General features: G+C 36.1%; 2 protein-coding genes across 4 annotated transcripts; one reads left to right on the top strand and one right to left on the bottom strand.

Annotated features, from left to right (window-relative positions):
- Positions 1 to 42327: 42327 nt before the first annotated feature.
- On the top strand, positions 42328 to 45367 carry LOC143568922 (ERAD-associated E3 ubiquitin-protein ligase HRD1B-like). The gene is made up of 6 exons (XM_077054953.1): positions 42328 to 43067; positions 44005 to 44181; positions 44270 to 44419; positions 44505 to 44701; positions 44792 to 44948; positions 45042 to 45367. The coding sequence occupies exons 1-6, from the start codon at positions 42505 to 42507 to the stop codon at positions 45223 to 45225; spliced, it is 1428 nt and encodes a 475-aa protein (XP_076911068.1). The 5' UTR covers positions 42328 to 42504; the 3' UTR covers positions 45226 to 45367.
- A 425-nt stretch (positions 45368 to 45792) lies between these two features.
- LOC143568919 (NAC domain-containing protein 78-like) lies at positions 45793 to 48968 on the bottom strand. 3 transcript variants are annotated; one of them, XM_077054951.1, is made up of 6 exons: positions 48917 to 48968; positions 47650 to 48040; positions 46798 to 47084; positions 46500 to 46707; positions 46297 to 46391; positions 45793 to 46208 (listed from the first exon to the last, which is right to left on the bottom strand). In XM_077054951.1, exons 2-6 carry the CDS (start codon positions 47801 to 47803, stop codon positions 46044 to 46046), a joined length of 909 nt encoding a protein of 302 aa, XP_076911066.1. In that variant the 5' UTR covers positions 47804 to 48040; positions 48917 to 48968; the 3' UTR covers positions 45793 to 46043. The 3 variants fall into 3 exon arrangements, with proteins under 3 accessions (XP_076911066.1, XP_076911064.1, XP_076911065.1); XM_077054949.1 differs by having other exon boundaries at positions 46297 to 46707; XM_077054950.1 differs by having other exon boundaries at positions 45793 to 46205; positions 46297 to 46707.
- Between the last annotated feature and the right edge of the window lie 23121 nt (positions 48969 to 72089).

The following is a 72089-nucleotide window of genomic DNA, read 5'->3' as shown; positions in this document are numbered from 1 at the left end:
AATAACTTAAAATGCTAATGGAAAATGTGTTAAGACAGTTAATGAAAATAAAATTTTTCTAAGCTGACCTGGCAGCTTAACCGCAGCCAGGGGGCACTGCCCCTTGGACCCCGCTGCCAGGGGCGCTGCCCCCGGAACTCTGTTTGTTGAGGGCAATAATTAAACTAGAAACACGATATGGGAAGTGATAGTAAATTGATACATATAAATATTATACAGTTAGCCATGCACAGCTCAAGAAAGGGATTACGATTAACGGTGAACGTAACCGCGTTAAGGTGAGTTTCTAGCCCCATTTTCCTTGTTATGTTTTCGGGGCTGTGTGTATACTCGATGTGATAGTTAATACACTTACCTTAAATGGTAAGTGTATGCCATGTATGATTTATATGTTATTTATGTATATCTTGAATGTGAATGAAAGTTTGTCGGTACGTGAACAATCTTCGGATATTGCACGTATTGACAAGGGAGGTATGTGTATGATAGTTGAATGTGTATGATAGATATATGTGCAACATATGAATATGAATGAATGATTAAAGAAAGTATATGTATGTTACGGGTATGTAAAGATAGTATGCTCGAAGATGAAGAAGTAAGGGATCAGGCCCTAATAATATCTGAGATAGAGAAGAAAGGGATCAGACCCTAATAATATCTAAGATAGAGAGGTAAAAAGGGATCAGACCCTAATAATATCTGAGATAGACAAGAAAGGGATCAGACCCTAATAATATCTGAGATAGACAAAGGAAAGAGGGATCAGACCCTAATAATATATGAGATAGACAAGAAAGGGATCAGACCCTAATAATATCTGAGATAGACAAAGGAAAGAGGGATCAGACCGTAATAAAATCTGAGATAGAATGAACAATAATAATATAGTATAAAGTAATAAAGTATGAACGTATGTATGAAATGAAAGTAAATTAGTAAAATAATTATTATGTATCTCCGGATGCATGATTGAAGGTAAGTGTATGTATTGTATGATGAATGATTAACTAGAACTCACTCAGCATAGCTGACTTTTAGTATGCACACAAGTGAGTAGGATGCGACAGTTGGCGTGAGCGGGACACATGGCAGAAGAATAAAATCCTGGAATCTAAAGATCTGCTATGTTTTATAAGTTATGTTTTGATTTTGGAAAGACAAAGTGAACGTTTTAAGACATGTTTATGATTTGACATGTAATGTGTTATGAAAGTTTTATATTCCGCGAAAAGTTTTAATTAACTCTGATTAGTAGAACTGTGTTTATGAGTAAATCCAACGTCCAAATGTGAGGCACCGGTAACGGGGCCTTACAAGTTGGTATCAAAGCAAAGTTCGAGAGATTTGAGCATCCTACGTGCTTAGACTCGAACAGAGAATGAGATTTAAGTAAGAAAAGAAAGAAGATGTCAGTCCAAGAATGCCATGTGTCGCTCAAGTAAGCTCAGTAAAGGTAAGACGTATGATTAAATGTTAAATGATAAAGAAAGAATATGTGAGCGATAGGGATTAGGATTAATTGATTGTCTTGATTGACTTACTGTTTAAAGTAGATCCAGCACAAATAGACTCATAAAGGGAAGTGTATAGGTTACGGAAAGTAACGTGATCAACTAATCACAGCTGGCCACTGTTATTACCTGTTAGCCTTACTATCCCTGTACTAACTAGTTCCTTACGTGATAACGTTTGTGTTTCCTTATAGAATACGAATGGCTGGAGCTAAGAAAGTTGCTGGAAGAGGAGGACGTACGGGACGTCATGGTAGGCCACGCGTTGTCCGAGAACCGTCAGTAGGAATAGCTACTAATTGAGGGAGAAGGAAGTGTAGCCGGTGGAAATCGGAGTAACACCGAGGGAGTTCAACTGGACCCCGCAATTCAAACGGCCATTGCTCAAGCGTAGCAGCTGCTGTGAAAAACATGAATGCTGAAGGGTCTGCTGGAGGCCGTGAAAGAACCGCTGAAAGGGCAGGAGGAGATGGTAGGAAAGATGATGAGGGGGAGATAGAGGCTTCGAGTGTGGTAAGGTCTGTGAAGGTTGATGATAGAAAGAGGGGCCGAGGTGGGTGCAACTATAAGTCCTTCAAGGGTTGTGACCCGCCGAAACTGACTGGTTTGGGAGACGCAATCGCTACCCTTCAATGGATAACCGCCATGGATAAAATTATCCGAATCAGCGAATGCCGTCCCGACCAAGCCGTCGGTTATGCCACCCAATAATTCGGGGATGAAGCTATGTATTGGTGGGAGAGTGTGGAGCAGAGGAAGACCCGGATGAGATTAAAGCTCTAAAGTAGGAGGATCTGAAAGAGTTAGCGATGAAGAGATTCTATGCTGACACCGAAGTTGAAAGGGAGGAGATGAAATTCCTGAACCTAAAAGCTGGAACGATGACACATCGTGAGTATACCACCGAGTTCAACCGAATGTCTATGTTGGTACCCTATATGGTTAACTCTGAGGCTAAAAGGATCAAGTGCTATGTGATAAGATTGCCACAGAGAGTCCGCACGCTAGTCGGGACGAGTAAACCTGCTACCTTTGACTTTGCTGTCGAGCTCGTAGAGATGGTTTATACAGACCTGGCTGCGGATGATGTTGTGGTGCAAGAAGAAAAGAAGGATAAGAAGTGGGTTTCTCCTATTAAACGACCCGGTACTCAGTTGTGGAAATCCAAGGATAAGAAGCAGAAAGTGTGGGAGAAGAGATCGTGCAAGACGTGTGGAAAGATGCATGGGGGTGAGTGTAAGTGGGGTAAAGGATCGGATGTTTTTTTATAAGTGTGGTAAGGCTCATGGTGGGGAATGCAGGCTAGGATCGAATGCCTGTTTTAAGTGTGGAAAGGTGGGGCATTATGCTCCTGATTGTACTACAAAACCCGCATGTTACAGGTGCGGTAAGCCGGGACATTTTGCTAAGGAATGCACTGATGGTGGTGCCGGAGGAAGTGGAAAGAAGGATGATGAACCAACAAGGACAAAGAATAGAGCCTACATGCTGACTCAAGAACAAGCTAAGCAGATTACAGATGTCGTCACAGGTACGTTTCTAATAAACGGTATTTCCGCTTCAGTATTGTTTGTTTCGGGTGCGAACAAAAGTTTCGGAGCTACAACATTTAGTAAATTAGCTAAAATGAAATGTTGCCGAGTGTCTGAAAGTTTTATAGTAGAAGCCGCTAGCAATACTTCGGTTAAAATAATGAAAATGGTTAAGGACTATAAGATAAAGTTAGAGGGACATGAGTTCCCTGTTACTTTGTATGTTATGACCTTAGGAGGGTTCGATGTAGTTTTGGGAATGGATTGGTTATCTGAGTATGAAGCTCATATAGTATGTAAGAGTAGGAGGATAATAAGGTTAAAGTCCTTGGATGGTAGTGCGGTGACGGTTTATAGCGATAAGGAAAGTTCTGGGCTTAACGTCATTTCGATGATAAAAGCCGAGGGTTTGTTAACTGGCGTATGTTGTCAACGCTATGGCTGAGACAAAATAAATGAAAGATGTTCCTATAGTGCGCGACTAACCAGAAGTATTCCCTGAGGATCTTCCGGGGTTGCCGCCGGAGCGAGAGATAATATGTCAGATAGATTTAGTACCAGGAGCCCAACCCGTCGCGAAAGCACCTTACCGTCTAGCACCCTCCGAGATGAAAGAATTAATGTCCCAACTGCAAGAACTCCTCGACAAGGGTTTCATTAGACCAAGTGTTTCCCTGTGGGGCGTACCAGTGTTATTCGTGAAAAATAAAGATGGAAGCATGAGAATGTGCATAGACTACCGCGAGTTGAATAAGCTTACGGTGAAGAATAGGTATCCTTTGCCAAGGATTGATGATCTGTTTGACCAACTGCAAGGTTCAAGTTGGTTCTCACGAATAGATCTCATATCAGGCTACCATCAGCTAAAAGTGAAGGAGGCGGACATCCCTAAGACAGCGTTTCGTACGCGGTATGGAGACTACGAGTTTCTCGTAATGTCATTCGGACTAACGAATGCTCCCGCAACATTTACGGACATGGTGAATAGGGTGTGTCGGCCAATGTTGGATAAGTCCGTTATTGTCTTCATCGACAATAGATTGATCTATTCAAAGAGCGAGTCTGATCAAGCTGAGCATCTGAAAGAGGTATTAGAGACTCTGAATAAAGAGAAGTTGTATGCTAAGTTTTCGAAATGCGCGTTCTGGTTGCGAGAAGTGCAATTTCTAGGTCACGTGATTAATCCTGAAGGGATTGTCTTGGACCCAGCTAAGATTGAAGCGATAACTAATTGGAAGACTCCACATAATCCGATTGATATACGAAGCTTATTAGGGTTAGCTGGCTACTATAGGAGATTCATCGAAGGTTTCTCCACGATAGCCTCACCGTTGACCTGTATGACCCGAAAATCGATAGTATTCAGTTGGGGTAAGTTTCAAGAAGAAGCTTTTCAGGAGTTAAAGAAGAGACTCACGCAAGCTCCAATCCTTGCTTTACCCGATGGTGACAAGGACTTGGTTGTTTGCACTGATGATTCGCATCGAGGGTTAGGTTGCGTGTTGATGCAACGAGGAAAAGTGATAGCTTACGCGTCTAGACATTTGAAAGTTCATGAGAGTACTTACCCGATGCATGATTTGGAGCTAGCAGCAGTAGTGCACGCTCTTAAGATTTGGAGACACTACCTGTATGGTACTAAGTGTACCATTTACACCGACCATAAGAGCTTAAAATATTTCTTTGAACAGGAAGAACTGAATATGAGACAGAGAAGGTGGTTAGAGCTGATAAAAGACTACGACTGTGATATAAAATACTACCCTGGTAAAGCTAACGTGGTCGCTGACGCGCTAATTCGTAAGAATGAGGAAGTCCTTACAACAGTGAAGAGAAACGTTTGATGCATACTTGTCTTTGAGCTAACTAATTAGGTGCATAAGACATATGAATTTCCGATATTAGAATACTTAAGGACACGAACTATATAAGATAATCTACCAACACTAAATTGTGTACATACAATACGTGGAAAACATTGGTAATAATTGAATTCACTTATTTATCTTGAATAAATTATAACTAGTTATTGATGTTGAAAACATTGGTGAATGACCCCTTCAGAGTTGGGAGGTGAGAAAATAAAGGTATAACGGGTTGCGTTTTGTCAACAGGATGGGTCACTAACAGGCTCCCGAAAATGCTATGAATCTTAGAAGAAGATGAAGAATATAAGGTGAAGTTGAGATAATCTAACCACAAAGATGATAATTCTTCCTTCTAATTGAGTAGAGACCTTCCTAACCTTCTAATCATCATAAAAATGTTTGATTAAAAGTTCAAAGTGTATGTATATAAGTGCAATTCTCGTCGATGCAATGAAATAATCTCCTCTATTTACAGGTTGAGCTAGTAGCCAGGCATGGCCCTTGTTTTGCAAAACACATCATGTGGTTGAGGTTTGTATGTATGCATTTAATGTTGTCAGAAAGTATATGCAACAAGGGTGTAGAAAAGGTAACCACGGCCCATGGTTGAGGTTTCATGACCACATTTTTGTTTAATGCTAGAATGATGACCACGGGGATGTAGAAAAGGTAACCACGGCCAGTGTTTGGGTGTCAGAAAGTTTAAAATTTGACAGTTTTAGTCCTTGAACTTGTTAAACACCCAAAATGACAAATATAATCGAATAAACTTGATTATGATACATGATTGGTTTGATTTATGATGAATAAAAATAAAACCACACAATATAACATAAGATTCATCAATTTATTGAATAGTGTTTTGAATTACAATATGGTTTTTTGGCTGATGTTACAAGAATGTTGGTTATAGCCAACATTCAAGTAAATACTTACGATTATTTGTTCATAACACTTGAATGTTGTCGCTCATAGCCAACGTGTAGCCAATGGTCAAGTATAACCTATTTATACATAATACAACACCTTAATCCAGTTTTTTTTTGCAATATTTTCACTACGTGAAAAATGGCTTTTAGCCACACATATGGTCTGGATGATTTGTCACACTTCAGTCTAAATGTGTGGCTAAAGGTCTTTTCGGCACACATTTGTTATTCGTGTGACTAAAAACACACCAGTTAGAACTAAAAACACACATGTTTGAACCTTTAGCCACATATGTTAGATTCGTGTGAAAAAAAAAACACACCTGCTGGAACCTTTAGCTACACTTATTCAATTCGTTTGATAAAAAACACAGTTGTTCGAAACCGTTAGCCACACTTTAACAAAAAAATGTGACAGTTACTAGCCACACTTAGAAAGGTGTGGCCGATGTGATCTACGGCCACAATAGGTTTCAGGGATTTGGCTGAATACTAATACATATTGTCACACTTACGGGTCAATGTGACCATATAACATTGTTTGTTAGCCACTTATATGCTTTTATGTGTGACTTAAAGCTAACAATGACTTTAAAATAAAACGCGTGGCTATTAACATTTAATGGTCACACTTTAATTATTTCATATGTGGCTAAAAACTAATATATATGGTCACGATTACGTGTTTATGTGACCATAAAGCATTATTTGATAGTCACTTATAATATTTGATGTGTGGCTAAAAGCTAACAGTGACAGCAAAACAAAAAATGTGACTATTATTAGTTAATGGCCACACTTTATGCTTCATGTGACCATCACCTTCACCTCGTCCCAATTACAAACCTAATACATAAACATCGATTGAAGCTCATTACTCTTCTTCATCACTTTGCTTCTTACTCCAAACTTCATCAACCACCATGCGATCAAATCTAACGGGGGTTTTTAACTTGATTAATTAGAACCCTAGAGATGTCATAAACATGTTAGGGTTTGAGTTTTGTTGGGAACAGTTGGCTAACAGATTCGTTCTCGTTTATAGATTGGTCTGTAACTTGCCAGATCACATGAGGATGGTGTTGGGAGTGGCGATGTCGCTGGTCTACATATGTATACTTGTGGGAGACACATCATCTATCGTGCCTCGGGATAACTCTGGGAAGAAATTTATTGTAAAAATTGGGTATAAGTATGTTTTTAATTTTAACATTTTCACTATTTATGTTACAAATATACTTACTTGGTTATTTCAATATTATAGGTTTGCGAGTTATGAGATTCATAGGAATATCATAAAATACTAATCGAGCACTATGATGAACCTTGGGCTACATTCAGAATGGTGCCAAAGAATGTGATCGCTCGTATGTTTGCTCGTTTTCTGGTAATATATTAGTTAATTATTTTTTATCTACTTGGTTGTTTAGTTTTGCATATTTAACTTTTACGTTTTATTTTTTACAGATGATGTATCGTTGGGATCCAGACAATGAACAACTCATATATAACGGATTCTGTAACGTGATTAATAGTTGGTTTAGGACATCATGAGTGAGTGGAGATTAAATTCTAAAGAAAAAGACAAGGCAGCCGGGCATATTATTGGGGACAAAGAACATAGATTCGACATAATTTGTAAATTTCCTCCGAATCTTGTGGTTCGTGGCATATGGGAGCAACTTTGTTTGCTAAGGGTGTACGTACGTTATTTTTTATTTTTATATTTTTTTCCCTATATATGTATCATATATTTTTTTTCTCTTTATAGGGTTGGAACACAGAAAAATGGCCAAAGAAGTCTGCGAGCGGGAGAGACAACCGCACGAAAGAGGGTAGTGATGGCAGTATATCTCGGCATACGGGCGGTTCAAAAGGGTTTGATGAGCATCATATCCACTTGGTAAGCTAGTTTTAGTTGTAAATTCAATCTTAAAAAAATATGTCAAAAATTATAATTGTTTGTGCTTTAACGTTTATTACATTACTTCTTATTAGGAAAAAGAACATGGTCGAAAAGTTAAGTGGATTGAAGTATTCTTAGATACCCACATCATCAAAGAAAGCAAGAAAAAGTATTGGGCGGGCGAGCTCGAAATTAATAGCCTTGTGGGATTTTATTTTTATATGGAAAAGTCAGAACACGCATTTGTAAGTTATCTTTATCATTTTTCAATTTTTATATAATTAGGTATAACAATCAACTAAGGGCGAGCAAATGAAATAGACCGTTCCAAATTTCATTTTGCTTGATCTGTACTAAGCCTAATTAACGGTAAACATAAAAACTGTTAACACTATAATTTAATATACATGTGGTATACTCATAAACGGGTTGGTTCGGTTTATAACTGAAACTTTGAATGAAAATTACATATTGATTTTATGGGTGTAATATATAAACGGGTCGATTCAGGTTCAGGTCCATCATGCTTAGCCCTACTATCAACTTGTAGTTAGCGGTGTTCACGAATTTGTTTGAAACCGTGAAGCCGTCCAAAGCGGTCATCGGTTCGGTTTCATGGTTGGTCTTTTTTTCTTAAGTTTTGGTTGGTCGGTTTGAAAAATATCAAACCGTACCAAACGGTTTGGTTTATGGTTTTTATCAAAAAATAACTGTATAAACCGGACCAGACTGTATAATTTAAATATACATTTTGAATTTATTTTTAATATATATATTGTTACATATGTGTTAAACTAAAATTGTTAATGAAAATCCCAAACTCACAATAACACAAGCCACAAACTACAATATGGAAACACTTTTATTTTGAAGTATTTTTACACCTTTTTGATGTACCCAGAAGCTAATTAATTTGACAACTTGTTATCTCAACAAATTTGGATAGTTTAGAGTTTGGTTGGATAGTAATTTTGATGTTCTTCACCATAAGTATGTCAATTGTTACTGTGGACATTTTGTAGAAAAACCCAACAAGATCAAATCGTGAAACCAGATCGTTACTAACGCTTTGGTTTGGTTCGGTTTAAAAGTTATACGGTTTGGTTTTGGTTTACATAAATCAAAAACCATTACCAACGGTTTAGTTTATGGTTTGACGAAAAACCGCGAAAACCGGACCGTGAACACTCCTACTTGGCTTTGAGGTTTCGCCTCACATTAACCCTTTACTAGTTATGATGCTAATATTTTAACAGTTTTAGGTTCAAAAAGTTAGAGCCGAAATGGAAAAAGAACTGGAAAATGAAAGAAAGTCAAGAAACGAGTTGGAAGAACGAGTGCAACGAATGGAAAAAATGGAAAAAGAACTTAAGGAAAATGAAGAAAGGAGGCAAAACAATTTGATGAGTTTATGAGAACGTTTGAGGTCGGTAGTAATTAGTAGTAGTTTCAAATATTTGGAATTTATAACTTATTAGTGAAGGTTTGGTAATGTAAACTCGTTTTGAATTTATGTTATTGGGTTTGTTAAACTTATGAAAAAACATGTTTTGAATTTATGCTAATGTGTTTAGTTACATTTTATACAGTTATGCTTTGAAATATTTATATTATGCATTGTTAGCAGTCTAAAAATCTGATTTATTTATAATCCATTTTAAAAAATAAAAAAAAAACTGAATTCGTTGGAGATGCGTAGGTAAACAGGAAACAGAAAAAAGAGGATTCGTCAGAATTATGTAGGAAGCCTAAAAAATTTAAAACAAAATTTTGATGGAAATGCGTAGGAAATGTGTGACGGAATTTTTTTGCAGGAAACACGTAGGAAAATTTGTCGAAAATGCGTAGGAAATGTCTGACGCGTTTATGACGAAAAGGAACATAGGAAACATCCCAGTTATCTAGTAGTGATATGTGACCAAAGCTTATACAAAACCCACACTTAAATTATTATGTGTGACTAAATGTTAGACAATAATCACACTTAAAATTGAAAAACATTTGTGTGGCTAAAATTAACCATTAGCCACACTAACAATAAATTCATGTGACTATATAATAGAAAATGCCACACTTACAGTAAATTGATGTGGTCATTTCTATCCTTTAGCCACATTTATCTATGTGTGACCAAAAGTATGATAATATCCACACTTTATATTACAAAAAGCATTATGTGTGACAAACGTTAAGACAATGACCACACCATAAACCATAAAGAGTGTTTGAGTGGTAAGTTCACATTTTTAGCCACATTGACAATAACCTCCAGTGTCTATATGATATGATTAGCCACACAATACATCACTATGTGTGACGAAAAGTTTGACAGTGGCCACACTTTAAATTACAAAAAGCATTATGTGTGACAAACGGTAAGACAATAGCCACACTATAATCTACAAAGGAGTATTTGAGTGGCAAGTAAACATTTTTAGCCACATTTAATATAACATCCAGTATCTATATGATATAATTAGCTACACTATTATTAAATTCAAGTGGTCATTGCTTTGCTATAGCCACACGGTATAGGTCACAATGCTCGCTTACCACAACCCTATTGGCCACATTATTATAAAATTCATGTGGCTGAAACATGAATTCATGTGGCTCTATACGTGCAATGGTCACACCTAGTAAATAGTCATGTGGCCATTTTCTACCGTTTAGCCACACTTATTGGAGAGGCTTCTTGATGGCCAACAACTAATGCTGGTACCCTTTAGCCACACTTATAACCACATAAGGCCACTAAAAATTGTGTGTGGCCATATCATACATACGATGTCGCGACCTTTGGTCACACATGACTTGAACCAAACGTGTGTGGCTAAAGACCTACGGCCACACTTTTTTCGTGTGACCAAAGGTCATTTTTCACATAGTGTTTGTGACATGACAAACAAGAGAAAATTTTCAATCGTCAATTCGAAAGATTGATTGGGTTATGCCATATCAGGTAGGTTGTCCGCTTAGAATCTCACCATTCTCTGTATTTTTTGGTGCAAAAGTCTTCACGTCCTAACCTTTTGCATGATTGATCGTTAATTTAGGGTGGTAATTGTGAACAATCATTGGATCACCAATGCTATTGACCCACGCCATCGGCAACATTGCTTCCTCCTCAGTCATTCACAACTTCGTGCGAACCATTACGCATGCCCAATTAGTTTATGACATTGTTGTTTTAATTCTCTGTGTTATTTGGATTCATGGTTGTAGGAGTATGTATTTTTAAAATGGAGAGAAAGATAATGAGAAATAGTTATTTTTTGTTTGTACTTGCACTAGCATTGTTATAAAAAATTGCTTTTTATTAAATAACCCCCAGCAGCTATATATCCATTCTCAACATTAAAATTTTCACAACTCCTTAGTTCTATAACTGTAACGATTCCGACGAAACCCGGTATACCCTAACCGGTAGACAATAGTTACGTCATATTTAATGTCGGATACATGAATTACCATAGTAATTATACGAGAATACAGGGTTCACTGTATGGATTGTACGTGAATATATAATTCATCGTATTGAATATGCGATCAATCGATCGATAGTTATTGAAACCCGAACGAATCTAGGGTTCAATTATAGACGAGATATATAATATTTAGTGATGTTACGAAACATTAATGCTTCGGGATAAGTAAAGTACGGCACAGGAAAAGAATTTCGATTTAATGGTACGACGATACGTTAAACGAAACCTTTAATACCAAACCGAGCAAGAGACGATCGATCAAGCCGAAAAAGATGCGCGATAATTAATGATATGATGTTTTAAGTCAATAAATGTCATGGTTTAAGTTTTTAAAGTTTTTAATCGGTTTTATATAAATTTCATTTTTTAGCCGAAAAAACGACCGTTTTAGCCTCGTTTTAAGCCGAATTAGACATTTAACCGAAAAACGAACTGAACCAGATTATCCAAAACATTATCCGGATTACGAGAATCCAAACATGTGGCCTAGGATGAAAAGGTGGGTCCCACCCCACCCTCTCAAAATCCCGATCGGACAAGGGTGTTCCCTTAGCCCTTCATTTTCTTTTTTTCATCAAACTACTCCAACAATCTTCAATCCTCTCAAGATCATGATCCAAAACCGAGAGTTTTTAGCAAGAAAACAAGGTAAATAATCGAGTTAATCACGTTTACATCTTTGTTTCTTGAGTTTGTTTGCAAGAAAATGAGGTTTCAAAGATGAAAACCGATTCTTGCATGATCAAGTGATGTATACGGGTTATACAAGGGATCTTGGTCCAAGAAAGGAGTTAAACGAATCAAAAACGAATTTTTACGGTTAAATCTTTGTTTTTGAATCATAACTGAAACCATGAAAGAAATGGCTTGATCGTGAGTGTAACTTGCTTGGTATTGTGGTATGTTGGTTGTAGGTTCTGTGTTTAGTGGTAGATAAGGCGTAAAAGACGAGTTTGTAGCTTGTAGTGGCGGAAAATGAAATGTATATTCGGTTTATGTTCGGTTTTGGAGATTTGGACAGATTGTTGATGCTTTAGAGTTAGGTCATGAAATTTTACAGAGGTGTTAAACACATGAAAATATGAGTTCTGTGAATTTTTGGTAATTTTTGGATAAAGGATGAATATTTGGTGAATTTAATGCTCGGTTTTGGCCAAAAATGGTGAAAAATAGTTAAATATCATGAAAAATTCTGTAAAATTGCAGATAAGCTTTTTATATCATGTATAAGTCACACACAAAATTTGAGGTCCGTTGGAGAAGTCTAAGTAGGCTTTTCGGTTAAACGAGTTCTAGGGTTTTCTAGCTCGGTTTTAGTGAAAATGGCATGTAAAGGAAGATTTTGGTTCTGGAGAAATTACAGGGGACTATGTGGATGGCAGGGGACATCCAGGAAAAATTTGGGATTTTTCTAAGATCGTTTGGTATTTACGACATATTTAGTGTTTAAATGGTGTTTAAAAATAGATAAATAAATTTTAAATATAAAAATTAATTCTGGAAATATTTTTATAAAATTCCCCACTGTCAAAAAGTGACTTGTGCAAAATTTCAAGATCCGAGACAAAACGGATAATTATTTGTGCAAAAACAAACTTTTAAAGTTTAAAACGCGTAAACCGGCAAAGTTCGTCTAAACGAACTGACTGGTGTATAAAAACCCTAAAAATGAACTATTTTCATATAATTGAGTTAAACAAGTAAAAATGAATCATCCGAAAATAATTCGGATGATTTGGGTATTTTTAACCGATTTAACAGTTTCCGGTACGCCAAAGACGGAAACGGGTCCCGCGGCCAATCGGGGCGTCTAAACCGAGCTCTAATTTCACATCTTTAATTAAATTATCAGTCAACCACTACTTTCGGGTCGTGTGTGACCAAACTCATTTTTGAAACGTAAAAACGGATAACCGTGCTAGGCACGCAAAACGAGAAAAACGACTAATAGTAGTTGTGACCATGGAACTCTAAACGATATCACAATCTGAGTCCGGAGAAGTGTTTCTGGGTTAACCTTGCCCCCAGAACGGGTACAGTGCTGGGTTAACAGTGTCCCCAGATGTACCGGTTAACTTGGTTAAAGTTATATTAATATGAGTGTATAGTAACGATCGTAGGGATCATATTACAGATTGGACGTGTTAACTGATAATGATTGTTGTTACCTGCTTGCATGTGCTAAGGTGAGTTTCACGAGCCCCTTTTTCTGAATAGTTTTCAAATATTTTCCCGGGGCGGAAAGCATGTTACTAATAAAATGTTTAAGTACATACTGAACGCATGGATTTGCGTGTATTTATAAATATTTGATTATACGGGAATCGTACGGAATGGGTACAGTACTGGGTTAACAGTGTCCCCAGATGTCCCTAGAAGTGTTTCTGGGTTAACATTGTCCCCGGAATGAGTACTGTACTGGGTTAACAGTGTCCCCAGACAGAGGTTTCGCTTGTGGGCTCAGCATAATTACATCGTAATTCTGGGTTAACATTGCCCCCGGAATGAGTACGGTACTGGGTTAACAGTGTCCCCAGATAATATTATATTTTGATATGGATTTATCATGGTTTACTCAAATTGTGAAACTCACCAACTATTCGTAGTTGACCCGTTTTCTCACATGCTTTTTAGGTACAACTAAGATGAAGTGATTGCTTACGTGCTAAGTGCTTGATGTGTGTAAGATTTGCGTGCGGGATGTTAGGATACATTATAATAAATAGAATTATGTATCGTATTGTATGTTGTGTGTATCACCTAGACGGTAATGAAATACGAGATAATGTAATTTGAAGTATATTAATGTATTCAGTTTTCTTTATAAACAATGTGGTTGATATCAGAGGTGTCTGTCGCACCCCGTTTACGTTTCCGCTGCGGTTACGGGGTGTTACAGAACTTGGTATCAGAGCCATTGGTTATAAAAGAATTAGGATGTCTTTAAAAGATACCTAAAATATAACCAGTAGCTCAAGTATTATAGGATCTGAATATCAACTAATAATTTATAGTGACGAGAGCTGGATGAACTTGGACGGACAAGTGAGTAATTATGGTCCGGAACATAATAACAGACTTGTCCGCACGAGGGAACTCAGGGGAAGTCACGGGGAACATTAATAGGTAAAAATGGCAACATATGTGTAAAGTATATAATATTATTTATGCGTGCTAATGTGTGTATATATATATGTATATATATCTTGTGGTTTCATGTATTGAGAAATAGGACCCGGATAAAGAACCGGGGGATGAAATAATAAAAGTACCGAGGATGCTGAGATTTCTAGAGCATCGGTTGATGATAAGTCTGACTTATCGGGCCATAGTTATGATAATACCAAGTTCGATCTCCCGTTTGACATTAACCAGAAATATCTAGTAATCGTCACTCCCAACCAAAATTGATAAATCCCTTACCCTACCAACACCGGTACCGTATATCCTAATAACCCCATATGTTCACCCGAATCGCCGACCCGCACGTACGAACGGACCGGTACCTGAACCCATTTTTATTCCATTAAGGAAAATAAATAAATAAATAAATAAAATAAATAATAATAATAATAATAATAATAATAATAATAATAATAAATTTGATAATAATTGAGCAGATAAAAATAATATATAGAAATATATATATGTATTTCTCACTCTCAAACATACGAGTCATACCACTTCCAGATCGAGAATTACCGATTTTAGCAAACCTAGAACGCCGGAGGACATTGACTGAGCAAACAATATAGTTTCCCATAATAGTAATTGATATATTTGAAGGCAACCCATGTTGCACGATTACCTTGAACCTTGCAACTCCCTATGCTATCCTTACATCCGTTAAATGCCTATACCCATGTATACTCGAATAGAATGATTACCCATACACAAAGAGGTGTTGGAATCATTATAGCATAGTTGGTTATTCATTCGTAGGTGGTATACCGTGTATGCCGGATATACGAATAGACACGGATATTATAACTCCGTGGTACGTAATTGTTTGGTGCTCACGGTGAGCATGTATCGGTTATGCTGACATGCAGAAGGATATTGAAATCAAGTATATTAAACATTAATCTTTGTTGAGAAAGATCTATATGTCAGTTGGTGACAAGGGTTATAAAACATATTTAAACGTTAACCGACGTCAGGTTAAGTCCATATGTTATTATATTTATGGGACATATATACTAGATACTGGTATGTGTAATATGTATGATAATATTTGGTGTGTATGTGTACATGCTGTTATGATTGAGCTGGTGACGAGCTATACGGTGAGATTAGTATTGATTACTGCGTACGGGATGAGTACTGCAGAATGACATAAAAAGGGTAACTCCAATGATGGAGATTGTTATGCTTCAGTTGATTGCTCAAAGATAGCAGATGATGATACCGAGTGTCGTATCACAGATCACTGCTAGTGTTGATGCAAATGTGATCACAGAATTATAGATCGAGCAATCACATGATTATGAATATTTTAATTCTTAGTGTTATTACTAAGAGTGATAATGTCCCACCGAATACAATTACGACTACAAGTATTAGTTATAAACTAAACATGAATAGTAGTCGTAATGAATTAGATCCGGTATGAAGGATATATTTGTTGGTTGTGTTAAGGAAATTATTAATAGTTACTGATGGTAAAGGGAGGAATAGATTAGCGAGTGGATAGAAAAGATCGAAATGGTTAAGGATATTGGTAAGAGTCTAGAACATTGTGTAGTGAAATATGCTACAGATATGTTGGTAGATTATGTTGTATCGTGATGGAACACGATGGTACAAAATTATAGTTAGAAAATTTTTGCTCAGATGATATGGTCAGGATTTAAAATTCTTGTGCTAGAGCACTTTTATTCGAGTAATTAAGTTCAGAGATTGGAAACTGAGCGATGGAAGATAGAAATGTTGTATGCTGATCACTTAGAAAACGCTAATCGTTTGAAGGAATTGTCATGTCTGGTAACATGGCTAATTACTCCTGAAACTAAGCGAAGTGAGCGCAATATTGGGGACTAACTCCATCGATAAGGAGTATAGTCAATCCTGTAAAATATACAACCTTTGGAAGGGTTGTGTCACAAGCCAGCATTGATATATTTGACTCTATGGGAAGCGGACTGGAAGAACGTTAGGTGAGACGTCGAGTATTAAAGAAGAGAAATGATAAAGGTATAGTGCAAGATAGACTTTTGAATAAGTAGGTATGTCCTACAACCCAGAATTATACCAAGACTAGTTCTGGTGTGAAAACATGAACCGCATGAAGGGTCCTTCCCTAAATGTGGAAAATATGGTCATCGGCAGGAAGAAGAATGTCGAGTGATAGTAGGCCACGGGTGTGGTAAAGATGGACGTAATGCCCTAATTGTAGAACCAATTGAAGCCACGTGAACCGGCAACCCCAACCCATTCGTGTACAACCACTCCGAACCCAACAACTTCAATAACAATCCATCCAAAGAAATCAAATTATGCCAAACAGTTGTACTTGATATGAATGCGGCAGTACAGAACGTTTCAAGAGAAATTGCCCAAGTTGAACCAAGGTGTCGTTGGAAGACGAACCTCATGACGAGCATCAACCTCTGGTTAAGCAAGGAGCCGTACTTATGTGAGTAATTCGAATGAAGCACGTCATGATCCAAAGGTGGTATTAAGTATGTTGTAGTTTTAAATCAATAGGCTTCAGTGATATTTTTACGGTCGTCGATAGAAGTTAGTTCCTGTTAACCTCCTATCATTTGGAAAGATACCGATTAGTGAAACTATAGAACCCTATACTCTAGAATCGCTAACGGTAAACCCCTAATAGTTAACTAAATTTTTCGGAATTGTCCTATTATTCTGAACGATTAACCTTTCCTTGTTGACCTACGACCAGTAAAGTTAAGAAATTTTGACGTAATAGTTAACATGGATTGGCTAACTCAACATGAAGCTGAAATCAAATATGAAAAGAAGATGACTAGAAGCTCTCTTTCGGACGATGAAGCGATTAGATACAGAGAAAAGTGTACGGTATTATATTACCACTCTAATCTCATCTTGAGATGCTATAATATTTACGACAAGAAAACATGGTGTATTTAACAAACGCGATTGCCAAAGTATTTAAAAGAAAACATATAGAATATATCCCGGTGGTACGCAAATATCCAGAAGTTTTCCCAGAAGAACTTCCTGGATTACCGCCAACCCGACAGGTCGAATTCAGAATCGATTTAATACCTCAAGCTGGCCCTGTTGCTAAAGTATCTTACCGACTTGCACCAACTGAAATGCAAGAATTATTGGATGAAGGTTTTATACGACCTAGTTAGTCACCATGGGGTGCACCAGTGTTATTTGGGAAAGGAAGGACGGAAGTGTTAGGATATGTATTGATTAGGGAGAATTGAATAAAGTGACGATCAAGAATAGGTATTCACTTCTTCGAAGTAAATGATCTGTTTAACCAACTGCAAGAGGCAATTTATTTTTAGAAAATTGATCTTAGATATAGTTATCACCAAATGAAAAATCCAAGAGGAGGACGTTGCAACAACAGCGTTTCAGACTCGTTACGGCCATTATGAATTCTTATTCATGCCGTTCGGGTTAACAAATGCGCAGGCAGTATTCATGGAACTCATGAACCGAGTCTGTAAACCTTACTTTGACAAAATTGTCATAGCATTCATTGATAATATTTTGATATATTTGCAACGTAAAGAAGAGCACGAACGACGGTTAAAGAAAATTGTAGAAGTGTTAAAGCAAGAGGAGTTGTACGCGAAGTTTTCGAAATGTGATTTTGAATAAAGAAGGCATAATCCCTTGGTCATGTTGTAAAGCAACAAGGATTTCACATAGACCCAAATAAGATAGAAACCATTAAAATTGTGCCAAGCGCCGATTTTAAGTCTCCCCAATGGAGACGATGGTTTTGTCGCGTATTGTGACGCATCGCGTATAGGGTTAGGATGCGTGTTGACGCAGTATAATAAGGTTATAGCCTATGCTTCCCGACAGTTAAAAGTACACGAGAAAAATTACACTACTCAAGACTTAGAACTGGGAGCGGTTATCTTCGCACTTAAAATGTGGAGACATTATCTCTACGATACGAAGTGCACCATCTTCACCGATCATAAAAGTTTGCAGCACATATTCGATCAGAAAGAACTGAATATGAGGCAACGAAGATGGGTCGAGTTGTTAAGCGATTATGACTGTGACATCCGTTATCACCCCGGCAAAGCTAACGTCGTAGCCGATGCTTTGAGTAGGAAAGATCGGGTTAAGCCATTGCGAGTGCGAGCGCTAGGGATGATAGTCCAGTCGAACTTTTCGGACCTGATTCGAGTCGCTCAACGTGAGGCGTTGAAAGAGGAACAGCGAAAAGGAGGAACTTTACGGCAATGAGAAGAATTTTGAACAGCGCGTGGACGAAATTCTCTACTTCAAAAAATCGGGTTTGGATCCCGACCCTCCATGACCTTCGTGAATTAATCATGGACAAAGCGCATAGATCGAAATAATCCATACATCCGGGATCGGAATAGACTATTGATTATACGAATATCTGAAAGGATTGTATTAATGGCCGAGTTTGGAGAAAGATATGGTTACGTATGTTGGTGAATATTTAAGTTATGCAAGAGATAAGGCTGCACGCCGAAAACCCTAGGGAACGCTACAACGACAGAAAAATTCGCCAATGATAGTGGGAATAAATTACAAAGGATTTCGGGACGCAAATTCCCAATATATATCAAAGGCATGATGTAAATTGGGTAATCGCAGATCGATTAACCAATCCTCGCATTTCATCCCAATCTATGATGATTACCACAATGAATTCTCGCCCAAATTCATGATGGTGAAATGGTATCTCATCGTGGAATACCATTTTCAATTATCTCAGATCGAAATGGGCATCCTACTTCCATTATTGGAAGGCGGGGAAGGAAGCATCGAGAGCTTGAAGCTTTCTATGGGTGAAGTAATTATCACCAATTTGTTAAATTGAAATTGGGCGTCACTCAAGCCATAAGATTTGAATTGATTCGAGAAACAACCAATCGGATTTATAATATTTAGGATAAGTTGAAAGCAGCGCGAGATTGGCAAAGGATTTATGCCAACGTTCAAAGGAAACCATTGTCACTGGAAAGAGGTGACAAGGCATTTTAAGGCATCACCTTAGAGAGAGGTGATATGAGGTTTGGCAAAACCGAAAATAGCTCCTTAATATATTGGACCTCATGAGACTATCTCCATGATTGGTCATTTAGTTTATCGATTAAAGTACTCCAGGGGCTAAGTACTATACATGATGTTTTGCCATGTATATGGATTGAAAAGTGCCTAAGCGATGAGGCAACGAAAGTACTAGTAATGGAGGTACTCATAGAAGTCATACTTGATATCATAAATAATTCCGTAGAGATAGTAGACGGGAAAACTAAACAGTTTGGACACACCAAGCTTTATTGATTAAGATTAAGTGGAATTTACAGCGAGGACCAGATTATACCTGGTAACGCGAGGGTGTATCTGAAGGAAAAACCCCCACCTTTCCCTCGGAAAGGGATAGTGAGCGTGTAAAATTTCGAGGACGAAATTTCTTAACGGGGGAGAATGTAACGATTCCGACGATACCCGGTATACCCTAACCGGTAGACAATAGTTACGTCATATTTAATGTCGGATACATGAATTACCATAGTAATTATACGAGAATACAGGGTTCACTGTATGGATTGTACGTGAATATATAATTCATCGTATTGAATATGCGATCAATCGATCGATAGTTATTGAAACCCGAACGAATCTAGGGTTCAATTATAGACGAGATATATAATATTTAGTGATGTTACGAAGCATTAATGCTTCGGGATAAGTAAAGTACGGCACAGGAAAAGAATTTCGATTTAATGGTACGACGATACGTTAAACGAAACCTTTAATACCAAACCGAGCAAGAGACGATCGATCAAGCCGAAAAAGATGCGCGATAATTAATGATATGATGTTTTAAGTCAATAAATGTCATGGTTTAAGTTTTTAAAGTTTTTAAATCGGTTTTATATAAATTTCATTTTTTAGCCGAAAAACGACCGTTTTAGCCTCGTTTTAAGCCGAATTAGACATTTAACCGAAAAACGAACTGAACCAGATTATCCAAAACATTATCCGGATTACGAGAATCCAAACATGTGGCCTAGGATGAAAAGGTGGGTCCCACCCCACCCTCTCAAAATCCCGATCGGACAAGGGTGTTCCCTTAGCCCTTCATTTTCTTTTTTTCATCAAACTACTCCAACAATCTTCAATCCTCTCAAGATCATGATCCAAAACCGAGAGTTTTTAGCAAGAAAACAAGGTAAATAATCGAGTTAATCACGTTTACATCTTTGTTTCTTGAGTTTGTTTGCAAGAAAATGAGGTTTCAAAGATGAAAACCGATTCTTGCATGATCAAGTGATGTATACGGGTTATACAAGGGATCTTGGTCCAAGAAAGGAGTTAAACGAATCAAAAACGAATTTTTACGGTTAAATCTTTGTTTTTGAATCATAACTGAAACCATGAAAGAAATGGCTTGATCGTGAGTGTAACTTGCTTGGTATTGTGGTATGTTGGTTGTAGGTTCTGTGTTTAGTGGTAGATAAGGCGTAAAAGACGAGTTTGTAGCTTGTAGTGGCGGAAAATGAAATGTATATTCGGTTTATGTTCGGTTTTGGAGATTTGGACAGATTGTTGATGCTTTAGAGTTAGGTCATGAAATTTTACAGAGGTGTTAAACACATGAAAATATGAGTTCTGTGAATTTTTGGTAATTTTTGGATAAAGGATGAATATTTGGTGAATTTAATGCTCGGTTTTGGCCAAAAATGGTGAAAAATAGTTAAATATCATGAAAAATTCTGTAAAATTGCAGATAAGCTTTTTATATCATGTATAAGTCACACACAAAATTTGAGGTCCGTTGGAGAAGTCTAAGTAGGCTTTTCGGTTAAACGAGTTCTAGGGTTTTCTAGCTCGGTTTTAGTGAAAATGGCATGTAAAGGAAGATTTTGGTTCTGGAGAAATTACAGGGGACTATGTGGATGGCAGGGGACATCCAGGAAAAATTTGGGATTTTTCTAAGATCGTTTGGTATTTACGACATATTTAGTGTTTAAATGGTGTTTAAAAATAGATAAATAAATTTTAAATATAAAAATTAATTCTGGAAATATTTTTATAAAATTCCCCACTGTCAAAAAGTGACTTGTGCAAAATTTCAAGATCCGAGACAAAACGGATAATTATTTGTGCAAAAACAAACTTTTAAAGTTTAAAACGCGTAAACCGGCAAAGTTCGTCTAAACGAACTGACTGGTGTATAAAAACCCTAAAAATGAACTATTTTCATATAATTGAGTTAAACAAGTAAAAATGAATCATCCGAAAATAATTCGGATGATTTGGGTATTTTTAACCGATTTAACAGTTTCCGGTACGCCAAAGACGGAAACGGGTCCCGCGGCCAATCGGGGCGTCTAAACCGAGCTCTAATTTCACATCTTTAATTAAATTATCAGTCAACCACTACTTTCGGGTCGTGTGTGACCAAACTCATTTTTGAAACGTAAAAACGGATAACCGTGCTAGGCACGCAAAACGAGAAAAACGACTAATAGTAGTTGTGACCATGGAACTCTAAACGATATCACAATCTGAGTCCGGAGAAGTGTTTCTGGGTTAACCTTGCCCCCAGAACGGGTACAGTGCTGGGTTAACAGTGTCCCCAGATGTACCGGTTAACTTGGTTAAAGTTATATTAATATGAGTGTATAGTAACGATCGTAGGGATCATATTACAGATTGGACGTGTTAACTGATAATGATTGTTGTTACCTGCTTGCATGTGCTAAGGTGAGTTTCACGAGCCCCTTTTTCTGAATAGTTTTCAAATATTTTCCCGGGGCGGAAAGCATGTTACTAATAAAATGTTTAAGTACATACTGAACGCATGGATTTGCGTGTATTTATAAATATTTGATTATACGGGAATCGTACGGAATGGGTACAGTACTGGGTTAACAGTGTCCCCAGATGTCCCTAGAAGTGTTTCTGGGTTAACATTGTCCCCGGAATGAGTACTGTACTGGGTTAACAGTGTCCCCAGACAGAGGTTTCGCTTGTGGGCTCAGCATAATTACATCGTAATTCTGGGTTAACATTGCCCCCGGAATGAGTACGGTACTGGGTTAACAGTGTCCCCAGATAATATTATATTTTGATATGGATTTATCATGGTTTACTCAAATTGTGAAACTCACCAACTATTCGTAGTTGACCCGTTTTCTCACATGCTTTTTAGGTACAACTAAGATGAAGTGATTGCTTACGTGCTAAGTGCTTGATGGTGTAAGATTTGCGTGCGGGATGTTAGGATACATTATAATAAATAGAATTATGTATCGTATTGTATGTTGTGTGTATCACCTAGACGGTAATGAAATACGAGATAATGTAATTTGAAGTATATTAATGTATTCAGTTTTCTTTATAAACAATGTGGTTGATATCAGAGGTGTCTGTCGCACCCCGTTTACGTTTCCGCTGCGGTTACGGGGTGTTACAGAACTTGGTATCAGAGCCATTGGTTATAAAAGAATTAGGATGTCTTTAAAAGATACCTAAAATATAACCAGTAGCTCAAGTATTATAGGATCTGAATATCAACTAATAATTTATAGTGACGAGAGCTGGATGAACTTGGACGGACAAGTGAGTAATTATGGTCCGGAACATAATAACAGACTTGTCCGCACGAGGGAACTCAGGGGAAGTCACGGGGAACATTAATAGGTAAAAATGGCAACATATGTGTAAAGTATATAATATTATTTATGCGTGCTAATGTGTGTATATATATATGTATATATATCTTGTGGTTTCATGTATTGAGAAATAGGACCCGGATAAAGAACCGGGGGATGAAATAATAAAAGTACCGAGGATGCTGAGATTTCTAGAGCATCGGTTGATGATAAGTCTGACTTATCGGGCCATAGTTATGATAATACCAAGTTCGATCTCCCGTTTGACATTAACCAGAAATATCTAGTAATCGTCACTCCCAACCAAAATTGATAAATCCCTTACCCTACCAACACCGGTACCGTATATCCTAATAACCCCATATGTTCACCCGAATCGCCGACCCGCACGTACGAACGGACCGGTACCTGAACCCATTTTTATTCCATTAAGGAAAATAAATAAATAAATAAAATAAATAATAATAATAATAATAATAATAATAATAATAAATTTGATAATAATTGAGCAGATAAAAATAATATATAAAATATATATATGTATTTCTCACTCTCAAACATACGAGTCATACCACTTCCAGATCGAGAATTACCGATTTTAGCAAACCTAGAACGCCGGAGGACATTGACTGAGCAAACAATATAGTTTCCCATAATAGTAATTGATATATTTGAAGGCAACCCATGTTGCACGATTACCTTGAACCTTGCAACTCCCTATGCTATCCTTACATCCGTTAAATGCCTATACCCATGTATACTCGAATAGAATGATTACCCATACACAAAGAGGTGTTGGAATCATTATAGCATAGTTGGTTATTCATTCGTAGGTGGTATACCGTGTATGCCGGATATACGAATAGACACGGATATTATAACTCCGTGGTACGTAATCGTTTGGTGCTCACGGTGAGCATGTATCGGTTATGCTGACATGCAGAAGGATATTGAAATCAAGTATATTAAACATTAATCTTTGTTGAGAAAGATCTATATGTCAGTTGGTGACAAGGGTTATAAAACATATTTAAACGTTAACCGACGTCAGGTTAAGTCCATATGTTATTATATTTATGGGACATATATACTAGATACTGGTATGTGTAATATGTATGATAATATTTGGTGTGTATGTGTACATGCTGTTATGATTGAGCTGGTGACGAGCTATACGGTGAGATTAGTATTGATTACTGCGTACGGGATGAGTACGGCAGAATGACATAAAAAGGGTAACTCCAATGATGGAGATTGTTATGCTTCAGTTGATTGCTCAAAGATAGCAGATGATGATACCGAGTGTCGTATCACAGATCACTGCTAGTGTTGATGCAAATGTGATCACAGAATTATAGATCGAGCAATCACATGATTATGAATATTTTAATTCTTAGTGTTATTACTAAGAGTGATAATGTCCCACCGAATACAATTACGACTACAAGTATTAGTTATAAACTAAACATGAATAGTAGTCGTAATGAATTAGATCCGGTATGAAAGATATATTTGTTGGTTGTGTTAAGGAAATTATTAATAGTTACTGATGGTAAAGGGAGGAATAGATTAGCGAGTGGATAGAAAAGATCGAAATGGTTAAGGATATTGGTAAGAGTCTAGAACATTGTGTAGTGAAATATGCTACAGATATGTTGGTAGATTATGTTGTATCGTGATGGAACACGATGGTACAAAATTATAGTTAGAAAATTTTTGCTCAGATGATATGGTCAGGATTTAAAATTCTTGTGCTAGAGCACTTTTATTCGAGTAATTAAGTTCAGAGATTGGAAACTGAGCGATGGAAGATAGAAATGTTGTATGCTGATCACTTAGAAAACGCTAATCGTTTGAAGGAATTGTCATGTCTGGTAACATGGCTAATTACTCCTGAAACTAAGCGAAGTGAGCGCAATATTGGGGACTAACTCCATCGATAAGGAGTATAGTCAATCCTGTAAAATATACAACCTTTGGAAGGGTTGTGTCACAAGCCAGCATTGATATATTTGACTCTATGGGAAGCGGACTGGAAGAACGTTAGGTGAGACGTCGAGTATTAAAGAAGAGAAATGATAAAGGTATAGTGCAAGATAGACTTTTGAATAAGTAGGTATGTCCTACAACCCAGAATTATACCAAGACTAGTTCTGGTGTGAAAACATGAACCGCATGAAGGGTCCTTCCCTAAATGTGGAAAATATGGTCATCGGCAGGAAGAAGAATGTCGAGTGATAGTAGGCCACGGGTGTGGTAAAGATGGACGTAATGCCCTAATTGTAGAACCAATTGAAGCCACGTGAACCGGCAACCCCAACCCATTCGTGTACAACCACTCCGAACCCAACAACTTCAATAACAATCCATCCAAAGAAATCAAATTATGCCAAACAGTTGTACTTGATATGAATGCGGCAGTACAGAACGTTTCAAGAGAAATTGCCCAAGTTGAACCAAGGTGTCGTTGGAAGACGAACCTCATGACGAGCATCAACCTCTGGTTAAGCAAGGAGCCGTACTTATGTGAGTAATTCGAATGAAGCACGTCATGATCCAAAGGTGGTATTAAGTATGTTGTAGTTTTAAATCAATAGGCTTCAGTGATATTTTTACGGTCGTCGATAGAAGTTAGTTCCTGTTAACCTCCTATCATTTGGAAAGATACCGATTAGTGAAACTATAGAACCCTATACTCTAGAATCGCTAACGGTAAACCCCTAATAGTTAACTAAATTTTTCGGAATTGTCCTATTATTCTGAACGATTAACCTTTCCTTGTTGACCTACGACCAGTAAAGTTAAGAAATTTTGACGTAATAGTTAACATGGATTGGCTAACTCAACATGAAGCTGAAATCAAATATGAAAAGAAGATGACTAGAAGCTCTCTTTCGGACGATGAAGCGATTAGATACAGAGAAAAGTGTACGGTATTATATTACCACTCTAATCTCATCTTGAGATGCTATAATATTTACGACAAGAAAACATGGTGTATTTAACAAACGCGATTGCCAAAGTATTTAAAAGAAAACATATAGAATATATCCCGGTGGTACGCAAATATCCAGAAGTTTTCCCAGAAGAACTTCCTGGATTACCGCCAACCCGACAGGTCGAATTCAGAATCGATTTAATACCTCAAGCTGGCCCTGTTGCTAAAGTATCTTACCGACTTGCACCAACTGAAATGCAAGAATTATTGGATGAAGGTTTTATACGACCTAGTTAGTCACCATGGGGTGCACCAGTGTTATTTGGGAAAGGAAGGACGGAAGTGTTAGGATATGTATTGATTAGGGAGAATTGAATAAAGTGACGATCAAGAATAGGTATTCACTTCTTCGAAGTAAATGATCTGTTTAACCAACTGCAAGAGGCAATTTATTTTTAGAAAATTGATCTTAGATATAGTTATCACCAAATGAAAAATCCAAGAGGAGGACGTTGCAACAACAGCGTTTCAGACTCGTTACGGCCATTATGAATTCTTATTCATGCCGTTCGGGTTAACAAATGCGCAGGCAGTATTCATGGAACTCATGAACCGAGTCTGTAAACCTTACTTTGACAAAATTGTCATAGCATTCATTGATAATATTTTGATATATTTGCAACGTAAAGAAGAGCACGAACGACGGTTAAAGAAAATTGTAGAAGTGTTAAAGCAAGAGGAGTTGTACGCGAAGTTTTCGAAATGTGATTTTGAATAAAGTAGGCATAATCCCTTGGTCATGTTGTAAAGCAACAAGGATTTCACATAGACCCAAATAAGATAGAAACCATTAAAATTGTGCCAAGCGCCGATTTTAAGTCTCCCCAATGGAGACGATGGTTTTGTCGCGTATTGTGACGCATCGCGTATAGGGTTAGGATGCGTGTTGACGCAGTATAATAAGGTTATAGCCTATGCTTCCCGACAGTTAAAAGTACACGAGAAAAATTACACTACTCACGACTTAGAACTGGGAGCGGTTATCTTCGCACTTAAAATGTGGAGACATTATCTCTACGATACGAAGTGCACCATCTTCACCGATCATAAAAGTTTGCAGCACATATTCGATCAGAAAGAACTGAATATGAGGCAACGAAGATGGGTCGAGTTGTTAAGCGATTATGACTGTGACATCCGTTATCACCCCGGCAAAGCTAACGTCGTAGCCGATGCTTTGAGTAGGAAAGATCGGGTTAAGCCATTGCGAGTGCGAGCGCTAGGGATGATAGTCCAGTCGAACTTTTCGGACCTGATTCGAGTCGCTCAACGTGAGGCGTTGAAAGAGGAACAGCGAAAAGGAGGAACTTTACGGCAATGAGAAGAATTTTGAACAGCGCGTGGACGAAATTCTCTACTTCAAAAAATCGGGTTTGGATCCCGACCCTCCATGACCTTCGTGAATTAATCATGGACAAAGCGCATAGATCGAAATAATCCATACATCCGGGATCGGAATAGACTATTGATTATACGAATATCTGAAAGGATTGTATTAATGGCCGAGTTTGGAGAAAGATATGGTTATGTATGTTGGTGAATATTTAAGTTATGCAAGAGATAAGGCTGCACGCCGAAAACCCTAGGGAACGCTACAACGACAGAAAAATTCGCCAATGATAGTGGGAATAAATTACAAAGGATTTCGGGACGCAAATTCCCAATATATATCAAAGGCATGATGTAAATTGGGTAATCGCAGATCGATTAACCAATCCTCGCATTTCATCCCAATCTATGATGATTACCACAATGAATTCTCGCCCAAATTCATGATGGTGAAATGGTATCTCATCGTGGAATACCATTTTCAATTATCTCAGATCGAAATGGGCATCCTACTTCCATTATTGGAAGGCGGGGAAGGAAGCATCGAGAGCTTGAAGCTTTCTATGGGTGAAGTAATTATCACCAATTTGTTAAATTGAAATTGGGCGTCACTCAAGCCATAAGATTTGAATTGATTCGAGAAACAACCAATCGGATTTATAATATTTAGGATAAGTTGAAAGCAGCGCGAGATTGGCAAAGGATTTATGCCAACGTTCAAAGGAAACCATTGTCACTGGAAAGAGGTGACAAGGCATTTTAAGGCATCACCTTAGAGAGAGGTGATATGAGGTTTGGCAAAACCGAAAATAGCTCCTTAATATATTGGACCTCATGAGACTATCTCCATGATTGGTCATTTAGTTTATCGATTAAAGTACTCCAGGGGCTAAGTACTATACATGATGTTTTGCCATGTATATGGATTGAAAAGTGCCTAAGCGATGAGGCAACGAAAGTACTAGTAATGGAGGTACTCATAGAAGTCATACTTGATATCATAAATAATTCCGTAGAGATAGTAGACGGGAAAACTAAACAGTTTGGACACACCAAGCTTTATTGATTAAGATTAAGTGGAATTTACAGCGAGGACCAGATTATACCTGGTAACGCGAGGGTGTATCTGAAGGAAAAACCCCCACCTTTCCCTCGGAAAGGGATAGTGAGCGTGTAAAATTTCGAGGACGAAATTTCTTAACGGGGGGAGAATGTAACGATTCCGACGATACCCGGTATACCCTAACCGGTAGACAATAGTTACGTCATATTTAATGTCGGATACATGAATTACCATAGTAATTATACGAGAATACAGGGTTCACTGTATGGATTGTACGTGAATATATAATTCATCGTATTGAATATGCGATCAATCGATCGATAGTTATTGAAACCCGAACGAATCTAGGGTTCAATTATAGACGAGATATATAATATTTAGTGATGTTACGAAGCATTAATGCTTCGGGATAAGTAAAGTACGGCACAGGAAAAGAATTTCGATTTAATGGTACGACGATACGTTAAACGAAACCTTTAATACCAAACCGAGCAAGAGACGATCGATCAAGCCGAAAAAGATGCGCGATAATTAATGATATGATGTTTTAAGTCAATAAATGTCATGGTTTAAGTTTTTAAAGTTTTTAAATCGGTTTTATATAAATTTCATTTTTTAGCCGAAAAACGACCGTTTTAGCCTCGTTTTAAGCCGAATTAGACATTTAACTGAAAAACGAACTGAACCAGATTATCCAAAACATTATCCGGATTACGAGAATCCAAACATGTGGCCTAGGATGAAAAGGTGGGTCCCACCCCACCCTCTCAAAATCCCGATCGGACAAGGGTGTTCCCTTAGCCCTTCATTTTCTTTTTTTCATCAAACTACTCCAACAATCTTCAATCCTCTCAAGATCATGATCCAAAACCGAGAGTTTTTAGCAAGAAAACAAGGTAAATAATCGAGTTAATCACGTTTACATCTTTGTTTCTTGAGTTTGTTTGCAAGAAAATGAGGTTTCAAAGATGAAAACCGATTCTTGCATGATCAAGTGATGTATACGGGTTATACAAGGGATCTTGGTCCAAGAAAGGAGTTAAACGAATCAAAAACGAATTTTTACGGTTAAATCTTTGTTTTTGAATCATAACTGAAACCATGAAAGAAATGGCTTGATCGTGAGTGTAACTTGCTTGGTATTGTGGTATGTTGGTTGTAGGTTCTGTGTTTAGTGGTAGATAAGGCGTAAAAGACGAGTTTGTAGCTTGTAGTGGCGGAAAATGAAATGTATATTCGGTTTATGTTCGGTTTTGGAGATTTGGACAGATTGTTGATGCTTTAGAGTTAGGTCATGAAATTTTACAGAGGTGTTAAACACATGAAAATATGAGTTCTGTGAATTTTTGGTAATTTTTGGATAAAGGATGAATATTTGGTGAATTTAATGCTCGGTTTTGGCCAAAAATGGTGAAAAATAGTTAAATATCATGAAAAATTCTGTAAAATTGCAGATAAGCTTTTTATATCATGTATAAGTCACACACAAAATTTGAGGTCCGTTGGAGAAGTCTAAGTAGGCTTTTCGGTTAAACGAGTTCTAGGGTTTTCTAGCTCGGTTTTAGTGAAAATGGCATGTAAAGGAAGATTTTGGTTCTGGAGAAATTACAGGGGACTATGTGGATGGCAGGGGACATCCAGGAAAAATTTGGGATTTTTCTAAGATCGTTTGGTATTTACGACATATTTAGTGTTTAAATGGTGTTTAAAAATAGATAAATAAATTTTAAATATAAAAATTAATTCTGGAAATATTTTTATAAAATTCCCCACTGTCAAAAAGTGACTTGTGCAAAATTTCAAGATCCGAGACAAAACGGATAATTATTTGTGCAAAAACAAACTTTTAAAGTTTTAAAACGCGTAAACCGGCAAAGTTCGTCTAAACGAACTGACTGGTGTATAAAAACCCTAAAAATGAACTATTTTCATATAATTGAGTTAAACAAGTAAAAATGAATCATCCGAAAATAATTCGGATGATTTGGGTATTTTTAACCGATTTAACAGTTTCCGGTACGCCAAAGACGGAAACGGGTCCCGCGGCCAATCGGGGCGTCTAAACCGAGCTCTAATTTCACATCTTTAATTAAATTATCAGTCAACCACTACTTTCGGGTCGTGTGTGACCAAACTCATTTTTGAAACGTAAAAACGGATAACCGTGCTAGGCACGCAAAACGAGAAAAACGACTAATAGTAGTTGTGACCATGGAACTCTAAACGATATCACAATCTGAGTCCGGAGAAGTGTTTCTGGGTTAACCTTGCCCCCAGAACGGGTACAGTGCTGGGTTAACAGTGTCCCCAGATGTACCGGTTAACTTGGTTAAAGTTATATTAATATGAGTGTATAGTAACGATCGTAGGGATCATATTACAGATTGGACGTGTTAACTGATAATGATTGTTGTTACCTGCTTGCATGTGCTAAGGTGAGTTTCACGAGCCCCTTTTTCTGAATAGTTTTCAAATATTTTCCCGGGGCGGAAAGCATGTTACTAATAAAATGTTTAAGTACATACTGAACGCATGGATTTGCGTGTATTTATAAATATTTGATTATACGGGAATCGTACGGAATGGGTACAGTACTGGGTTAACAGTGTCCCCAGATGTCCCTAGAAGTGTTTCTGGGTTAACATTGTCCCCGGAATGAGTACTGTACTGGGTTAACAGTGTCCCCAGACAGAGGTTTCGCTTGTGGGCTCAGCATAATTACATCGTAATTCTGGGTTAACATTGCCCCCGGAATGAGTACGGTACTGGGTTAACAGTGTCCCCAGATAATATTATATTTTGATATGGATTTATCATGGTTTACTCAAATTGTGAAACTCACCAACTATTCGTAGTTGACCCGTTTTCTCACATGCTTTTCAGGTACAACTAAGATGAAGTGATTGCTTACGTGCTAAGTGCTTGATGTGTGTAAGATTTGCGTGCGGGATGTTAGGATACATTATAATAAATAGAATTATGTATCGTATTGTATGTTGTGTGTATCACCTAGACGGTAATGAAATACGAGATAATGTAATTTGAAGTATATTAATGTATTCAGTTTTCTTTATAAACAATGTGGTTGATATCAGAGGTGTCTGTCGCACCCCGTTTACGTTTTCGCTGCGGTTACGGGGTGTTACAATAACCTACATGTAACACCCTGAGATTAGGCAAAGACACTATTGAAGTGACATAATATTTAATCTATTTCATCAAATTACAAGTTCGCATTTTGTCTGAAATTCAATAATACATCGAATAAACTAACATATATATTTAAATAATATCCTAAAGATTTCACTAAGTTTTCTTCTAATCTTCAATGATCCTTAACCTTCAAGACGTTTAAAATAATATATTAATGTAAAAAATAATGTTGGTGATAGTTCATAATGTTTATATATGTATATATTATAAAAATCAAAATTAATGTGTCAAGATGTGACATCTCAATCACAAAGTATAAAAGAAAATAAAAACATGATTTTACTGTTCGCTTGACATTAGCTAAATCTACTAAAACTCCTGTTTCTAAACTACTAGGGGTAAAGATGTGAACTACCGTGCGTTCCAACACAAGTTGAGGAATTAGGCGGCGAAGGTACGACCTGTCCGACCCTCCCACTTTGAGTTTGTGTTTGATTTTGTGTACCAATCACCATAAAACAATAATCGCCTTGCACGTATATCACATAATTCACAAGACATATGATATAAAACAAGTACATACTAGACACATATTTGAATTTATTTTACAATCATGAAACATGAAATAAAAATGAAAATTTGTAACGTGCTACACCCTAAAATATTTAAAGTATATAATAGGGGTCATGAAAACTCATATGATAAGATAAAGCGAGTGAAAGATGGATTAAGCACTTAAGTGAGCTGAATAGAATGAGTTCGGTTTGAGGCTAATCCTAGTAAATAATTATAGGTTCGATACAATGCTCATGGAGAAGGGGAAAAATGAGTAAAAGAAATGAGTTAGGTTCAAAGTTTGAAGTTTTGAAGACTTGAAAGAAAGATATATATTTTATTATAAATAGTTATTATATTTTTGTCGTATAACTTTTAAGTTGGTAAATTTTAGTTTTGATCTAAGAATTGGGTTTCAATAATAATTAGTCATGTTTATAAGTTCGACTTGTTTAAAAAAAAAAACCAAAACGAGCCTAAAAAGTAAGAAAACGAGTTTAAGCGAGTGGTTCGTTTTTGGTTAGACCCGAACCCAAAAAAACTTTATGTTAGGTTTGTTTATGACATGGAAAAAATGTTATATTTTTATTAAGACTTGGAGAGATATGTTTTAAGATGTTATCTGCACGAAATATCCAAAACTTTGACCAGAATGAAACATAAGTGAGCCGAGTTTGTTTTTTATGAACTAACATTATTGTCATATTATTTTCAACCAGACATTAAGTTCTAAACAAATGAAGCATGCAAAATATAATACAATGTACCACAAGTACGAAACTAAGATTGGAAGAAAAAACTTGAAACTTGATTTGATTTGACTTTTGAAAGTCAAACTGTGCAAGAATATCCCAAATGATAGCTAGGATGATTTTGAGTGAGAAATTAAGTTGTGGCTAAGAATTTACAACAAGGAAGTAGTCATTTTATAGGATTGAATTTGTTTATTACAAGGCTTGACCGGATCTATTAGTCAAGGCTAGTCAAAAGGCATAAGACTAGCAAAATTATATGCAATTGAATGATCTTTGACCCGATTGATGAACGATAAAGATAATATAATAATAGGACAGGGTCTATGTACGTTGAGGGTTCTTGAACATTGATTAAATACAATAAAGGCACAAAAATACATGAAATAGAGTTTGCAAAAGAGTTCATGACATCGTAAATCTAAAGCGTAACAGATAAATTATAAACACGAATCATAAATTTAATAAAAGTCATATTTTTCTTAATAAATGTGGATCCAAATTAAATCAAAATTTTAATATGGGTCGGGTGTCACACCCCGACCAAAGGCGGCGGAACATGCTGGGATGTAACGATTGCCCATAAGCGCATGGCATTATTTAAAGCAACAATATTTAACAAACCCATTTAATTTCACAACATCGAAATGCCACATAACAATATTCATAAGACAAATATAACAGAATATAGCAAATCATATATTGATCATTTTACTAATATCCTAAAGGTCTTGATGACGTTTTCTCCACACTCCATAATCAACCTATATGCAAACCTGTAACATTTCATAAAATACAGTTTATCAACACAAAGGTTGGTGAGCAATTCATAGTTTTGAGCATATAAGTATATAATAAGAAAATCCACAATCTTGTATTGGAAACAATAAATAATAGCAATAATTTGGATAAAAGTGAGGTCACTAATAAGAATACATTAGTGACACCTTGCTATAAAGGTATGCCAAATAGTCTAGGATTTATAGTTATCGTTATTACGAATACATTAACGACACCTTGCTATAAGGGGATGCCAAATAGTCTAGGATTTATAGATCAACCAGCCAAAAGCAGTAAACACGTAAACACATGAGCATGTAAGCATAGAACACCAAATCGAGCATTTATTTAAGTAAAATATACAATAACCTTTGTGGTTTTAGACTCAAGTATAAAGCATTTAATTTGAATAAGTATGAAATGTCACCCCAAAACGAAAGATGGAAAACGAGGTATGAAAGTACTCACATTCAAGTATAAAACTTGATCGGTAAAAAATAGGAAATCGGAAAGATGGAGTTTAACGAGCAAAACCTAAATAAAAGGAAAAGCCTTGAATTAGAAAGGTTGTTTTAGGAAAACTTTAAAATACAAGATAAGAAATGTAAGCAATTAAAGTTTAAGGTTTAAAATGTAACTATTAAGAAATTTATAGAAATAGTCCTTTAAAATATAAGTTTGCTCGAAACCGCGTTAAAGTATGTAGCCTTAATTTTTACTCATTCTATGTTAAGTAATATGGTGGGTAAAAATGCAAGAATGCAAGTCCCTTTATAATATAGATACTAAAACGGGTTTTTTAACGAGTGTTCGGGTTGTTGGTTTGGGTCTTGATAATTAGTCAAAGCCAAAATCAACTTTCAAAAATGTTATGAGATAACTCATAAAAATTAAGTAAGACTTAACCAAGTATGTAGTTCTATTGTTTTAGAACTAACAACGTACGTTAAGCGAGTGTTCGGTTTTGTCGGTCCAAACTTTGTTATAAGATTATGTTGGATCCAACATTTCCAGTTCCTTAAGAAAATAAATAAAATCAGTTTATAAAGTATTTTTAAAGATTTATACAAGTCTTGATAGCTAAAAATACACTTGTGTGTCTTAAGCGAGTGAAAATCGGTTTAGTTCAGTTTGGCTCTGTTTCCATCTCACAATAAGTTCATAGATTGTTTCCACATGCCCATATATCAAAGAACTTGTATAATAATTTAAAAATGAAGATACTTAAGTTTTACAACCAAAAAGTTAATAATAAAGTCTTTAAACGAAAGTTCGGTTTTCGGTTCAGATCTTATTTCGCGTTAAGACCGAGGTAAGATTCTACAAACCCATAACCATAGAACTTATATAAATGATTTTAGAAACTTAAATCTAAGATAAAGCATGTTTATACAATTATTTGACAAAACAAGTAAACAAGTTCGGTTTACGGTTTGGAGCTATTTACGGTTAAACAGAGGCTAGTCTCTTCAAACCCATAACCATAGAACTTCATAAATATGATATACAAACTAAAATGAAAAGAAGTTAAGCATGGTTAGTAAGCATAAACAAGTTAGATAATTATGTATATATCAAGGACCACGTGAGTCCTCATGAAGCCTTACCTTACGAGGCCCGACACTTCACCGGCCGACACAGGAGAAATGACCACCAAAGGTAACAAGGGGTGTATATTATATATATGTTGTATAACAAGCTTCAAGTATTAATAAGAGTTAGTAAGTTAATTAAAATGAAAGACTATGGTTAATTTGACTTTGGAAGGTCAAACTACCAAGAACATGAAGAACAACCTTTAATATCTTTGAATTGAGAGAGAATTTGGAGTATGCGCAAGTGTAAAAATGAAGAAAATGGGTGTGTGTATATAGGGTAAGTTGAAATGGTCAAGCATAAAGGGTGCTGCATGAAAATGGGTTGGTTATAAACACAAGAAGCATAAAAAGCCAAAAAAAACGAATCTGCAGGTGTCTCTGGGCGCCGCGCGACCAGCCCCTTTGCCCTGGTCGCGCGGAGCGGCGTGTTTGGGGTGGGGTGGGTTGGCCCAGCTCGTCGTGCGTGGTTCGTTATGTGTCCCGGATGTTCGTTTTCGATGTAATTTGACCGTTTTAAAGGCGTTTTCGAATCCGTAAAAGGGGTTCTTCAAATTGAACAAATGAGAAGCTTTTAGTAACATAAAATCCTTTTATATATATGAAATGCTCGGGTTACAAGCGGTTCAGGTTTACATAATTAAACAAATACAAAAGTGACCCGAATTTGACGAATGTCACATCGGGTCTCAGGTTTAAGAATTGACAAATGTCACAATACACTCCCCATGTTGCTACAAGGGAGACGGGTTATCCATTATGGGATTCAGGAAGACCTTTGCTTTAACTGGACTTGACAAGCAAGCTAATAAGAACAAAATATCGTTAGTCTCACTGTATGAGGGCCTCACTTTGAATGTTGGATTCACTCATAAACACAGTTCTAAATATCATAGTTAATTAAAACCTTCGCGAAATAATAATAATTATAGTCAACCATTCAGTACAAACATCCATAACTTGTCTTTTAAAAATATAACATAATATATAATATCAAATATCATAACAGATCTTCAGATGCTAGTCTCTTTCAATCCTACCATGTGTCTCTCTCAAGCCAGCTGTTTCAGACGATTAACCTGCGTGCATTCTAAAAGTCAGCTATGCTGAGTGAGTTCTATTTAATCAGACGACATGCAATACATTCACATACTTACATATGCACCCGAAGGTACATACCTTCATATTTACTTACATACTTACATACATATGTACTTTCATTCTTTTCCTTTATACTTACATACATACTTTCACTCATACATATACTTTTTAAAGAGCATTCCGCCCTATAACCTTCGCCGAAATTATTAGGGTCGGTTCCCTACATTCTCCGACATTATTAGGGTCGGTTCCCTACATTCGCCGTCATTATTAGGGTCAGTTCCATTTTCTAGCTATACCTTCCACACCTTTCTATACATTCATAACTATAATTTTCATTCGTTCATACATCATTTATACATCATATATATATCATTCATATCTTTAAACTATCCATTGACGGTACATGCAATATCCGAAGATCGTTCATGCATCGTCAAGCATTCATTCATACATAAATCATATAAGACATACACTTACTACTTAAGGTAAGTGTATTAACTAATCACATCGAGTATGCACACAACCCCGAAAACATAACAAGGAATGGGGCTAGAAACTCACCTGAATGCGGTTACGTGCACGACTAACTATATAACATTACACGTATCAATTAACTATCACTACCCATATCGCGTTTCTAGTCTAATTATAACCCTCAACTAACGGGGGTCCGGGGGCAGCGCCCCTGGCAGCGGGGTTCTAGGGGCGGCAGCCCCTAGCAGGGTCCAAGGGGCAGAGCCCCTGGCTGGGGTCGAGCCGCATTTTTCCATTAACCGTCTTAACACATTTTTCATTAGAATTCTAAATTATTATTTTATTTGCTAACTTAAAAAGTTCTAGGGCTTCTTTGTAATTATTTAATTTAATTCTAAGTCCAGGGACCTTTCTGTCATTCATTCAAACTTTCAATTCGTCCCAGTCCCTTAACGAATGAGGTTCATAACGAATGAACCCATTCGTTACTTCATAACGAATGAACCTATTCGTTACTTCATAACGAATCTGCCTTAATGACGAATTCACTATTATAACGAATTGGACCTTATAACGAACCAGTCCTCATAACGAATTGGACCTTATAACGAACCGGTCATCATAACGAATTGGACATTAACGAATGGGGCTAGTTCGTCATTCTTTCTTTAACGAATTACTCACGAATTAAGACTAGTTCGTTAAACTCCCGCTAACGAATTAAGATTCGTTCGTTAAGTAACCGTTAACGAATTAGGTTTAGGTCAGAGAATGTCCGGACATTCTCTAACATTACCCTAACCTCGTACCCACTTTCCGGCGCCGTCGACCCCGGAAAACCGGGATCTCGCTGGAAAAGCGAAATCTCGCTTGTTTTCCACCGTTTTTCGTCCTGTTCGATCCAGATCTGAGCTAAGGTGACCCCTAGGCTCATCTTTTGCTCGGTTCATACCCGATTTCACATGAATCCCTTGACTTTAACGGTTTAAAGGTGTCAGCTCGTCGTTTCGCGACTAGATCTAGCGGGTTTGGATTTATACAATATCATACTATCATTACCTCGGGTTGATGCTCGGGTTTCTTGGTGATTTCGGCTAGAGAGAGGAAGTAGGATGAGAGAGAGCTAAGTGTGTGTTTTGGTGGTGTAAGGAATGATTGAAATGGATGGATTAATGCATAATTATTATTTATATATTATGGGTCTGGGCTTAAGCCCATGGTCTTTTCTCTCTTTCTTTGAAATCCAAGTCCATTACCCATTTTATTTAACCCAACACAAGCCCAACTCATACTACTTAATATTATTATTAACCGAAACGAGAAAACGGTGTAAGACCCCGTTACCGGTGCCTCACATCTGGGCATTGGATTTAATCATCAACATAGTTCTAATAATCAGAGTTAATAAAAACATTCGCGGAATATAGAAACTTTCAATAAAACATACATACTTATCCATAACTTGTCTTAATAAACATATTGTCTTTAAAACATAAACTATTAAACGTCTTTGGGTCTTCCGATGCCAGCCTCTTCTTCAATGCCACGTGTTCCCCTCAAGCGAGATGCCTCATCCTACTCACCTGCGTGCATACTAAAAGTCAGCTATGCTGAGTGAGTTCTAGTTAATCATGCATCATACAATACATACATACTTACATACTTCATTTATACTTTCATACTTCATTTATACTTTCATACATTCGTTCATTCTTTCATACTTTCATTCACACTTACTTACATTCATATCTTACGTTATAAAGAGCATTACGCCCTACTTCCTCGAGTATTATTAGGGCCCGGTTCCCTCTTTCCTCGGGTATTATTAGGGACCGGTTCCCTCTTTCCTCGGGTATTATTAGGGCCTGGTTCCCTCTTTCCTCGAGTATTATTAGGGCCCGGTTCCCTCTTTCTTCGAATATTAGTAGGGTTCGGTTCCCTAGTTCTCGAATATTAGTAGGATACGATTCCCTCTTCGTTACCATACAACCATACCTTTCCTCGAATATTATTAGGGTTCGGTTCCCTCTTCATTACCATACATCCATACACTAACCTTCTTTTATTAACTTCATAGCATTCATACATATAAGCATACACATCATACTTACCTTATACATAGCATTACAACCTGACAATACGTGCCATATCCGAAGATCGTTCACGTACCGACAAGCAATCATTCATACATTTCACATCATCACATAAGCCATACACTTATCACTTAGGATAAGTGTATTAACAAACACATCGAGTATGCACACAGCCCCGAAAACATAACACAAAAATGGGGCTAGAAACTCACCTGGATCCTGCTGCGTTCGCCGTTAATTGTTATCCCCTTCTTTAATTGAGCACGGCTAACTGTTAAATATATATATTTTTTTTGTTAATTAACCTTTTACTTGATTAAGTTGGTGTTTTAGTTAACCAACATGCTCCTAAGTTGGGCTTGTTTGTTTAGATTGGTTATGGGCTTAAGGTTTGTGGATCTAGTTAAGTCAGGCCCAACTTTCCATTAAAGCACCTAGGCCCAACTGGGTTCAGGCCCAACCGGAATTGGGTCAACCGAGAACTCTTGGTAGAGGACCTATGTTGACCGAGATCTCCTGTTTGACCGAGATCCCAGGTTTGACTGAGAACGTTGGTTGACCGAGATCTTATGTTGGCCAAGATCTCCCCTTTTTAGCCGAGAACTCTTTTCTGGCCGATAACCCCTGTCGACCGGGTTCTCGCGTTGACCGAGAACTGAAGGTTGAGGTTCAGGTCACCGAGAATCCCTTGTCTGATGCATATAGCCCATATTTTCATTCTTTAAAATCCATTTTAGGTTATACTATGGTTAATAACTCCCTATTTCTCAGGTTCCTTAACCGTTTTACATTTGCTAATATTCCATTATCAAAATCTAGTTCGTTTTTAGCATAAAGCTCGAACCTTCAACCATAAAACGTTCTTTACTAGATCTAGGGTTTCCTTTATGAACAGAATCTAACCATAAGTCCATTACGTCCACTTTAATGATCAAGTTTGCTACTTTAGGAAACATTTAGACTCGATCTACTCTAGGATTTAGTTTCATGGCTAACCGTTCATAAAAACATAAACTTTAAGGTTAAAGCCCATACCTTTAATCGTATTTAAGCTTCGCGTTAGCTTGTTTATGAACTATGATCTCGTATCTATCTTGTATATGAAGATCTATCTATGCTTGACTTGATTTCGGTCTCGGATCCCTTCTTTCTCTCTTGTGGCCGTATGTAGTATGATGTGTGTGTGTTTTAAGGTGTATACAGAGAATAAGATGGATGGAAATGGAAAGATTTAGGGTTTAAGGGGTATTTATACTCCCTTAAGCCCATGGACCTAAGGCCCATCTTTCCTTTTTAGTCCATGATTAGTTCCATCTAATTAGCCTGATACCTTTCCACCTTTATTATTTTATTATTTCTTTAACAACTTAAGTAAGCTTGTCTTTTATTCGAAATAATATATAAAATATTATTATTTGAAATTTTGGGATGTTACAAAAGGGATGTTACATTCGGTGTGAAAATCTGTGGGGGTTTCTTATATGATAAGATAATCACGAGGACAATAGTAAAGAGTGAAAGTGAGTCATGAGAGAATGAATGTTAAATTTGGAGATTGCAATGTATTTAAGTAGTTGTGAGTGAATGAAAGGAAAAATTATAATAAACAAGGATTATTTAATTAAATATTTAATTAGATTGAATTAAATATGTGGAATGAAGCCAATGATTTCTAGTCGAAGTGGTTCTGATGAGACACCTAGAGACTTTAATTAGATAATGGGAAGGTCTTGAGTTCAAGGTCTACTTGAGACAAAATATTAGGAGGTTTCAGACATGCCATATGGTTTTCTCACCTAGAGGTGGGCATAAGAATTAGTTACTTGAACCGACCCGAAAATCGAGCAGGTTTAAAACCAGTTACGTGGAAGCCAGTTTAGAACCTATTGAAACCGTATGTTCGAAACCAGTTTGTAATTCTCTCCACTGAAACCGGTTAACCAAACCGAAACCAACCGAAATCGGTTAAAACCTGAAATGAAACCAATTAAATCCGAACTGAACCGATCATAAACCAGTTTTGATTTTGAGTTTTGTTAATCTAACTGAACCGGTTACAACCCAAAATGATTTGTGTATCTCTATTCTCACATATATGAAATAAAGACAATCAGATGCATTAGTGACCTAACTCGTTAGTGATTAGCACGTTCTAGAAGAGGATATGTGAAATGAAATGTGGTAGATATTTGTTTTTATAAAAGAAAAATGAGTTTAAAGATAAACATAGTTTGGTAATGAACCCCTGACACGTCAGCAAGAGCTGCCAAGTGGAATAATCCCCGTGGAAATCAGCAGCGGTGACGAAACTAGTAGATATCGTGAGTGAGTTTATAATTATTACCGAGAAAAATAAATTAATCTTGAAATGAATACTTGTGATTGCATAGTATGTATATATATTAGGATTTAGGAGTAGTGTTTTTGATCAACCGAAACCGAAACTCAACAGTTGATAATTGAAATTCAACTGAAACAACTAACTCTTACTAACGCCTTGATTTCATGTATATAACCTGTCTATTTTTCAAGTATACTTTTCTTCTTCATTTTCATTGTTTCTTGTGTATCTTTTGGTGCACCAATTTGCTGATTAATTACAAAAGATAGGCACGCTTTTTTGAAGAATCTGTAACGGATCTTATGCTGCTACTCAATTTCGAAAACTGGAACCCAACACTTTGTTACTGTCTGGTGAGTTATAAGCATCCAGCAATGTGAATTTGGAGACTGTATTAGGGTTTGGTTTTGACGGTTTTTAGTTTAAACCGTGAGCCAAAGCGATAGTATCGGTTTTTGATCAACGTAAATCGAAACCGAACCGTTGATAAATTAGGTTTGGTTCCAGCTTGGTTTAGTCTTATCAGTTTTCAGAAGTATACTTTTGTTCTTCATTTTCAATGTTTTTGTGTATCTTTTGCAGTGTTGTAGAACTCGTTAGTCGGGCGGTGGGGTACCGACTACCGTTTAGTTGGGATTAATTGGATCGGAATTTTTATATATAATCCGGAAAAATTACATATTAAAGTTCACATAGTAAACCTAACAAATCAATGAGAAAGATCAATAACTGCGATTAGCGTTTTAAAACTACGGTCCGATTGCCTTTCAGAAATTGAAAGAAAAAGAAAAGTCTGATTTGGGTCGATTTGGGCTGACTAGTGATTAGTTGCACCGATTAGCTGAAAAAATAATCAGTAACCTACCGACTAGCAATTAATTACAAAAGATTCCTTTTTAATGATGTAGATACGTTTTTTAAAGAATCTATAACAGATGTTATGCTGTTACTCAAATGTTCATAGTTTTTTTTTTAAATGAGATGATGATTATTTGTTCTACTGGATCAAAACACTTTGTTACTGTTTGGTGAGTCGTAAGCATCCATCAATGTGGCATTGTGATGTCAATTTGGAATCTGTAAAATTCTGTTCTATCTGGTGTGGTTTCTTTAGTCTTCAAGAACTTAATTTATCGAGTATCATTTAAAAACTACAAATCTTGAAAGAGAAATTTATTTTATTCACCATGTTTTATTGTAACAGTGTACGCCACAAAATGATGAGGCTTCAGACATACGCGGGACTGAGCGTGTTTGCCACACTGGCAGTTATCTATCACGCCTTTAGTAGCAGAGGACAGTTTTACCCGGAAACAGTTTATTTATCCACTTCAAAAGTCTGTTTAGTGATCCTGTTAAACATGTGTTTGGTGATCATGTGCATCATGTGGCAACTAACTAAAAAGATATTTCTTGGTTCACTTAGAGAAGCCGAGGTTGAGAGATTGAATGAGCAATCATGGCGAGAAGTTATGGAAATTCTTTTCGCAATAACTATATTCCGTCAAGACTTTTCGGTTATGTTTCTTGCAATGGTTACTGCTCTTTTGTTCATCAAGTCTTTGCACTGGTTGGCTCAAAAGAGAGTTGAATACATTGAAACAACTCCAACTGTAACGATGTTGTCTCATATTCGGATTGTTTCTTTCATGGGATTCCTTCTTGTTGTGGACTGTCTTTTTTTGTATAACTCGGTGAAGTACTTGATACAAACGCGCCAAGCTTCGGTTTCTCTTTTCTTTTCGTTTGAGTAAGTTATTAATTCTTACGCCTTTTAGTGTTAATATTTGTTTCTTTTAGTACTTTTCTATAGCTTGTTTTTTGTTTACTTAATTTAGCTTGTTTTGTATTTACTTAATTTAGCATGTTTTGAAGGGATCTTAATAATTAGTTTCGATCAAGAAAGGATGCTATGACATCTTTCAGGAACAGCGAACTGCTAACTAGGGGGGTGTGCATGGGTTGGCTTTGGGCTTAAACCAAAACAAAAAACCGAAAATTCAGTTCTCCTAGTTTGGGTTTGGTTTCGGTTATTTTGGTTTTGCCATTTGGGCCTGAAGTTTTTTGGCTGAAAATAAAATTGGCACAAAGTAATGAATTTGGGCCTAAATCTTTTTGTTAATTAATGATTAGTTAATTGTTATACATTTCAGGTAAAAGATTTGGGTTACTCTGTTTCTATTAAGTTATATGATTCTAATTCCATAGCATTCACAATAAAAATGGAAATCCGTGAATTCGGTACAGTTCGGTCTTTTCTATTTTAATTACACATGAAACCTAACTGAAAAATTGTGTTTTACGAAAACAAAAATGCAAACCAGTGGGTTTTTGTTTGGGTTCGGTTTTTCTGTTACGAATTGTTATTTTTGATTTCATGCACACCCATGCTCTAACATATCTACTCAGTTTAGCTTGTTTGAAGAGATCTTAATAATTAGATTTTATATCATGAGATGTTATTGCATCTGTTAAATTGCTGCTAATAATGTATTTTGGATGAATTCTGCATTTCATATTTGAAATTGTCAATACTCTTTATTGTTTTGTTATTTTGTAGAATATCATACATAACACATTATCTTCTTTGCAAACAAAGTGGTTTTTAACATTCTACCATGATTTCCTTAAAATCCAGTTCATACACTCACCGATTTTGAATAGTCATAAACATTTATGATTTTCAGGTACATGATATTAGCTACAACTACAATCTCAACTTTTGTCAAATACATTTTCTATGTAAGTGACATGCTTATGGAAGGACAATGGGAAAAAAAAGCTGTCTACACATTCTATTTGGAGCTTATACGCGACTTGCTACACTTATCTTTGTATCTCTGCTTTTTCCTAGTAATATTTGTGTAGGTACACCTAGCAGTTATATATCTCTGCATGCTTTTCTTCTATTACATAAAATTATAACATTTATTTACACTTTGGTTTATCCAGTAACTATGGTGTACCTCTTCACTTGATCCGAGAGCTGTACGAGACATTCAGAAACTTCAAGCTGCGAATCGCTGATTACATCCGTTATAGAAAGATCACATCAAATATGAATGATCGGTTTCCAGATGCCACACCAGAAGAGTTGAACGAGTTAGTTTTTTATAGCAGCTATTATTATTATTATTATTATTAACTTTTAGTGATGCATTATTATTATAATTATTATAATATGCAGAAGCGATGCAACCTGCATTATCTGCAGAGAAGAAATGACAGCAGCAAAAAAATTAGTCTGCGGTCATCTGTTTCATGTGCACTGCCTTCGGTCATGGTTAGAGAGACAACATACGTGTCCCACTTGCAGAGCACTCGTTATACCAAACGAGGGTGGGACCAGTTCATCACGGTCAAGATCAGGGGCTCAGCGACAAGGTAACAAAACTTTTACATTTTTCAAATCATGCTCGTTTTTTTATCCTTCTGAAACATATCACAAAGTTTGACAGTTTGGATTGTTTTCAGGAACAAACTCTGCAAATACATCGGGTCAAGATCGAACGGGTGATGGCGCAGGAAATGAGAATATTAGCCCACATCAAAAGAGAATCCAAGCTGCTGCTGCAGCCGCTTGTGTTTATCAGAAATCTTTTGTTTATCCTTCTCCAAGTTCTTTAACATGGTATGTACTATGTAGAATTCATGTTTGAACTCAGTTTGGTACCCGTGTTATTATAATTATAATTAGTATTTACATGACGTGTATTATGTGTAGGTCATCTGGATATGCTTTTCATCCCAACAAATCTACACATGGATCCGGCATTAACAATGGTGAACATAGCAATTCAGTGAATAGCAAAGGGAAGACGATGTCGTCATCATCTTTGTCGGTTTCGGGTGTTGACCAAAGTCAACATGGGATTGATCATAATGAAGTCAACAATTTACAATTGTAGACTTTGTTTGTATCTAGGACCCTTTTGTTTTGAATACACCAAATGAAGTCGCAGAACACCCTTGATATTTTCAAAGTATAACAGCCAATGATGATGCAGATTAGTTTTTTGTTTGTTATCTTTTAACATAGTTGTTTTACTACTTGTTAAGTCTTTTTAGCCTTTTTAATTGTTTTTTTCTAATTTCAAATGGTTGATAATAGGGATGACGGTATCGAAACAAGCATTTCGGTGTCGGTACAAAATTTTTAAGAAAATCGGGATTGGTGTATTTACTGAATTAAACCAGTACCATACCGGGCGTTTTTGGTACCAGTATGATTCACCACGACACCACCTCCGTCTACCGCTGCAATATCTGTCGCGCGTGGCCGCCTACATCCAAACTTCAAAATGACCAGATATCCATAGTTCGAATATCCGAAGTTTTTGAAAACCCATACATGTATCTCTAGTTGATAGGACAAACTGACCCGTTTAATTAAAAAGATAAAAAAGCACAAAATTTGATTATTGATTTAGTTCATTCTAAAGAACTTGGAGACTAAAGAAATCTGAATTGGTACGCTAATAAAATCAAAATGTTACACAAGCAAACATGCAATTACCAAAAACCCAAGTGCAATGCATCCACCATTATTACAAAGACAAATGTAATAAAGCTAAAATCTTTTGGTCTTTTCAGGTTTAAAAAAATGCAAAAAACACACCTAGTAAAGTTAACCTTACACTAAGACAAAACATTGACCAACAGATTTATAACAATGATAACAAAGTTAAAACTTAAAAGCAATAACTTTCATAACTTGAAGGTTTGATCAATCAACAAAAAACCCTCCTAGACCGAGATCATCATCAGGTCTCCCGAGATCCTTAAGCATGTACCCGGCATCATCAGTCTTGAAATCATTTCCATCCAAATCCTTCAGATCATATATAGTCGCCAATTCATCATAAATACCAGCATCTTCATTCACAGCCTCCTGTACAAAAACAGTAGATTAATACCATGAACATCAAATACGCACAAATAACTCAGTCTATTTAAAAGAAATAAACAAAAGCACTTACCTCAGGCACCCCCATAAACAAATCAAAGTCATCTAAAAACAGCAAGTCATCATTAGCAAGCATCTCATTGGCAGGCAGCACGCAACTAGAAGAACCTGGTTCATTAACAGATAATCCACATGGAACTTGAGCCACGGACACATTCATCGTAGCTGGACCTTTTTCTTTGTAACTTATAGGCTCGTTTGTGATAACAGACGGACCTAGTTCACTCAGCTTTGCTTTAGCTGGACCCTTTTGTTTGTGATCTATCAAGCTGGAAGCACCGAGTGAACCAAAAACTGCTTGAGAATCAAGGCTGCTGACCAAATCATCATTCCATTCATCTTCATTAAACGGTGCACCATACTGTGCACCGTTTTGTGGGCCTGTACCTCCTTTCTCAAATATCTTACAAAGCACATATGCATCCTGAAACCAAGAGATCAAAGTATTAGTTTTACAGTAATATTATTATTGTGGCTACGATGATATTAAAAACCGAGAAATATAATATAGTACCTGAACGATTCCTGCAGCAGCCAGCTGCTCGTCGCACATTCGGTATTCATACATTACCCAATTTGTTCTTTGCCCTCCCTTTCCTTTTCCAGCTTGCCCCAAATGAAAAATGAGTGTTTTTATTGTTGCAACAATTCTTTCATTATATTTGACCTTTCTGTCTAACCCAGTAGCTTTCCAGAACCCGGATTCGGTTGCACGATTGGATCTACCACCACTTGAGTATTTTTTTGATTTAGCGCAGAAGAAGTACCATTCGAGGTCTCCGCTTTTCATAGACGATTTGTCTGAAAATGAAACATAATAATATGTTTAGAAAGATATTTTATGTTACTTTTTACTTTACCAAACATAGCCAAAGACACATATTTTAACTGTATTCTTATTTAAGCTTTTATTATTTTAACTACACATGTATAGAACAGCCAGGCTATGCCTAAAATATACAATAATAATTCTTTAATTAGTGGTTAAAATTAAGAAAGCGTGTGAAAATAAGTCGACCCCTGATCTAGGTAGTCAACAACATAAAGCGCAATGTTATTATTGGAATATAAATAAAGAACCTAATGTAATTAGCAATTATAACCATAGTTTCATATTATCAGAATCAAAAGTTAAAACAAATCATCCAAAAAGATTATATAATAACAAATATTTACAGTGTCAAACAGGATCATATGGACTATTCATGATCAACTATCATACGTACTGATTTAGACCAAAGTAACGAACATATTTACACTAGAAGGCATCTACAGCGTTTGATAAACTTCTTTCATTATTTTAATGTGTTAGATAAAAATATATTTATATTTATATAATTTATGCATTTAAGAAAAGATTATTTACCTGGAAGATCCCACGGGCAGAACTCGTAAATGTTGACATCCGAAACAGCATTGAAAGTAAATTTCTTCCCCAATATCTTCCTCTTGAGGTAATACATCACCAACTCAACATCAGTAGGATGGAACCGAAATCCTGGCATAAGTGGCGCCATCATAAACTAATGAAACCTCGGACAAATATTATTTTACTCTAACCAATAACCAATAACAAATGATCTTGTGTATGTAACTATCTATCTAATAAACAAAAAGAATTTGCAAATGAATATCTATCAAGTCCAATGGCGAAAGAATATCCACCCAGAGCTCCCCAACTTCCCACGGTTCATCAAACGCGCATGAAATATTAACGAGATGTATGCGCAGGAGGTGTCAAAAGACATTTGTGTCCCCTGTAGATTCCCAAAGATTAATCACCTCAAACAACATAATAATAAAATCTGAATGAATGTAAAACTTAATACTGTTCTTGATCTCAACCAAGAAGATGGGTAAATTTATTATTGTTTTTTTTTCCAAAATCTTGAATTAAAAAGAAATCAAGAACTACAATCAAAACAAAACCCTGATATTATTTTGTTGGAAATCTTGAATTAACAAGTAATCAATACATTACGACCGGCCGATATACTTGTTTTTGGGTGGGTAGGGGGAAAACACGCTTGTGTCGACCTCACAGGAGTGTCCCCTCTTGTTGGGATTAGGGACACTGGATTTGTAGTAGGCCAGGCAGCATTGAAGGCAGCATCGGGCAAGGTTGCTAAACACGATAGAGCTTGTTTGGAGAATCAACACGTGTTTATTCGCCTTTGACACTTTTGGTTTCTTAGCTCCGGATGCCGTGGACCTTTTGAACAGGGTTCAGAAAGTTGTGTATCAGCCCATAAGAATCAAAACTTTGTTTTTAGTCGGATTGGATTTGCTATCTCAAAGGGGGTTGCGGCGCAGCTTGTTGCCCGCTTACCTGCCACTTCATTGTAAATCGTTTGGATGTTTCTATGAAATATAAAATCTTTTAAATCGAAAAAAAAAAAAATCAAGAAGATGGGTGCAACAAAACCCAGAAACTATATAGTTCCAAATCTTGATTCGATCGGTGTTAATGAGCAGAAAGTAAATCTTGAAAGGGGTTAAGATCAAGATTTGAAGAAAACCCTAAAAGGGTTTTGGGTGAAGATGAAATTAATAGCAAGAAACAGTGAAACAAGAAGATCGATTGATCGTAATATTTTGGAAAACAATAAAGAAAAGAAAGAAAGATTGATTACCGGAGAAGGATGAAGATGATGGAGGGTGGAGGAGAAACTGGGAGGAAGGAAGTAGTGAGAGTTGTGTTGTGAATGTCAATGTGAAAGGTGAGAATTAAATGAGAGGTTTGAGGTTTTATATAATATAAGGTTTAGTCTAAGGCTCATCCGGCCCAGCCCATGAAACCTTCTATCCAACTCAACAACTACACAACCCAAACCAATCCAAAACCCATAAATTCAATCTGAAACAAAAACCAACAGTTAAGTTTTATGTTTTTATAAAAGTGAACTAATGGTTTGGTTTTGGGTTGCATGAAATAAAAACCATACCGAACCGATAACATTTTTGTTCTTTTATTTTTTGTTTTAAGTTTTTTATAAGAATTTAATAAAATATGTAAATGTATTATAATCTGTTAGTTCATTATTTTCAACCAACTTTCTTTTCAGTCTAAAATGTTCAAGTTTAAAAGGTAAAATCGAAAAACCAAAATCGAACGGTTTCAAAAATCCAAAAACCAAAGTTTTGGTTTTCGGTCAAGTTTTAGCCCAAAACCGCACCATGCACACCCCTAATAAAAATAAAATAAATTAATAATACATATCTTTGAATGATGGTATTGGTGAGATCTCATTGTGATGGTGTACGAACGATGGTAGTGGGTGGTGGTGGTGGTGGACGGTGGTGCTGGACAGTGGTAGTGGTGGACGATGGTTGCAGACGGTAGTGGTGGCAGACAATGGTGGTGATGGATGGTGGACGGTGGTGACGGATGGTGAGTTGTGGTGGTGGTGGATGGTGGTGGTAGACGACAATGGTGGGTGGCGTTGATAGACGGTGGATGGTGGTGGTGGCGGACGAGGGGTGGCGGTGGTGGTGGACAGTGAGTGTTGGTAGCTTGTGATGTTTAACACTATGTAGATATTAGAAGTAGATTGACCAAGTATGCACCAAGAATAGTTCGCTCAAACGGTTTTTTTTAATAAAACGTCTTCGAAAAAACAAACTGTCTGCAAATGACAATGTTTGCGTGTGATATGCGCAGTGCAGACAAAAGAGCCCGCGCAAACCTTTTTTAAAAAAAACCATACAACACCTTATGTTCTATAGAACCCTGTAACCATTCTTGTTTGTTTTTCATAGTTGTTTGTAATAATTGAACTAGTTTTTCTACCCGGCGCGTAGCTGGTAAGCCCCAATCATTGAAACTCAGGCGTTGGTAAAACCAGAGAGTTGCGAAGATGAATCGACACGAATTTGGTCAGTAGCGATTGCGCTCGTATTGATAGAGACACTATTAGTAATATCTGACCGTTAAAACCCAAAAATTTAATTCGTCAAATTAACATATAAAAACATTAAATACAAGAAACAAAATATTTAAGAGATGTTTATTTGGCTATAATTTGTTTATTACTAATTAATTAATTTGTTTATTTATTAACAACTTGGATTTTCAAATTAATATTATATCCGTTACCCGACCCGCTTTTATATTCGGGAATCTTTACCAAGAAAATATCGCGTTATTCGAATTAATGTTATTATATTATTATTTATTTATTATATTTGTTTAATATATTACAATAACTTTGAACTATGTACATTTTTAGCCCTAAACAATACGTTTACCGATTTGTGTTTCCATCTTCATAGTTCATGGACTATTTTGCAAAATTATAATCCAATAACCCAAACTCAAAATCTGGATCCAAAACCGCATACCCGTGACCCGTTTACTTTGCTTGGACCCTAATTGTCGTCATAAACTTGGAAACTGAATCAAGAAGTTTGTTATCCTCACCAAATCCAGCCTACCAACACCTTTAATTATGTTAAAACGATCATACATCATACGTATTGCCTATTTGAACAAACCGCCAAAACCCGTCATTGATTAAACCATCTAAAACTGATAATAGTACAATTAAACAAGTCAGCAACTTCTCTGTGAACTGGCGATCATAACCCCCATATTTAATTTGAGTATAACAACCTCCTAGTTCATGTTCAAAGCTTCGTTCATGCCGTCCATTCGTCAATCATTTAGACCATTGGATTATCGTTGTTATAGGTGATTGATTATATGTATATGTAAACACTCGGATCTAGCACAGATCTAAGGTCTAATAACTATAAACGAATCTAGTTCATGATGCTCTATAATGATTATGTATTAATGTTATGTATTAGTATTAGTTATATAGATATGTGTATATATATATTATGTAAATATCAATTAAGATGAAGCTTGAGAGAACAATCGGGCAGGTTCGATACCTTAAACTCAAAACTTAAATTATGCAGAGGCTGAACCTCTTTAAATAGGAAGATGGGTCGAGTTCGTTACACATTCCGTAACAAACTAGCCACCCACTTCGTTACATTACATTAGATAAACAAACATAACGAACCACCCCCTGATTCGTTAAACATCCTTAACGAATCAGGAGGGAACTTAACTTATAGTCTACTTCGTTAAACATCCTTAACGAACTAGACCCTTCAACTAACGAACTAACTTAAATATAAATATCATTTACATTTAGTTAAACGATAAATACAAAACGATAAATACAAAGACAAGAGACGCAAAACCGTGTACTAACAGACACCTCCTCGTCTTGAGCTCTTTGTCTTTAATTTACTTGAAGTGCTTGCTCTGCCAATCTCTGCAGCTGTGAATACCATGTTCATGACACACACGAACAACATGTTGAAACTGCATTTCTCGGTCATAGTATTCACGGCGCTCAAATAAAATCTTATTCTTGAAAAGCACGTCATTGTCGGTCTCTGTCAAGTTCACGAGCCACATCGGATCGATGATCTTTATCAGCTCGGTCTTTGATCCTTTACCCAAGACAATAACGGCCTCGCCAGTTCGGTTGTCATAGTACCAGCGGTTGAAAGATAAATACATGTGTTGATTCAACGTCTTCACCGGCACACGCTTCATAGTCTTTGACGGATTTACCTTAAGAACCAACTTCCTCCAACCCGTCCTTGGATCAATCTCATTGATACGCTTGCGAGTTGAAACCTATGGCTTGAAAAATTTAAACCCATGGTTGACCTCGAACAGCAAATGTTGATGAATCCAATCTGCAAGTCGATCTCCCCCACGGTTTATGAATGGCCGACACGCGAGGGTCCGAACTTCCCAACGCGGTAATGAGAGAAAATCAGTGATCTTTTCATAATATTGGATACCGTTCTCCCATTTGACAATACAGACTTTTAAATCAGAATCATAAAGCCATGAAATAATGTCACCTCGCACTTTAGATACGGTCTTAAAGGACGTCATCTGATTAGCTTGAGCACGAGGGACAGCTTCAATCTTCTACTCTCTATCCACATAACTATAGGCATCAATAATATTTCAAGCTTTCTTGTCTCGATAACCAAACCATCTCTGAATGTCAGCATCAGTCAGATTTTCGATAGAATCAAATCTTGTATCAACCACACGTTTGCCCTTGGATACTTTATCCAGATGATCTTCTGCTGCTTTGACGGCTTCCTCAGTAAAGATAGGAGCACCCTGATCAACATTGGTGTGTTGGAATAAATCAGGGTATTCCTCAACAATCATATCCTCAATCTCCACCTCCTCGTCTTCATAAATAAAAGCGGTGTTCAACTCAACAATCAGATCATTTAAGATCTCTTCGTCATTCTCAACTTCCACATCATCCTCAGTCTCTAACATGGTCGATTCATCGTCATTCAAACCAAGAAGTATCGAAATCTGCTCTCGTGTTAGTGACCTCTCAACAAATTGTCCCACCTCAATCTCATCGGCATTGACTATACTTCTGACCACCCCCGATCCATCAACAAAGATGACCGTATCAGCCTTGATCATCTCAATGGGTTTAGTAGCCGTATAATCACGATAAACAATAATCAGCTTCCCCGAATCATCGACAACACTCGTACCCGCACCAGAGGACGATCCGTGAGCTTGTTTCGGCTCACTTCCTCCAGCACCCGAAGCATCTGGATCTTCTTCATTGTTCATAAGATTCTTTAGAGCATCGTCCTTGCATGTCAACTGCAAGATAATCTCCTCGCGTTCTTTAATTTTCATCCCCTGAGACGTAACAATCTCACGGAGGGCCTTTGTCTCTTTTTGGCAGAAAGAGACATAGCTTAACAGCTTCTTCTGATTCTCCATTAAGCGTTCTTGATTCATACGATCAGCAGACATTTGATTTTCGTATAGATGCAATAAGCTTAAAAGTATATTCATCTGCTGATCGTGAGACATAACATTAAAAGAAGCAGGGATACGTTGAACTGGACCTTGTGGATGGTTAAGTCTAATAAACGAGATATCCATTGGTGGTGGAGGCATCATCATCGGTGTAGGAGAGACCACCGAGGTAGCAGTTGAAGGCCTTGGCAAAGTAGATAATACTGACTGTGGAATCATGTCAAGCCTAGGATCCGTCGTAAGTGTGGTCGTCAATGTAAGCTCCGGGGTGCTAGTAGTAAGCGGCACCACCGGTCGTTGAGGAATAGACGGCCTTGGAGGTTGAACTCCAAAAGAGATGCCAGCACCAGCCGACACTCGACGCTTAGACGATCCTTGACCTACCAGCTCTTTCCCTTTCCTTTTATGATGGGCTGTAAGACAAGAACATCACCAGCACCACCATTACCACCATCATTATCATCACCATCACCCTTGTTCCCACCTTCTCCTTCCTCACACTTGGAATCCGAGTCATCATGGATCCAGTCATCATCGGGAGGACATTCGTGGATGAGGAGTTTGACGGTATGATTTCATCCTACGTACAGTATCAGCTGTCATGTGCTCCAACTTCAACTTATCATCGAGACGTGTTGGATCGAGCACCAAATCACGTGTAGCATCTTGAACGAACAGTTGAATGAAACGAGGATACATCAAGAATTTCACACGTCGCTTCACAACAGTACAATTTTCTTTGATATGATCGAATATCATTTCAGAGAAGTTGAAGGGTTTATTCAGCACCAAGGCAACGAACGCCGATTGAAGCATGATATGACATTTATCGAAACCCCCTTTCCGTCCACCAAGGCAATGTATAAGCACGTGTAGTAAATACTTGTATGTGGGACACAAGTATGCCTTGTTATACATGGACTCATCAAGATCTCCAGAATAAAACAATCGTCCAAACAACCCTTTAATCAGTTCTTTGTGATACTCACTCAGGTCATCAATCGTATCATCAAACCTCAGCACCCTTCGAACAGACTCAGTTGATACCACAACTGGTTGAGCATTCACCTCAGCTGTAATGTGGTTCTCAGTTTCCACATATCTCGTAGTATTCCAAAATTGACGAACGATACTGAATCGAACATCAGGATTAGCAGTGATGGAATAATGAATACGCGAGCGACGTAAGAACTCCAACATCCCATAAAATACGTTCTCGTCAGCAAAGTTTGTACCAACAAAGTCACAAATGTTGTGTCTTTTGTCATATGGAAGCATGGGAATATCTTGAGCTGGTTGTTGTTGTTGTGGTGCATTAACGGGAGGGTCCTGATCCATGTTATCAACCATTGCACTATATAAACAAAGCTGAGAATCAGTGATAGTGAATAATAATAATACTTAGATAATTAATATATAATTAAAAGTTTTAAAATTATATCAATTGATAAAACCTTTTAATTTAAAAATAATTATAATTTCATTCGTTAATTATTCTAATTCGTTATAACGAATTGGTAATTCGTTATAGCGAATAAGTTACTTCGATATCAAGTAAATAGTTAACGAATTAGGCTTAACGAATCACTAAGAAAAGTTAACGATTTATGTTCTAATTCGTTATAAATAAAAAAAGGAGAATCTGATTCGTTATAATGTATGATTCGTTATCCTGATTCGTGTGATATGTATAACGAATTGGACACGAATGAGTTCCAATTCGTTAAACAGTAACGAATGGCCAATTAAGCTTAATATTTGACCAATTTGGTCAAGGTCACAATCACCAAGAACACTAAAAGTCAAATCTGCAATCGAAAATCAGTTCCAACATAAGCAACGATGAATAACCGAACAAAGGATCACAAAGATCTAGGAAACTCATTGCAATTAGAATGGTATCGATATGATGTACCAAAGCATGGTATAAATAGGTTAAATTAAGGGTTCATCAAACACTAATAACCCGACCAAGAAATCAAACAATTAACCCATAAAATCATCATAAAATTTGATGAAAAACATCACGGTATGATCGTCTATACCTTAGGAATACAAAGATATGATCAAAATACGGAAAAACGATGATCAAAGATTCTGGAACTTTTGGCCAGAGTAACAGTATGTATGGGGACAATGAAAGGTGAATAGTGAGACGAACCGCCTTCACAGTCTCTTATATAGTCTGACACGACACGTTTTCCAACGTAACGAATCATCTGATTCTTTAGAATTTTGAAATAACGAATCAGGTGATTCGTTATCTGAACTTAATGTGTGGCTTAACGAATTAGAGGCAATTCGTTAAAATTAAGACATAACATTAACGAATTAGCCTTAGTTCGTGTAAATATGCATAACGAATTAAAAGCCATTCGTTACAGAGTGGCGGAAGCGAATTAGGGTAATGAATTAGAATGTAATTCGTTAGGAATGACCTAATTTGTTACACATGAATTAACGAATTACCTTTATTTAATTTTAAATTCAATAAATAAATTAATTAAATCAATTAAATTAAATAAAAATTTAATAATTAAACCTATTAACTTAAATGAATCACCGAGAGCCCATATCTCGATGAACGAATACCTTATCGTGTTTTACATTTTGAAACACATAACTTAAAAGAATTAAATAATATGTAAAATGAAAAAGCAAAATCTTTTTGGTATTTTGAACTTTTTACGTAAAATATTTACAAAAGAAATGTCCGAAAATGAAAACATAGAATAGAAAATGTTTTTGTGTTTTTGTATGGTTTTTCAAAAGCAGTACATATTTTTGGATTTTTGTTGAGTTTGAGCAGAGAATCATATTGACCAGATTGCCCTTCCATCACAGTTTTATATTTCAGCGATATTGTAACTGGTGTTAAGTCAGTCACTGATATTGTTGTCCACTTAAATTTTATAACAAACTTTTAAGCATTTTTGTGATATGATTAATGGTTCAATTAGTGTACAGAATATCAGAAACTATCAGCCTCTAATCTCGGTTCAAGCTTAACTTGATTTTTGCCATATCACCCCAACTTGACTTAAACCATTATAGTGTCGATCAAAATTTTGACCTTTTAGAATCTTTGAGCAATGCATCAAGTTTCTTTTACCGTGAATGAGTATGCGCGAGTCTATCTGTCGGCTTACATACATTGAATCCCCTGGGGTCCGTTTCTTATTGGTATTGAGACGCGCGCAAGGGAGGAACAAATGTATAACTAACAGCGGATTTTGATCAAGTCAGTAATTTAGATTGTACGAAGTACAACAGTGATCAAGTTTAATGGCTTTGGGTTTGCTCTAAAAGCGAGTGAAATATTCATGCTTATGAATACCCAGATGATTAAGCTGCATAAAGACTCACAGTGTCCAGAATCCTAACGCTTGTTATTTGCTTTATTATATTTTTGGGTGATCAAATAACTATAAGGCTTGAGTATGATAGGTTATTACATTTCTGCCATCCTCGCCGAGATTTTTACTAGAGACTAACACCTCTTTCAATTCGGCTTTTCTTTATGTTTATATTACTTACTTTACTCTAATAGCTTGTTTAAGACCTATCAATGCACCAATAATTAAGCACTCAGTCTTTTAAGCTTATTTCTTACTGGATATGGGGTCAAACAATCAATGTACTATCATTTTATCTTTTTTCTTCAAAAACTCAAAATTTTGAGGAGCATAAAACAAAATGAATTTAATCACCCCAGTCACTTTCAGTCTATAGATAAATGGCTATCATATCAATTTGCAAGTAGATAACAGGACCAATAAATGCAAGCATGCTCTACAAACTTAAATAACTGACATAATTTTCAACGAGAAAATAAAGTAAAAACGCATAACGAACGCCCCAACTACTTTCCATTGTCAGGTAAATGGCTATCCCGAACATTTTCGAGAAATTATCAGGACCAAACATATACAAGTATATGTCCTTCAAATATGAGCAATTGACATACTTTTCTGCGAACGTATGCAAAAATCTTTTTGGTTTTTCTCTTTACATACATAAAATACATTCTTTTTGTCTTTTTCGGATTTTTCTATACAAATGAGAAATTCACAATGTTATTGAATTTTCAAAATTTCTTATAAATAAAAGAAACTTCTATTTTTTTTTACAAACGAAAACACAATCTTTTTGGTTTTTCGGATTTTAAAATGTTTTTGGATTTTCAAAGATTTTTAAAGAAAAACAATAAAGACATGAAACCATACTATTTTTGATTTTTCAAATTTTTAATGTTTTTGGGTTTATCTATACAAACTAAAAGCACAATATTTTTGTATTTTCTATTTTTCACCCCCTAAAATCCAAAATCAAAATAAAATGTAAAGTAAAAATAAACCTAAAATAAAGATAGTCATCCTAGTTTCAGGATATCAGCAAGGGTCTTTAATCCATTTAAACCAAGAAAAAATTGAAAACGCGTTTTGTCAAAAGCTTTGGTAAATAGATCGGCTTTTTGAAAATCGTATGTACTTTTTCAAAGTCAATTAATTTCTTTTCAAAGCAATCCCGTATGAAATGATATCGAATTTCGATATGTTTCGTTTTAGAGTGTTGTACGGGATTTTTGGTGATGCTAATGACAGCAGAGTTATCAATTAAAATGAGAGTAGTAAGAAACTTCAAACCGTAGTCGCGAAGATGTTGTTGTATCCACAAAACCTGGGAACAGCAACTCGAGGCTGCAACATACTCAACTTCGGCGGTTGAAGTGGAGACCGTTGTCTTCTTCTTACACTGCCAGGAAACAAGCCGACTTCCTAAGAATTGACATCCTGCTGTAGTCGATTTAAAGTTAATCTTGCATCCACCATTGTCTGAGTCAGAATAAGCGGTAAGATCAAAGTTATCGTCCTTGGGGTACCATAACCAGGTGTCTAGACTGGCCCTTAGATATTGAAGAATATGCTTGACCGCTGCCAGGTGAGTCACTCGGGGACTAGCTTGGTATCCAGCACATAAACAAACAACAAACATCTTGTCGGGTCGAGAAACAGTAAGATACATCAAAGAACCAATCATAGCTCGATAGAGGGTAGGATCGATAATATCCTCCAATTCATCCGATAATAATTGTGACCCACGGGGAGAGGAGTAGAAGGGGTTTTTCTGGCAGTAATCTTGAATCGACTCAAGACATCGTTCACATATTTAGTCTGGTGAATGAAGATTCCTTTCGCAGACTGGTGAACCTGCAACCCTAGAAAGAAGTTAATCTCTCCCATAGAACTCATCTCGAACTTGGTTTGCATTGAATTTTCGAACTCCTTACATTACGCGTCGTTTGTTGACCCAAAGATAATGTCGTCGACATAAATCTGAACGATGAGAAGATCATCACCAATGTTTTTTGTAAAATAAAGCGCAGTCAATAGTCCCTCGTTTGAAACCATTTTTCGTAAGATGGTCGGCAAGCGTTCCATACCAAGCTCTCGGGGCTTGATGTAGACCATATAGTGCCTATTTAAGCGATAAACTCGGTCAAGATAATCAGGGTCTTCAAAACCAGGAGGCTGTAACACAAACACTTCCTCGTGTAGTTCACCGTTGAGAAAAGCACTTTTAACATCCATTTGATAGACTTTAATATTCTTGTAAGCCGCATAAGCCAGAAAAATACGTATAGCTTCCAATCTTGCTACCGGAGCGTATACCTCAGTGTAGTCTATACCCTCTTGCTGATGGAAACCTTGCACCACTAAATGTGCCTTGTTTCTCACAATCAACCCACGATCGTCTTTCTTACATTTAAATACCCACTTAGTTGGAATAGGCTTCTTAACTCTAGAGGGTTTGTCGATAAGATCCCAAACACCCAAACGAGTGAATTGTTGCAATTCCTCTTGCATAGCTTCTACCCAATATGAATCTTGAAGTGCCATACGAGGTGTCGTTGGTTCAACTTGGGATAGAAAGCAAGTGAATTTGGTAATATTTACGATTCCAGACGAATGTAAATCTGCATAAGCACACAATTCATTATTCTCACTCGACGAAGAAACTTAATGACGTGTTTGAACGCCCACATCTAGTTCTCCAATGATGTTTTCCTTTGTATGATAATTATGAATCCTAAGAGTGGGATTCTCAGAAACAGCAACTTTTTCGAATAAATTAGTGTAATGTTCTCCAAGTTCATGATATGAATCATCACTACCAACTTCAATAACTTGATTATCATCAGAAGAAGTAGATGCATTATCAAAGGGAACTGGAGAATCATCACGAGGATCTTCAGTTGGAGCATCGGTTGGAGCTTCAACATCATTAGAACTTGAAAATCTCGGGATTACCAGTTGATCTTCAAAGTATGCACGAACCAGGTCTTCATCTGGTTGCTCAATTGTTGGAGTAAATGAATTAAACAAGCCATCATAGTCAAACATCCAGTCAAGACCTTTCCCTTGAGGAGGTGTGGTGTATTTTTGACAGTCCACATGGTACCACTCCTCAACATAACCAGAAGTGAAATTAAATACCCGTTTCTTTGGAGAAGCATAACCCAAGAAATACCCCTCAATGGCGTTTTAATCAAACTTACCCACATCCTTTTTCAACATCGTACAAGGACACCCAAAAGGTTCCAAGTACTTTAAGTTAGGCTTTCGATTATTCAAAAGCTCATAACTCGTCTTCTTGAGTCTCTTAATAGTTAGAACCAGATTGAGCGTATAACACGCAGTATTCACCGCCTCATTCTAAAATTGGACAGGAAGCTTAGAATAGGCAAGCATAGTTCTAGAAGCTTTAATCAAAGTTCTGTTTTTCCTTTCAACAACACCGTTTTGTTGTGGTACATATGGGGTACTGTATTCTCGATAAATTCCCTTTGTACACAAAATAAATCCAATACAATATTTTTAAATTCAGTACCATTGTCACTTCGAATTCTCCTCACTTTTGCTTGTATAGTGATTCGATCATAGTGATTAACTTTTGAACAAGAACAGGTGTTTGATCTTTCGAACTCATAAATAAGACCCAAGAGTATCTTGAATAATCATCGGTAACTACCAGGCAATACCAATCTCCAGAGATACTAGCACGATTCACTGGACCAAAAAGATCCATATGAATTCGCTCAAGAGGAGTATCAATGGAATTCAATAACTTAGATGGATGCGACTTTTTCTTCTGTTTGCCCTTTTTTCAAGCAATACAATGGTCGGATAACTAAAATTTATTCAAAGACACACCTTCAACTAGGTCATTCGCAATTAGATAATTCATCTTACGAACATGAATGTGACCCATTATACCATGCCATAGAATAGAGTCCTTCTCGGTTGCTTTTGAGACAAAACATGTTTCGATAGATGTTGATACTTTAGAGCTCATATTTAAGACATAAATATCATTCGATCGTGGTGATCGCATGACAACCATGTCCTCAGGAATCACATATCCCGGTTTCAGAATCAAACATTCTTTATCGGTAAATATTGTAGTGTATTTCTTGTCACAGATTTGCGACACAATAAGTTATGGTCTACCTTGTCACAATAATTGACCTTCTCAAATGTAATGTGACCATTTGAAACTTCACATTCTTGTGTGATCATTTCCACATTTTCCACTTAGCAAAATCGCTAAATTTAATTAAACGTGGACATTTTGAATGTGAACCAATCTCGATGTCCAGCTGCAACATTTGTTGCATTAACATATTTTGGGAAGCTAAAGCATACATACCAGCCATTTTGAGAAATGATAAGACAATCAAATTTCAAGGGTTAAATTTGAAAATGTCTTAACGAACTGTCAATAGTAACTTTGACGAATTGTGAACAGTAACTTCGATGAATTGTGAACAGTAATGAATCAGGAATAGCTTTAACGAATCTGGAAGTTTAATGAATCTGGAATAGTCACACGAAATAGGTTATAACGAAATGGGTCAACGGATTAAGTCAAAGTAACAAATTAGATTGACGAAATAGGTTAACAAATCAGGTGATCCCTTAACGAATCAAGGAAGTAAAAGCTTAGCGAATTAAGGTAACGAATTGCTGAGTTTCCTTAATGAATCACTAAGACACGGTTAACAAATTAGGTGACGAACCAAGATGACGAATTAGCTACAGTTGATAACGAATCAACTATAGCGAATTAGGTTGTTAAAAATGGTTGTAACAAACTCTGACAACTATTGCCACGTGGCCAAAGTTGTTGGAATTCAAGTAACGAAGTAGGACACGTGTCACACGAATTGACTGATACGAATTAGAACATGTAACGAATTGATGAACAATACTTAACGAACTGGCAAGGTGATAACGAATCACCAAGTACAGATGAAGATCTTCAAATCTTCATCTTGAATTTCTAGATTTTTGGAAAAATAAGAACACCAAACTAAAACCCAGATTTGTAATACTCTTTCAATACTTTATCAAATTGCACATAATACCTATCGAAATACTCGGAAACACAACACAAATCCAGATCTTAACATCCCGTATCCTAAATCAACTTAACTCGTAATCAATCTAACCAAAACTAAACTCTGTTTTCGACCAAATCCAGATCCAATAAAAAACAATCCAAAACCAATCCAATTTCCAATTCCAAATCACAAATCCTTCCCAATATCTTATCACACACAAATCCAGTCCAATCAATCCATACTCCAATCAAATTCACACGGAATTCAATCAAAATCAAAACCTCTGTTTCGGCCAAAACCCAATTCAAACCAAAACAGTCCAATACTAATTCAAATTCCAATTTCTACTCACAATACCTTCCAAATACTTTAGCGATCACATATCCAATACAAATCAATCCATATTCAATCAATTCACACTGAATCTGATCCTAACACAACTTATACCAAAATAACAATTAACAGTCCTTAATTACCTAATTGACAATCAAATCAAGAGCAATCGAGCAACCAAAAGATCTGATACCACTTGTAAACACCCGGATCTAGCACAGATCTTAGGTCTAATAACTATAAACGGATCTAGTTCATGATGCTCTATAATGATTATGTATTAATGTTATGTATTAGTATTAGTTATATAGATATGTGTATATATATTATGTAAGTATTAATTAAGATGAAACTTGAGAGAACAATCGGGCAGAGGTTTGATACGTTAAACTCAAAACTTAAATTATGTAGAGGCTGAACCTCTATAAATAGGAATATGGGTCTAGTTCATTACACATTCTGTAACGAACTAGCCACCCACTTCGTTAAATTACATTAGATAAACAAACATAACGAACCACCCCCTGATTTGTTTAACATCCTTAATGAATCAGGAGGGAACTTAACGTATAGTCTAGTTAGTTAAACATCCTTGACGAACTAGACGCTTCAACTAACGAACTAACTTAAATATAAATATCTTTTACATTATATTCAACGATAAATACAAAGCGATAAATTCAAAGACTCGAGACGCAAAACCGTGTACTAACAGTATAGATTCATCTTTCCATCCTTTTCTTTAACCCCAAGGTTAATCGGCCATTCGATTAACGAATTGGCCAATTCATCTTGTTAGGGTTCTTGGTTCAACTAAGTTAACCATCTGTCTGTTTATATATCTTTGTTTTTGAGTTATGAACAACTTACTTGGTAGATCAGATGGTTATGGCTGGTGTGTGTGTTCCTCCTGAGCCGGCCCTTGGCGTGGGTTCGAGTCTCGGGCATGGCAGTTTTAATTTTTATTTTTGTTTTAATTGTTTAAAGGATCTAAAAGGTTATATTAATTTAATTTAGTTAATATTAAATATTAAATAAACGTTATTCTATTAAAAGCGACATATAAGCGAATATTTTTCCGAACTATGGTTTCACACTATATGTATATGTATGCATCTATATATATATATATATATGTATTAGATTATTATAAATTTATAAAGGTTTTACTATTAAAAAAGATTTTTAAGTTAAAATATACATATCTATATACAAAATATATCTCGTTAATTTGAATACATTTGCTTACTTGCTATTTGCTTACTTGCTTTATTTGAATACATTTCAGAGAGGCCCAACATATTCTCATTATAGTATGATCATACAACATCCGTAGTAGTAATCGTCCAGGTCATCTGGCATCGAGCTTACCGACAACTCATTTTTTGTAACCAATCCCCATTCGCATGGCAACATTTGTAAGGCCCTGGTCCCGGTTCCCTACATTGGCGTTGGATTTACTCATAAACACATTTCTAAATATTAGAGTTAACTAAAATTTTCACGGAATAAATCAAACTTTAATCATTCATTACAGAACTTTAAACTTGTATTTGTAAAACATAACATAACGTGTCTTATTATAACATCATGGCAATTCTTCATTGGATGTTAGTCCCTTCAAATCATGTCATGTGTCTCCCTTAAGCCAGCTGCTTCAACCTACTTACCTGCGTGCATACTAAAAGTCAGCTACACTGAATGAGTTCTAGTTAATGCAGGTAACATACAATACATTTACATACTTATATATATACATATATATATATATACATATCCGTAGATACATATTACTTACTCGTATGTATCAGTAGATACGTGTTTATTACTTAACATGCTTACCTTTATTTCGTACACACGTAATTATATACTCTTTTTTTTCTTTCTTTCGTTCATACTTTACTTTTATTCACACTTTACATACTTATACGTTTTAAAGAGCATTATGCCCTACTGTCTCGAGTATTATTAGGGCTCGGGCCCTTCTCTGCCTCATATATTATTAGGGTCCGGTCCATTTTCTGCCTCGGTCCCTTTTCTGCCTCGAGTATTAGTAGGGCTCGGTCCCTTTCTGCCTCGAATATTAGTAGGGCTCGGTCCCTTCTTCTATACCTTATCATTCTTATATATTTATTTAAAACTTTCATACATAACATACATATATCATATATATAAACAATCATATCTTCAACTATCGCCTGACAGTACATGTAATATCCGAAGATCGTTCACGTACCATCAAACATTCATTCATAACTTTCACATAAATCATACAAGGCGCACTTACCACTTATGGTAAGTGTATTAAGTAACCACATCGAGTATGCACACAACCCCGAAAACATAATAAGGATATGGGGCTAGAAACTAACCTTTAAACGGTTCCTCTCTGAGTTTACAGTTATGCCCTTCTTGAGCTATGCATAGCTAACCATGCATTAATCAAAGTATTAATTAACTACTTTCAGCTATACCACATTTCTAGGTTATTGTAACCCCTAGCTACGGGGAAAGGTTATAGGGGCGGCAGCCCCTAGCGGGGTCCAAGGGGCAGAGCCCCTGACTGGGTTAAGCTGAAGTTCAATTATTTAATCAAGTCGAATCTTCTTTTTAAACGTTACATTTTATTTTTAATTCCTTATTCTTATCTTAATCATCATATAAGTCCATATTTACCGTTTATGTACATATCTTTCGTTTATCTTTCGTTTATCTTGTAAAATCGTTTTCATCTATAAATTGAACTGATGTATAAGTAGTTCTAGCGTGTATGTCTTACATATACATTTATATACCTATACGGACATACAAACACATACGTTTATATCGATATACAGACGTACACACATTTAAGTTTATATACATATACGGGCATATATACATATACGTTTATATAAATATACAGACATATACGTTTATATACATATACAGACATACACACTTACACGTTTATTCATCTTATACGATTGCTATACTTATACGATGATCATTCATACACGCCGAACATACATACACGCTACATATATATACATAAACGCCGTATATACTTATATGACGTATATGCTTATTCGCCACGCATACATATACGACGTATATACTTATACACCGTATTTTCAGTTCAGCTTTCATTTCCCGCGCTTTTGAGTTTTTTCTTCGATTCCGGCGCCGTCAACCGCTTTTAACCACCATGGTTGGTCGGGGTTTGATTGTTTATGGTCTGAGTAGCTTAAGGGTGTCCAGATCTAAGCTAAGATGGTCCTTAAGCTCGTTTTGGTTGATTAAACACCCGAATAAAGCTAAATATAGATACAAACGGCTCATACGACATCACAGGATTGCGGTGTCGGGTTCTAATATGTCGGGTCAGCTGAGAGAAATCATTTCTTACCTTTGTTTGGTCTCGGATCATTGAATATAGTAGAGTAGAGAGTGTTTGGCTTACGTGTGTGTTTTTGATGGTGTAGGCTATGGTGTTGAGATGGATGGAAATGGAAAGGATTATGGTTTAAGGGGTATTTATACTCCCTTAAGCCTACGGACATAAGACTCATCTTTCATTTTTAGTCCATATTTAATTTTATCTTTTAAGCCTACTTATCCTTCCATCTTTATTATTTTATTATTTCTCTACTAACTCAAGTAAACTTTTCCATCATAAATAAATAATATATTAAATATTATTTTTAGAAATTTCGGGATGTTACAACAGTTTAGCCTATCTTTATATTTGTGTGATTTGTTTATATGCTACGGTTTATCTGTTTATTCTCACATGAACAATTTGCATCTTTATTTATTTTATATTATTATTGTAGTGTATTAAAGTGGTGTTTTACTCACTTAACATGTGTTGTTGACAAACCTTTCTTCTTTATACGCATATGCAGGTTATTGTTTGAACTATTTGCAAGATTTGGTGAAGACTTAGTGAAGATTTAAGTTAGAAGAATATAAACAAAACTTTGATTTATATTCATTGGTTGTTTAAATGAGTTGTACTTTGTATTTGTATTTATTTGGATATTTAATTAAATTAAATAGATATTGTCACCTTTAAATTATTGCATGATAGTACCTTGAGAGCTGTGAACAATCAGCTCACGCCCTGGCATTTTCGCCTTAGGTTGGGGTGTGACAAATTGGTATCAGAGTCGAAGGTTTAAGATATGTCATTAGTGGTGCCTTAGTAATATGCTTAGGAGCCCCATACTTGCTTATCTGTTTGCCTAATGTGTTCAAATTAATTGTTTACAGCTTTCTTAAATAATTAATTATTTATTATTTATTATTTATTATTATATTGTTATGCACACATACACACACAACTCCAAAGCTATGCCTTTATCATACAGATCTTTGAAAAAAATAAATAATACAGATCTTTAAATATGGGTTATTTATGTATTTATAAATGAAAAAAAATTAAAATAAATAAATAATACAGATCTTTGAATGACTTGAAAAACGCCACAAATGGGATATTTGGCAAGGACACTTATACATAGGATGCATCAGCGGCATATGCATCATGCCCCTATCATACTGCATTTATCCCATTTTCTAAAATCATTCCAAGTTCCGAGTTATTGCACACAACCGTACTTATTATATTTTTTGTGCGACTACTTTGATGATTATGTGTCGACCCATAATTACCTTTATCGTCAGATGGTCCACATAATCCGTCTCATTGTATGGGTTTTAAGATAAAGTAAATTCTTATATGAAAACTTTAAAATACTACACAATAAACTATAAGGATTAAAAATAACAAAAATATATAGACATACCCTTGAGGTCAAGAATAACGTGAAAATATCATTTCAAAAATAATTATACGAAACAATTGACGTTTAAACAAGATAAACGATGTTATTGAGGTTTAAACAAAATGAGAGAAACACTAAAGTATCATAAAAATTATAAAAATAATGAATGAAAACATCGTGATCATGAACATCACAATAATTAGACGAAACATTGGAGTCGGTACTAACAGAGTAAACAAATGTAACATTGAGCTAACAAAATATAAACAAATACGTCGATAAAGCGTTGTGTTTTTAAGTAAAATGATAGACGAAACCTTGATGTCTAAATATAAAAATAGATTAAGTTCTTAGAGTCAATAATCACAAGTTTAACCAATGAAAATAAAATAAAATATCAATGTGAATAAAGACAATACTGAGATTAACAAAGAAAATAATTGAAAATTTGAGATCAAAACATTGGTCTTGGGTTGATGAATCACTGAGATAAAGAATAAAAAATTAATTCGAATAAAACATTGAGCGGAAAGAGAACCAAACAAATAACCAAAACAATTCGTGTAAAAATAATTATAAACTCAGCATGTACACATGACTTATATTAGATAGCTATAAACATAGCCCAGGGTTTAAGTAAACGAATCTGTTCATAGATAACCAGTCATAGATAGTCAAACGTAAAAAACTACGGTTTCTGTTAGATAACCATGTACATAAACATGTTCATAGTCTCGATTTCCACTAAACGATTACGTCTATGTTAAATCGGTCATAGATCGCGAGATTGAGATAACAAAAGTAAATCGATACAATAATACAACTATAAATTGTGTATGTATTTGCGTTTCGTGCTTGAGAGTATATACAAACGAAAATAGCTCGACAATCAACAAATAACCAAAGTCAACTATAACTTCATAAACAACCCTCGAAAGAATTAGATACATAAACTTACTTTGATTATGTCCAAATAGAATAATATAAAAAATTATATACATGAAGAAGAAAGAAAGAATAACAAAACGATTCTTGCGATGCTTGTCTTCTCGAATGTGGGTTTATGGTATGAAAGTTATTAAGGGGAGGTGCCATGATTTCTTAACTAAAACTCGTCGGCATTGACAAAGAGGGGGAAATTAATTTTTTAGATTCGTATAAGTTTGTGAAAACCGATTGCAAAAAGGTGATGCTTTTATAACATTAATTTTTATGATAAAAAAAATTCTTAGCTAGTGCTAAAGTTGCTGAAACTTATGAAAAATTTAATGTAAAAGATTTCCTGTTATGCGGCGTCCTAGAATAAATGGTCACCAGATAAAATGACTCATTGAAATATAGCCTCAAAGAGCTTAAGACGTGTTTGAAGTGAAATATATTATTTTTTTATTTTAAAGATTTCACTGGGAAATAATAATAATAATAATAATAGTAGTAGTAGTATTAATGATAATAATACCATATGATTTGACATAAAGTCTTTTTGAAGAAAAACAACTTGATTAAATACTTGTTAATAAATCATTATAAAATAATTGAGGGTTTGAAACTATAAGTGTAAGGTATTCATAAAAAAAGGAACGCGGAGAAAAATACACGGTTTAAAAAATAGGTATATTTGACGAGTATGAAGGGACTAAGTATTGGTGCAAAGCTACGAGTGAGCTTAAAGTGGTCAGAGAATGCGGTTTAATGTATTGCATTGCGAAAACAAGTTTGACCTTCCTAAGCAAAGTGGGTGGGTTTGGGTCACTACAATGGTATCAGGCTTGAAGCACGAGCATATGGTAAGGCATATGGTTGGGATAAATGATTGGGTAACAGGTCGTGGGAATAAATGGGTGGTGTTGAGTATGTATAGGTTCTTGGCAAGAGGTGGTGGCTGAAACTATCACAATTTGGAGCATTTCAACATTGTATGGTAATAGAGTGGTGGGATTTACACATGATACACAAAAGCTGTGTTCCCGTGCAAGGCTTTTTGTTGGGGTAAGTCCGAGTGTCCAAAAGTTGTGTTGGGTTTGGATTGTTCAGGCATAGTTTTGAATTTACTGTTATGATTATATGAGTCGTCATTTTGCGAGTTGAGTTTCGAGGGCTCGAGGAAAACAAGAAGACATGCTGCAAAATGTGAATGATTTGCATGATATGGGACACAAATATGAAATTCGTATTAACAACCAAAAGAAACATTAGAATCAATCTATATAAATCTATTACAAAATATATAAAGAATTAAATATCGCATAAAACAAAATTCGAAATCAAAACTGGAATGCTCATGGGACATCACGAGTTTTTGCATTTCTATAATAATCTCACAAATTTTTGAATATCCATATGGAAAATATATCAAACTTACTATAAGTAGTGAAACCGAATTGAAAATCGAGTGTTGATGTACCACCATGACTTTTCGTATCTCTAACTCAAACCATAAGAATAAATGAATATATACAAATAAAGAAAACTGAAAAATAACTATTCATGCATCACCATGGCTTTTCGAAATCTCAATTTTACACCATAATCAAATTGAAACTCGACTATTCATGTATCACCATGACTTTTCAAATTTTAAATTTTAAACCATAATAGTAAATGAATATATAACAAAAATAATCACATCGAAACTCTACTATTCATGTATCACCATGACTTTTCAAATTTTCAATTTTAAAAATCCGTAATAATTATTGAATATATAAATAAAAAACAAGTTGAAACTTGACTATTCTCGTATTACAACACAAAAATCAAAATGCGTAATCAAAACGAACTGAAAACTGGGTATTCGCGTATCACTATGACTTGGCAGACTATCAGTTAAAACACATTGCAAAACATTGAGGGTCAGAGTAACACGTCGCATGAACCACCATGACTTGTGTGACATTCTTAGGGGTGTAACCATATTCCTTTTCACAAAGAGGACATGGTCATGTTGAAAGCTTTAATTTTAAGATTCATATGGCGTTGGGGGTGGTATGTTTTAGCCTAATAAGTTTCATGCCCTTTCCAAGCTCTACAGGTAAGCAACCGGGTTCCGCGTCTGATTGAGATTTATGCGCATCGCTTATCCTTAGGTTTCAATAACCTTGGTGTCAAGAGTTCAGAAAACAAGCACGATTCCCTTCCATTTACTGCATTGCAGCCACATAGAACAATCTTTAAGAAGAAGAAATAACAAAAAAACAAAAAAAAGCGATTGTTGAAAATGTTTGAAAATCTTTGTTCTTGGCATAAGGATTGGACTTGTGTGTGTGCTTGTGTACATGAGGCGTAAGTGAATCAATAACAATAAAATAATATAGCATGTGCATTGAACAATCAAATAGGGCCCACTTAATTTCTAATCATGCAACCCTAAACAAATAATTAAAATAAGTTATAACCAACTAGAACACTACGTCTAATGTCCTATATTATAGTCACCGCTTTAATACCAATCTGTAACACCCCGGCTTAAGCGGAAATGCCTGAGTGTGATGTACATATTTCTCAAAACGCACGTGACACTATTAAGTGACAATATTATTATTAATTAATTTAAGCATTAAATACACAAGTTCGAAGATAAAGAAATACAAGAAAAACAAGAACAATTTAACAACTTGTCCGTTTATTATATTACCCTAAGTTATAATGTCTTCTCCGAGTGTCATCCTCTAATAACGGTATCTGTAGCATATATATAAAATAAAGTCAACTAAACGAATAGTTGGTGAGTTCACACAAGTTTTTTTTATAAATACATAAACCATACAATTCCATGAGACAAGTGTAATAATTGCGCAAGCAAGGTCCATTTGAGTTGGTAACAACCAACATACTTGGATAATCGATCAAGTAAGGTCCTTTCCTTTTGGTAACAACCAACGTACTCGGATCGAGGGTCTCTTTTCCACTCAAAACAAAATGGATATGAGTGCAAAGGGGGCACATGATCATACTTATTGAGGATACCATGTGTTTCGAGCAAGTAATCAATTAAACACACAAGTCCATGATATGAATCGTAGTTTTGTAAATGAATCTAAGGCCCCGTTACCGGTGCCCTACTTTAACGTCGGATTTACTCATAAACACAGTTCTTACAATCAGAGTTAATTAAAACTTTCGCGGAATAAATAAACTTCGATCATTCTTTACAAACCATTACAAACTTGTCTTTAGATCATAACATAAAACATCGTGTTATAACATCATTTCTTTAATCATTAGATGCCAGCCATTCAATCCATGCCACGTGCCGTCCTCGTGCTAGTTCTTTAGACATGTTTACCTGCGTGCATACTAAAAGTCAGCTACGCTGAGTAAGTTCTAGTTAATCAAGCAACTTACGATACAACCATTATATGCAATCACATATGTGTCCGAAGACACATGGTCCACTGTCTGACCTGTTCACCTTACCACTTAACCACTTAGCTGTCCCCTACGTCTTAGCCACTTGTTTTACGGAAGCACATAGAGGCTTGCCTTCCCACACACTCACGTTATGCCACTTAATAACGAAGGCACATATAGCCTTACCATACCAAGCACTCACGTCATGCCACTTTAATAACGAAGGCACATATAGGCATACCCTACCATGTACTATCGTCATGCCACTAACACCTTTACTAGACCCTTGCCACTTCTATCACACTCTACCTCTGCTTGTCTACAACACACTTTCTATCATTACATCATTTACACAATAACGAAGTTACATAATAACATTTACACACACTAATAACCACTTAGAGATTATTCACATCGGAGGTACGTGCAATATTCGAAGATCACTCACGCACCGACGAACATTCATTCATAACATAATACTTACTATTACATCAATCATTATAGCATACACTTACCACTTATGGTAAGTGTATTCACACTTGACATTAAGTATGCACACAGCCCCGAAAACATAACAAGGAAATGGGCTTAGAAACTCACTTGAACTCGGTTACGTTCACCGTTAACGATTATCCATTTCTTTAGCTGAGCGCGACTAACTGTATAACAATTACACATATCAATTAACCATCACTACCCATATCGCGTTTCTAGTCTACTTATAACCCTCAACAAACAAGGGTCCGGGGGCAACGCCCCTGGCAGCGGGGTCTAAGGGGCAGAGCCCCTGGCTAGGGTTAAGCTGCCAGGTTAGCTTGGAAAAATTTTATTTCTATTAACTGTCTTAACACATTTTCTATTAGGATTTCATAATATTCTTTTATAGATAACTCGTTTCCTCTTTAAGGTCTCTTTCGTTAATTAATAAAGTCCAAGGGCTATTATGTAATTAAATCATTCTTCTCTAAGTCCAGGGACCTTTCTGTCATTTGTCCAAAGTCTAGTTCATTATCCAGTTCTCAGTTTCTGATTCGTTATTCAGTTCCTTAACGAATTAGGACTCTACAACGAGTGGAGTACTGATTCGTTATATCATAACGAATTACCACTTA

The sequence above is a fragment of the Bidens hawaiensis genome, unplaced genomic scaffold (genome assembly GCF_021521415.1).
Source record: "Bidens hawaiensis isolate Kalapana, Puna unplaced genomic scaffold, B.hawaiensis_p1.1 tig00024251_1, whole genome shotgun sequence".
In the NCBI taxonomy this organism is placed as follows: domain Eukaryota; kingdom Viridiplantae; phylum Streptophyta; class Magnoliopsida; order Asterales; family Asteraceae; genus Bidens; species Bidens hawaiensis.
This window is presented reverse-complemented; position numbering and strand designations above follow the sequence as displayed.

Bases quoted from the DNA above. Each gene is read 5' to 3' on its own strand.
- LOC143568919 (XM_077054949.1), bottom strand. From the start codon at position 47,803: ATGATGGCGCCACTTATGCCAGGATTTCGGTTCCATCCTACTGATGTT. The intron at 47,085-47,649 runs GTAAATAATCTT...TTTCATTTTCAG, and splicing joins CTGCCCGTGGGATCTTCCAG to ACAAATCGTCTATGAAAAGC. The intron at 46,209-46,296 runs GTAAGTGCTTTT...GTTTTTGTACAG, and splicing joins TGTTTATGGGGGTGCCTGAG to GAGGCTGTGAATGAAGATGC.
- LOC143568922 (XM_077054953.1), top strand. From the start codon at position 42,505: ATGTTTTATTGTAACAGTGTACGCCACAAAATGATGAGGCTTCAGACA. The intron at 43,068-44,004 runs GTAAGTTATTAA...TATGATTTTCAG, and splicing joins TCTCTTTTCTTTTCGTTTGA to GTACATGATATTAGCTACAA. The intron at 44,702-44,791 runs GTAACAAAACTT...GATTGTTTTCAG, and splicing joins ATCAGGGGCTCAGCGACAAG to GAACAAACTCTGCAAATACA.